Genomic DNA, 71,645 nt, shown 5'->3' on the forward strand with positions numbered 1-71,645 from the left:
ACTCATCAGATTGTAAGAGCAGACTGACGGAGCGAAGAAAGAAGTGTCTCCAGTCATTGTGTTCTGGTTGATGCCGGAAATTAGTCGACTGCTTTGTACTAAACAGTGTCTTTGTCTGCAGTCATTACTTGTTCAGGTAAATCAATATATGTTGGCGTGAATGTTGTCTGTTGACGTCATCTTAATGTCGTCCTGCAGGATTTTTCTATGGTTTAATAACTGTAACCCTGACAGTCATCTTCTTCTGTCTCCTAACAGTCATGCAAGAGCAACTGCAGAGCTCACGAAGAACAAGGGTCAACACTGTAAATACTGAAGCATTATATATTTTTTTGCCAATAAATCTTTTAAAACTTATGATATGCTTATAATTGTTTTTCAGTATACCAAAGAAGTGTGTAAAAATGATCTTCAAATACTGAAGCAGCAAGCTTTGCAAAACACTAAATTAATGTCACTGCCAAAACTTTTGACCATGACTTTACATGTTGGCTGTGTATTTAGAAAAACCACAGAGTAAAAGTGACATGACGTGACATTCAGCCAAGTATGGTGCCCTATACTCAGAATCCGTGCTCTACATTTAACCCATCCAAATTGCACACACACACACACACACACACTCACACACACGCACGCACGCACACACACACTCACACACACACACGCACGCACGCACGCACACACACACACAAGCACACACACACACACACACACACACACACCCGGAACAGTGGGCATCATTTTAGCTGCAGCGCCCGGGGAGCAGTTGGGGGTTCAGTGCCTTGCTCAAGGACACCTCAGTCGTGGTATTTCCAGCCCAAGACTCAAACCCACAACTCTAGAGTTAGGAGTCAAACTCTTTAAACACTAGGCCACGACTTCCCAATAACAGACTTATATTAAAATTGACAGATTTAATGGATCATTGATCTAAATTTAATTAGATTAAAAATATGGGATCAGTGCTTTTTGCCTTGAAAATTACTTGACAATACTTTAGCACACTTTTAGCATTTCTTGAATGTTTTCTGTCGTGTTGTTTCTGAAAGCTGTGGAGGCGTGGCTTTGGAGATCAGTGTTGGAGGGAAGTTCAGTGATTGGTTTGAAATCTTACAGACTCTAAACCAATGAGCGACTCGCACGCTCTTTTAAATACAGTTGAGCGACATCCATAGCCTATACTCACTGTTTCTGCATTACAAACGGAGAAATATCTACCTATTAACAATGAGCGGAAGAGGCAAAACCGGCGGCAAAGCGAGAGCGAAGGCCAAGACTCGCTCCTCCAGAGCAGGGCTGCAGTTCCCCGTCGGTCGTGTTCACAGACTTCTCCGCAAAGGGAACTACGCCGAGCGCGTCGGTGCCGGAGCTCCCGTCTATCTGGCGGCTGTGCTCGAGTATCTGACCGCTGAGATCCTGGAGTTGGCTGGAAACGCCGCGAGAGACAACAAGAAGACCCGCATCATTCCCCGTCACCTGCAGCTGGCGGTGCGCAATGATGAGGAGCTCAACAAACTCCTGGGTCGAGTGACCATCGCTCAGGGCGGCGTGCTGCCCAACATCCAGGCCGTGCTGCTGCCCAAGAAGACCGAGAAACCCGCCAAAGCCAAGTAAACCGAGTCCGCTCTGCTTCTCCAACACAAAGGCTCTTTTAAGAGCCACCCATTTTATCTCTTACAGAGCACTTTTCTGAAAACTTAGAACCTAAAACGTAAATTTATGGAAACCGGTATGCACCAAATCAACTAAATTAGTTTTGCTTTAAGTAGAAGTGTTAACCTTCATAATAGTCACTGGGTGCAAATCAGAATGGTCTTGGTGAGGATAAGTAAAAACTATTTGCTGTGTTTACATATATTCATACGCATACACAACTACATAGAAGGAAAGAGAAAAAATAGATAAAATAAGTACACAACAATATCAGTAAGTTTGTCTGCGCACACACAACTGTAGAAAGTATATTTTTAATTTCATTTACAAAGTATGTCGTGAGGGAACACATTACTCCTGTCCTTGCTTCACTACACTGGCTTCCTGTCCGCTTTAGGATTGATTTCAAGATTTTAAATGGGTTGGCGCCTGCTTCTTTATCAGAGCTTTTACATGTCCAAGCTCCTGTTAAAGCACTGAGGTCATCCAGTCAGGTGCTCCTCAATGTTCCGAGAACCAGGTTAAACAATAAAGGTGACCGAGCTTTTTCAGTGGTGGCACCTAAATTATGGAATAGTTTACCTGGACACATAAGAACTGCTCAGACTGTCAGTTCTTAAGACACACTTGTATTGCTTTTATTTCGAGCTGAGCTTTGACATTGTGATGTTTTTACTGTATTTGTCTTATTTGTGTGTGACTTTTTATTTATTTATTAAAGGCGTCTACAAAATGACAATGTAAATGTAGAGTATTTGTTTGATTCTTAAAGTAATAAATGGAACAAAGCATTTTGAGCGGGAAATACAAACAGTACTCCGTTTGAAAACAGGAGATGCGCAGTCATTGGCTAGCAGTCCAGTGCAGACGTCACACATCAGCCAATCACAAGCTTCTGCACCCTGACGCCATCCTAAAATGCTTTAAAAGCAGCTGTGTTGGAAACACTGTTACACTTGTATTCTGAAGTAGTGATGGGATTTATGGCTCTTTGAGGGGATCCGGATCTTCGCGATCCGTTCCTTTCAAAGAGCCGTTCAAAAGAACGGCTCTTTTAAATATTTAGTCAGTTTTAAGAAGCCAGCTTGGGGGCATCTCAGTTTATCCTGGAAATAATCACTGGGAGGAATGGTGAGGTGAGATTTGTAGCCAAATAATTAAAACTCAGATATCACACACCAATATCTGAGTTTGAATTATTCTGAAATATTGATTATTACCTCATTTGTCATGTGTGGACTATATTCCATAGGGTTGCACAAATCCCTCTGCTTAGACAGTGACATCACTATTTTGGATTTACCTTTAGTACAAAGTGTGTGTGTGTGTGTAAAGCTACGTTGACTTATGTTATTCATACAATACCTACTCAAACATCAAAAACAAAGCCGGCTGCAATGAATTTCTGTGCAAAACAGCTTTTACTACAAACACTTTCACACAAGAACATTGTTATCACACAAGAACATTTTGATAGAAAACAAAAAATATTTAAAGTAGATAAAATTAGAATAAATAAAATGGAAATGTCTACATACTACATACTATTACTACTGTAAACTTTGCAAATAGGACATCAGCCCCTTCAAGTCAATGAACAATAACAAAGTGGGCAGCAATGAACATGCACAACTAATAACTAATATCATCACGCTATAAAGGGTTGGCCTGCGCTGGGTGCGCCCCTCCCCCTATAACTGTTCTGTCTCGCGGAGGAGCTCATTTGTGTGCATCTGTGTGAAACACGCATAGGAAAAAAGAACGACAGAAAGAACGGCTCCCCTCCAGCCGCGACTCGGCTCCCATCGTTCATGTTTATGAGCCGTTCAAAAGAATCGGTTCGTTCGCGAACGTCACAACTCTATTCTGAAGTGATTAGACTGCAGCGATGGCAAGAACCAAGCAGACCGCTCGTAAATCCACCGGTGGTAAAGCCCCGAGGAAGCAGCTCGCTACTAAAGCCGCCCGGAAGAGCGCCCCAGCCACCGGCGGCGTCAAGAAGCCCCACCGTTACAGGCCCGGGACCGTGACTGTTTTTGCGCATTATTAATCTCTAATTATACACGTGCAAAAACATTGGCATACAGTGGTGGTGGTAATTATGATTCCTTCAAGAGATTCATTCACTTTTCAGTTCGTTCGCCAAAATGATTCGTTCAGATTCGTTCAGTGACCATGTCTTGGTAAAATGACGACGACCTATAACGTACGTGTGCAATGACACCCTTATGTAGTTAAATACTTAACATTAAAAATGCCATATAATGTCTTAACTTGTGTGTAATACAGCCGTGTAATTATAAGGTATAAATATAGGAAAAAATACTACCTTCACAGTTTCAGACAATTCTGCTTGGGTTTATACTTGTCTTAGGCGTCTTAACGGTTTTAGATCTCTCTTCAAAGAATAATCACAGGCGAAACCGTAGATGTGTTAACAAACTTTAACCCTCTGACCCTCTTCGTTTGGGAGTCACATTTACTAGACGGTGGGCCGAGGGTCCGTATCTGCTTTACTTTTCGAAACGGATGATCCCCATGGAGGGAGAACCTGGATTTGTAAAGTTGGGACGGTTGTTTTCTCAACGATATGAAAAGTGTTGCCAATCCCATTTATTGCACATTTTCCCCAAATTAACCAATCAGATGTAGTTTATTTAGAACAGCTGTTACACGGATGATTTAGCTTTCAGATACGAGCGAGCAGCAGCGTATTGATATCTAGTTTTTTGTACTAATCTTATGTTGTTACTGCAACTACACTGCACATATCTGTACATGTTGTTTATACTGTATCTATTCTGCTCTTATATATATTTAATTTATATTACTGTTAACCATAGGCTACTACTTAACTGTGTACTACTGTCCATTCTGCACTGTACAGTACAGACCAAAAGTTTGGAAACATTACTATTTTTAATGTTTTTAAAGAAGTTTCTTCTGCTCATCAATCCTGCATTCATTTGATCAAAAAAAAAAAAAACAGTAATATTGTGAAATATTATTACAACTTAAAATAATAGTTTTCTATTTTAATATCCTTAAAATAATTTATTCCTGTGATGCAAAGCTGAATTTTCAGCATCATTCCTCCAGCTTCAGTGTCACATGTAACATCAGTCGATCACATGATCATTTAGAAATCATTCTAATATTCTGATTTATTATGAGTGTTGAAACACTTCTGCTGTCTCATATATTTGATCAATAAAAGGTTAAAAAGAACTGCATTTATTCAAAATAAAAAAAACATATTTTCTAATAATATAAATCTTCTTTACTATCACTTTTTATCAAGTTAACACATCCTTGCTGAATAAAAGTAGTGATTTTTTTTTACTTTTTATTGATCAAAGTATCCTAAAAAGTATCACATGTTCTGAAAACATATTAAGCAGCAGAACTGTTTCCAACTTTGATAATGAATCATTAGATTAAAATGATTTCTAAAGGATCATGTGATAATGATCCTAAAAATTCAGCTTTGCATCACAGAAATTAATGATAATTTAAAGTGTAATAAATTTAAAAACAATTATTATAACAATTATGCAATAATATATCACAATATTACATTTGTTTCTGTATTTTTTAGCAAATAAATGCAGGCTTGATGAGCAGTACATCGTATGACAAACGGTGGTTACATAAAATAAAAACTGTACAAATGGATAAATTAACGTCTATATTCTCATTTTGTGTCAAACTGAATATGTAGCAGAATTAGTTAAAACAGTTCTTATCTTAAATAGTACAATCTTAAATCCTGGGCGCGAAGCTCGCCAGTGTGTTCACAAACGCGTCACCAGCACCGACACTTTCCACGCACGCTATTGGACGAAGGCAACAGATACGTCATGCAGTTCGGACCCCGCACGTAGCTGCTTGCTCTATTCGCCGGGAAAATAACCTGCAGAGAGTTATCGATATTATAGTAATGGACAAAGTGTGTGAGTGGCAACAATTTTTATTTGCTTTGTCGAAAAGCGTAGCGGTTAGGTATAAAAATCTGGGTTATCCCTCACCACAGATCGTTTGAAAACACGAAATCTCCCCTCGGCCCACCGTCTGTACCTTCTTCGCGGCCAAAAGTGACCGAAGCCTTGAAATGTTACTTTTTTCTTCTTCAGGAAAACCAATGTAACATATTTTTGTTCAATAATATTTTTTTTTATTATTATATATGATTTTTAGGGAATTTTATGATACCAATGTAACATATTTTTGTTCAATAATATTTTTTTTTATTATTATATATGATTTTTAGGGAATTTTATGATACTATGCAATATTTATACAATTTTAATGAGCTATTTTCTCCATTAGAATTAATATATTTTATCTCTTTATTTATTTACTATTTTTTAATAAATGCAATAGTTCACATTAAAATAGAGTGAAAGCATTTAAAATCCATTTTTTGATGTGAGAATTGGGCAATCTGGAGGCATTAAAAAAGTAAAAACTTGTAATGTTGCGTAACCTCTTGTATTAACACCCTATATAGATATATACAGAGGCTTTTGGATTCCCATAGTTTTTGTGTGTGTGTGCGCGCGTGTGCGTGTGTGTGTGTGTGCGCGCGCGTGTGTGTGCGTGTGTGTGCGTGTGTGTGTGTGCGCGCGCGTGTGCGTGTGTGTGTGAGAGAGAGAGCCCCTTTTGTATTTTTTCCATTTATTGATTGGTGAGTAGAGTCTGTAGAGTCGCCCCTTGATTGCTGCACACTTTTTCAGTTTTCACATTTTTTCGTATTTCCCATTCATTTCCTATGTCGGTCATTTTTGACCGCGAAGAAGGTAAGTGTGACTATTTTTTTTGGACTCTTTAACATATCCAAATCATGTCCATGATTTTTTTGTATGTTCATATTGCTAATGTGACAAAAGTCACCAAGTGTCATCTCATTCCGTTGAAGCTACGATTTTTTAAATGTCAAAATATAAACATTTTCGGTCAAAAATGACTGAAGAGGGCCAGAGGGTTCCTGTTGTGTAATTGGTTAGTTTTCTAAACCAATAATAAAAATATACCTCGAATGCTTGTGGTGTTTAATGTACAAGTAGAGATAATTTTGTTCTAATAGTTCTTTATTAATGGGGGAGCTGAGCAGCACTGATTTGTTTAATATGTTATCTGCAGCTCTCTGTTTACTTCAAAGGGATAGTTCACCCAAAAATAAAAAAAATGTGTCATTAACCCTTTAGGCGCCAGAGGTTTTTTCCTAAAACTTTCGATTTTGACATCTTAATTTCAAAAGGCTATATATTAAAAGTGATAAAAGATAGAGACGTTCTGTCAATTATAAAAAATATTAAGGATGAGCCAATGTGTATGTAGGGATTACATTTTCCCCATCGAATTTGCATATTATGACGTCATATGGGCGTGGTCATCTTGAATTTCAGAATTTTCATGAAAAGTCATGTGTTTAAATGATAAAATGCAGCACTTCTTTCCCCCCAAAATGTCCCTCACCTTCTGTGTGCTATATTGCACAATACTGAATGCTCAGGTAAATAGTAAGTAGTAAACAAACTGTAAATCATTACTAATAAATGGTAGAAACAAACCGAATGCATGTAGTGGTTGGGATTGTCAATTTACTACATACAGCAGGCACTCTGACTCCATCTATGGGGCACATATATATTATTCATATGACACACAAACACAAGTAGACAAGACCTGTTTAGTTTAAAAGCTCTGCCCCGTGTCACATCGCCTCCTGCTACGAGCAGCGCGGTCAGATCTGCGTCGCGCACGCGTCGAGTGTGCACAGCTCGGACTGCTGTCAGTGTCATTGCGACTCCCTTGCCTCCTAACTGTCCTATGAATACTTCGATTGCGAGTCCGACTCTCTAACCATTAGGCCACGACTTCCCCCAAAATCAACAAACCCTCACGAGAATTTAGTTGTTGACACCTGAGTCACCTCAGTAGGCTCAATAGTAGTTTTTGATAAATCCTTAGGGTATATTTGTTTTTATTTTTTATTATTATTTTTTTTTTTACCAGCTTGTGCTCCTATCGTACATCGGCGAGAGCCTCTCAGCTAAACAACCTTAACTTCCCCGTTTACGGTCGTCGAGACTTACCCATCTGGTGCCGGCGAGGCTTTACCCGTTCGATGCAGTGTGCTCCCATCGGACGTCAGCGAGAGTTTTCCCGGTCGGGTTCAATACTTGCTGCCCTCAAGCGAGTCTCATCCATCTGGTGCCGTGAGTATCGACCTCCCATCGGATGTTGCAAGAGTCTCCCTGTCGGTCAGCCCAAAAACCTTTTTATCTGCCCAACCGAGAGGACCCAGACGTCTGTCGTCCTGAGTCACTCTCCAGTGGAAGGCATGGGCTCTCGCGGTCAGCCATTTGCCCTCCGGCCTCTGAATAGCAGGGGCTCCTCAGCCAGTAGGGCCCATACGCCGACACCGTGACCTATTCCAGTCGAGGCACCTCGGGCCCTCCCGGTCAGGCTATACCACCACGCCGCTCGTCCTCACCGTTCCAGCACTGTGAGCTCCCGTTGAGCACCGACCGGACGCCTCTAACACAGTCCAGGACCTGCAGCCGGTAGGACCTACCCTTCCACGCTTAAATCACTCCCACTGGAGTAACGTAGGCTCTTCCGGCCCGCCAACGAGATGACTTCTTAGAAAAATAAAATCAGCCCCCACCAGTACTCAATGCTGTTTTTGGGGGGCGTTCTTGAACTGGCGGCTGTGCTTCGTTCATTTGCTATTTGGGGTACTCTAGGTTCGGGCCATTCGTGAGCTCGGAGCCCTTCCCCGGACAGATACGCATACCATACCTCTGCTAATTATATTTAAGCGTGAACTCATGAACTATATATACTACCTTGATCGTTGTATGTACTTTTTAAAAAAATTACTTAAATGAGATGAATGCAATCAATGCAAAATTAACAAAACTAAACATTTCCATAACATTCTTCAAGTATTTATACGTAAAATCATGAAAACCTCATTTGTACAACGTTCCAATAAAATGTAAAATATTAACTGTTTCAAAAGCTTTTGGCTGGTCTAAAAAAAAAACACAAGTAAATTCTTGATTTTCAAGTGCAAGGGTAACCTTGTCAATCAGGTGAAGAAAAACCATATATCTTTTCTCCCAGGCATTTTAATCTAATATTAATACTTATACTATATAAGTTTTTTTTTTTTTTTTTTTTCGAAAACCATATTGATGTTTGCAAATAATAGAATGTAAGTTAAAAGGAGTTTTTTTTTCTCTAAATTTTTTGAGAAACACGGCAAAATAGATATAGGTCTATAGTTGTATAAATTTGTGCATCATCTGCTTTAAAGGGATAGGTCACCCAAAAATGAAAATTATGTCATTAATGACTCTTGTCGTTCCAAACCCGCGAGATCTCCGTTCATCTTCTGAACACAGTTTAAGATATTTTAGGTTTAGTCCGAGAGCTCTCAGTCCCTCCATTGAAGCTGTGTGTACGGTCTACTGTCCATGTCCAGAAAGGTAAGAAAAACATCATCAAAGTAGTCCATGTGACATCAGAGGGTCAGTTAGAATATTTTGAAGCATCGAAAATACATTTTGGTCCAAAAATAGCAAAAAGTGCGACTTTATTCAGCATTGTCTTCTCTTCCGTGTCTGTTGTGTGAGAGAGTTCAAAACAAAGCAGTTTGTGATATCCGGTTCACGAACGAATCATTCGATGTAACCGGATCTTTTTGAACCAGTTCACCAAATCGAACTGAATCGTTTTAAACGGTTCGCGTCTCTAATACGCATTAATCCACAAATGACTTAAGCTGTTAACTTTTTTAATGTGTCTGACACTCCCTCTGAGTTCAAACAAACCAATATCAGTAATTAATTTACTCAAACAGTAATAACTTTATTTTTAAATCCTCTGGTACAAAACCTGTTTTGAAAGAAAGAGAGAAAAAAAATGTGAACAAGTGGCTGCAATACTGAACATTTGACCTGCCTGACAATAGTAATAATAATAATAATAATAATAATAATATTTAATCAATACTTCCACCTATTTCCTGAATTTCATGTGGCTTAAAAGTAGAAATAACAGGAAAGTTTCCCAATGTTTCATTTAGGATTACACCATTACCAGTAAATATTATCAGCTAATGTCCGTTTGAAGAAACAATTATGATTTGTACACAAGTTTCACAAACGTCTATCTTGTTGTTGGAGCAAGGATCTGTAGAAGTGTTTCTGCTGCTCCAACAGTTCTCAGACTTGCTCCACAGCAATGAATAAAATTAAAATAAATAAAATAAATCTGCAATTTTGCTATTTAAAGGAGATTAGACTGCTCTCAGCACAATTTTCAAAGATTTATTCATTTATTCACTTCAGGCATAATTCTTCAGATTATGGTTTGACTGCAAACCTTACACAAGTTCAAAAAAACACTGCAGCAGTCATCTCAGCTGGACGGGGTTTGATCTGAGCCTAATGCGTGTAAACATGATGCAGATGATCTTAAAAATGCTTTAAAACATGGGTTTTAATATGAAACTCAACGTTAGATCAGGGTTTGGATTAAATTAAATCATTGTTTCCTGCTCTAACTAATGAAGGGGGGAGCGTCATGTGACGCGCGCTGGTTTCAGTCAGGTCCTGTAAACAGATGTAAAACGCCTCTCTGTAGTACTCGTTTGTTAATCGTTTTCGACGCTGGACTGAAACAAGAAACAGCTTCATCATGTCTGGAAGAGGCAAAGGCGGTAAAGGACTCGGGAAAGGAGGCGCTAAGCGTCACCGTAAAGTTCTGCGCGATAACATCCAGGGAATCACCAAACCCGCCATTCGTCGTCTAGCTCGCCGCGGCGGAGTCAAGCGCATCTCCGGTCTGATCTACGAGGAGACCCGCGGTGTGCTGAAGGTGTTCCTGGAGAACGTGATCCGCGACGCCGTCACCTACACCGAGCACGCCAAGAGAAAGACCGTCACCGCCATGGACGTTGTGTACGCGCTCAAACGACAGGGACGCACCTTGTACGGCTTCGGAGGATAAAAGACCACAACCACAAACCCAACGGCTCTTTTCAGAGCCACACACACTCTCACTTAAAGAGATTAACTTCCAGTGTTACAATGTGAAGTGTAATGCTATTAGTGAAAATGTTGAGGGTTTGTGGACAAATTCGTTTTTGTGAAGTTTAATGCAAGGTTGTGTAATACCGACAATAGGAATATATTTTCATGTGTAACTTATTCAGCCTTTGTTTTATTTGTAATTGTTTCTATTATGTTTTCACTGTTGTTCTGTGGAAGCTTCCGTCACCAAAATAAATTTATCTTGTGTGTAAATCTACCGAGCAAAATTAAATTGTTTTTTCTGACTCCTTGTTTTTCGCGTGTTTGTGTATATATATATATATATATATATATATATATGTAATGTTATATATTATTGTAGGGGGCGTGCATAAAGAGATTTTGTTTTTGTTTTTTTCTCTTAAATTGCTTTTCATTTTCTTTGTTTAGTCTTCATTTGATTTAAAGCGATTAATGAAGTAAAAAGAAAATGTAGTAACATGACATTGAAATTTCCAATGTCAGGAAAACTGGATAATTAAAATAACGCTTCCTTATTTTCTTTGCCTCTTCTTCACTAAATTCTTGAAGAACATTCTTTTCAGTTGACTGAGGAAGTACAGTTTGGATAATATATTTCTGATAAACTTATGTTAATTATTTGCCCAAAATTCTGGTTGAGGTATTATTTATTTAATATCTCATTTTTTCACTGCTAAATATTACAAACATAAGGTTAACTTTCTAAACTGTATGGAATATTACAGCAAACACACAAAAGCTCTTTCAGTGAGAAGATGTGTGGCTCTTAAAAGAGCCTTTGTGTGTTGAGCTGCAGCGGAGCTCTACTTGGAGCTGGTGTACTTGGTGACGGCCTTGGTGCCCTCAGACACGGCGTGTTTGGCCAGCTCCCCGGGCAGCAGCAGACGCACGGCGGTCTGGATCTCTCGGGAAGTGATGGTGGAGCGTTTGTTGTAGTGAGCGAGACGAGACGACTCACCGGCGATGCGCTCGAAGATGTCGTTGACGAAAGAGTTCATGATGCCCATCGCCTTCGAAGAGATCCCGGTGTCAGGATGAACCTGCTTCAGCACTTTATACACGTAGATGGCGTAGCTCTCCTTCCTGGACTTTCTGCGCTTCTTTCCTCCTTTCGCGGCGCTCTTCGTGACGGCCTTCTTGGAGCCTTTCTTCGGCGCGGGCTTTGCTGGTTCAGGCATGATGCTGCTGGAGATCAAAAGCTCACGAGACAATGATGAGAAAGAGCGGGACAGAGGGATTTATTGACTGGTCTATGCTAATTATCAGAGAGACAGGGAAGCTTCTGATGGCGTGTTTTCATTGGTCAAACCCACGAACTCGTGTAATTTGTGCAATTCCTTATTAACTCATTAAGATAATTAGACCGTTTTATTCTCTGTTCTGCCAATTTCACTTATTCTCAAACTTAAGCGGTAATAAATTTGAATCAAAAGATAGACTAAACAAGCAAATGAAAATGCCAAATGAAAGGTTTTCATTACCAGAGCTCCTACAGCAATATGTAACACCAGCTCCAATTTAGAAAAATCAAAGAAAATTGCAAAAATATATGTATTTGCTCGGTATGTTTATACACCAGAAATTTGTTTTGGTGACAGTAGTTTCCACAGAACAAAGATGATAAAGCACAAATAGAAATAGACAAACTACACAACAGTTCGACATAAAATACGTTTAACGTTCTCGGCGAATTATACAAACTAGCATTACATTTCAATATACTTAAATTTCGTCTCTTTAAGTGAGAGTGTGTGTGGCTCTGAAAAGAGCCGTTGGGTTTGTGGTTGTGGTCTTTTATCCTCCGAAGCCGTACAAGGTGCGTCCCTGTCGTTTGAGCGCGTACACAACGTCCATGGCGGTGACGGTCTTTCTCTTGGCGTGCTCGGTGTAGGTGACGGCGTCGCGGATCACGTTCTCCAGGAACACCTTCAGCACACCGCGGGTCTCCTCGTAGATCAGACCGGAGATGCGCTTGACTCCGCCGCGGCGAGCTAGACGACGAATGGCGGGTTTGGTGATTCCCTGGATGTTATCGCGCAGCACTTTACGGTGACGCTTAGCGCCTCCTTTCCCGAGTCCTTTACCGCCTTTGCCTCTTCCAGACATGATGAAATAACTCTTATTGCAATCGAGCACCGACACCAAATAAAAGACGAGTGCTGCAGAGAGGCGTTTTACATTTGCTTACAGGACCTGACTGAAACCAGCGCGCGTCACATGACAGTTCCCTCTTCACTAATTAAAGCAGGAAATAATGAGGTTTAATCCAAACCCTGATCTAACAACTTAATCTGTTTGGGGTAGATTTGCATTTTTTAGAGTGGAAAAAAGAGAATAATATTGATAGGAGTCAGGTTAGTAGATACCTAGAGGAGAAGTATTCTATGTTTACTAAGATATATACAGATGCATCAAAAACAGAAGATGATAGAGTAGGAGCTGCGTTCATTATACCAGAAAAGAATGTTATGTTTAATAAGAGAGTAAATTATAAATTGTCAGTGTATACAGGAGAAATGCTGGCCATTCTCTTAGCCCTTGAGTGGGTTGAAAATAGTAGGTCAAGGGAAGTGTTAATAGGGTCAGATTCAAGCAGTGCATTAACCAGTGTTAAGAACATGCATTCAGAAGCAAGACAGGATATTTTGTTGGAAATAGCCCAAGCCGTTTATAGAATTAATAGAGTAGGAGTAGTAATAACATTCATCTGGATTCCAGCCCATATAGGAGTAGAAGGAAATGAATTGGCTGATAAAAATGCCACAAATGCTACAAAAAAAACAGAGATAGATATGGTAATAAGGTATAGTAAGGCGGAAGTTAAAAGCATAATTAAAGCAGAAATCAGAAAGAAATGGCAAGAGGAGTGGAATATAGAAACAAAAGCGAAAATGTACTACGGTATCCAAAAGAGGGTAGGAGGTATGAGAGAAAATAATAGGAATAAAAAAGAAGAGGACATTATTTCGAGAATGAGATTTGGGCATTCTGGATTAAATAGTACGCTTAAAATAATAGGGAAACATGAGACTGGGATGTGTGAGGTCTGTAATATTAATGAAACAGTAGAACATGTATTTATTAATTGTCATAGTTATAAGGAGGAAAGGATGAGACTGAAAGACTGGTTTAGAAAAGAAAAAAATAAATTTTTAAATGAAGGAAATATTACAAATGAATTCAGGGCATGTAGGGTATAGAGCGATATTTGTGTTTTTGAATAAAACAGGGCTTAGTAGAAGGATATGAGTTTAGTTGTCTTAGAAAGTTGTAGTTAATAATAATGATAATGTATGAATATTAATAATGTTATTAGATATTTATGAAGTTATTTATTGTCTTATGTATTTATTTATTTAAGGGTAGTAGTGACAGTGAGAAAAGGCTATTGTGATCCACACTCCATATCAGAAGAAGAACTTAAAGTTTTAAAAGATTCCTTTGCCAAAGATTTAGAAGACTTTATCTGCATAATATTTAGAGACATAATTGGGAGACGCTTTTAATCGGACTTACTCATCATTGAGCGGCAGGAACTACAGATGTCCTATCAGACAATAAATCAGTGGTTCTCAATTTAAGTAAACACATACTATAACCAAATTACTTGTATTTTCACCTTAAACATTGCAACAGACACTTTTGACGCACAGTGAACTTGACAATTTATAATACCTTAATATTAACCTTATAATTAAACGGCTGTATTACACACAAGTTAAGAAAGTATATGGCATTTTTACTGTTAAGTATTTAACTACATAAGGGTGTCATTGCACACGTACGTTATAGGTCGTCGTCATTTTACCAAGACATGGTCACTGAACGAATCTGAACGAATCATTTTGGCGAACGAACTGAAAAGTGAATGAATCTCTTGAAAGAATCATAATTACCACCACCACAGTATGCCAATGTTTTTGCACGTGTATAATTAGAGATTAATAATGCGCAAAAACAGTTTAAACAACCGTAATGTTATATTGATTCAGAATCAGTTCCAGTGGAAACGGTCTCATTTGAGAGTGATGTAGGTGGCTCTTAAAAGAGCCTTTAGGGTGTGACGCGGCTGATGCAGCGGCGGGTTTAAGCGCGCTCTCCGCGGATGCGGCGGGCCAGCTGGATGTCTTTGGGCATGATGGTGACTCTCTTGGCGTGGATGGCGCACAGGTTGGTGTCCTCGAACAGACCGACCAGATAAGCCTCGCTGGACTCCTGCAGGGCCATGACAGCGGAGCTCTGGAAGCGCAGGTCCGTCTTGAAATCCTGAGCGATCTCTCGCACCAGACGCTGGAAAGGCAGTTTGCGGATCAGCAGCTCGGTGGACTTCTGATAGCGACGGATCTCTCGGAGAGCCACGGTCCCGGGCCTGTAACGGTGGGGCTTCTTGACGCCGCCGGTGGCTGGGGCGCTCTTCCGGGCGGCTTTAGTAGCGAGCTGCTTCCTCGGGGCTTTACCACCGGTGGATTTACGAGCGGTCTGCTTGGTTCTTGCCATCGCTGCAGTCTAATCACTTCAGAATACGAGTGTAACAGTGTTTCCAACACAGCTGCTTTTAAAGCATTTTAGGATGGCGTCAGGGTGCAGAAGCTTGTGATTGGCTGATGTGTGACGCCTGCACAGGACTGCTAGCCAATGACTGCGCATTTCCTGTTTTCAAACGGAGAACTGATTTTGTTTTCCGCTCAAAATGCTTTGTTCTGCTCAGTGTTGCCAGACGTACGATAATTATCGTATTTGTACGATAATTTTTACCCCTGTACGATGTACGATCAATAATGAAAAAAATCCCGTAATGTACGATAATTTCAGAATTTTATGAAAATTTAAATGATGGTAGTTGCAGTTATAGGGCTTCTTTACTCATACACGAAATTGGCTCATTACAGACACTAAATGCTTTCGTGTGCACCCGAGGGTGTGTTAAGAATGCAGGAGAGTGCCCTGCTTTAAAGCCTAGTTGCGGTCCAAGACAGCAAGAACTTCTTCAACATCTGGCAACACGCAGGATTCCGATAACAGCGGCTCAGATGTGGAGTTAACTGCACCACGCAGAAACAGCTAAATTCCTTCTTCACTGGACGTGACAAAGCAAGTGTTAAAAATAATTTTAATATGATTTAATATGCGCTGCGACGCAGACAGTCACTGAAAATAATGGGATAGTATTTTGTCTCACTGCTTCCGTCCAACAATACGCCTTATCTATTGTGGTAATTTGCAGGTCGTGTCAAAATGTTGTTGGTTTAGAATAGATAAATAACATTTTTGACTCGTGTACGATAATTTTGAACTTCTGGTACGATACTTGGACATTTCCAATCTGGCAACACTGGTTCTGCTTATTACTTCACGGATCAAACACTCTACACTATTTTTAGCCATTTTATAGACGCTTTTATACAAAGCGATTCTTTTTAAAGAGGCAAATAGACACAGGAAGTGCTTGAAATACCAAGTTTTAGGCTTTGTTCAAATAAGTACAAACTGGAAAGAGTGAATAAATAAAGAAAAAGCAAAATATATCGTTATATATTTTTTCTTCTTAAATAAACACGGTCACATACAATATCTATATATTTTTTTATTATCCTTTCAATAAGGTCAGACAATACAGCAGCGAGTTCCGCTGTGAGTGACAAAAACAAGTGAGCACACATCTCTTTTATAATCTTCAGCCCATTGTTTTCCCATGTCTCTAACATCATAGATACCTCATGTGTGTCTCATTACTCACATAATTATCCTCTACGAGCAGGTGATAATGACATCTCCTTGTACTCAGACCCAGCACATGTGAACACTCACATAACATCACAGCAATACATGAGTTAACATATGGTGTAAATATGGATAGAATGGATTACTTGAATTTCTCTCTCACAACATACCATAACATATGGTTTTTGCTTAGTGGTCTAAATCGCCGCAGAGTGGCTATTATGCGTGTTAAAAGTTGTACTTAAAGCAAAACTATCAAATTCAGTTGATGTGTATATTAGATTGCGTACATTTAACAAATAGTACAATCAGAAAAGTGCTCTATAAGAGATAAAATGGGTGGCTCTTAAAAGGGCCTTTGTGTTTCAGAAACGGATCGGACTCGGTTTACTTGGCTTTGGCGGGTTTCTCGGTCTTCTTGGGCAGCAGCACGGCCTGGATGTTGGGCAGCACGCCGCCCTGAGCGATGGTCACTCGACCCAGGAGTTTGTTGAGCTCCTCATCATTGCGCACCGCCAGCTGCAGGTGACGGGGAATGATGCGGGTCTTCTTGTTGTCTCTCGCGGCGTTTCCAGCCAACTCCAGGATCTCAGCGGTCAGATACTCGAGCACAGCCGCCAGATAGACGGGAGCTCCGGCACCGACGCGCTCGGCGTAGTTCCCTTTGCGGAGAAGTCTGTGAACACGACCGACGGGGAACTGCAGCCCTGCTCTGGAGGAGCGAGTCTTGGCCTTCGCTCTCGCTTTGCCGCCGGTTTTGCCTCTTCCGCTCATTGTTAATAGGTAGATATTTCTACGTTTGTAATGCAGAAACAATGAGTATATGCTATGAATGTCGCTCAACTTTATTTAAAAGAGCGTGCGAGTCGCTCATTGGTTTAGAGTCTGTAAGATTTCAAACCAATCACTGAACTTCCCTCCAACACTGATCTCCAAAGCCACGCCTCCACAGCTTTCAGAAACAACACGACAGAAAACATTCAAGAAATGCTAAAAGTGTGCTAAAGTATTTCAAAATAATTGTCAAGAAAAGTCACTGATCTATAATCTATAATTTAATTAACCCTAATTAAATTAGATCAATAAACCATTAAAGCTGTCATTTTTTTATATAAGTCTGTTACTCTGTGGTTTTTCTAAATACACAGCCTATATGTAAAGTCATGAACAAAAGTTTTGTAAATTTTGTGTTTTGCAAAGCTTGCTGTTTCAGTATTTGTAGATTATTTTTACACGTTTCTTTGGTATACTGAAAAACAATGATAAGAATATCATAAGTTTTAAAGGATTTATTATAATGCTTCAGTATTTAGAAGATGACTGTCAGGGTTACAGTTATTAAACCACACAAATCCTGCAGGATGACATCAAGATGACGTCAACAGACAACATTCACGCCAACATATATTGATTTACCTGAACAAGTAATGACTGCAGACAAAGACACTGTTTAGTACAAAGCAGTCGACTCATTTCCGGCATCAACCAGAACACAATGACTGGAGACACTTCTTTCTTCGCTCCGTCAGTCTGCTCTTACAATCTGATGAGTGTGACACTGATTTCAGCCGACTAGCACTCGTTCACACTTTCATGTGCTGCTCGTATGATTAGTTCATGTTAGATACTCTTTTTGTGTCAGTATCTAAAAACTGATTTATTCATTTTTTTTTTTTTTCTGACACTGAACTTGTGGGTCTAATCAAACAAAATAATGGTTTGGACAATAGAAGAGATGTTGAGCTTCGTGTTTCATGGTGTGGTGGTTTATTTATTTACTTATTTTGTGGAGAAGAATTAATGAGTTGATCATTGATTTATGAAGACACAAGGAAGCAGTAATACCAAACAGTAAATAGTAAAATAGTGCAGTCTTATAAATGTATTGGCATCTCTTTGGACGGTAAATTACACTGGAGAAAGTACCGTGAGGTTGTCTTTAAAAGAAGCCGCAGTCAGGATTATTATTTATTATTATTTGCTGTCAGTAAAGTGTCTTCTGTTCTGTGCGGTGCTCTGCTGGGGAGCTGATATCACTTGTGGATGATAAAAACAGGATTAATAACATGATCAGATTCCAGATTCTCTTGAGGTTTTGTGGAAGAGAGACCAATATCAAAATTAAAAATGATTTAGTGAATCACTGGATGAAGAACATCCAGTAGATGGTATTTGTAGTAGTTCGGTGTTGATTTAGTGGGAGATTAGTGATGACTGTGTTCTACAGAATGATTCAGAAGCTCTTTTATCTCTGTGCTGTGTGTAATATCTATGAAATACTTCAGTGTTCATCGCTGTTTATTTATTGTGTTGTTTTTCAAGTAAAATGGGGGCACAAATTAGTTAAAGTTTCTTAACCTAACATTAATTCCACAAAGTAAACTGCTCTTTCTTTAGTTTGTGGGTGGCTCTGAAAAGAGCCGTTGGGGAATAAAACAACAGGTTTTTACTTCTTCTTGGGAGCTGCCTTTTTAGGCTTGGCAGCTTTAGGCTTCGCTGTCTTGGGTTTGGCGGTCTTGGTCTTTTTGGGGCTCTTGGCTGCTTTCTTGGGCGCCGCGGGCTTCGTCGCCTTCTTGGGGCTCTTGGTGGCCTTCTTAGCGGCGGCAGTGGGTTTCTTGGCCTTCTTGGGTGATTTCTTAGCGGCGGGCTTCTTTGCCGCTGCGCTCTTGGGCTTCTTGGCAGCAGCGGGTTTCTTGGCCGCGGGCTTCTTGGCTTTAGGAGCCGCTTTCTTCGCCGGCTTCTTCTTGGTCTCGGTCTCCTTCTTGCTGATCTTGAAGGATCCCGAGGCGCCGGTTCCTTTGACCTGCAGCAGGATGCCTTTAGTCACCAGGCTCTTGATGGCGAGCTTGATGCGGGAGTTTTTCTTCTCCACGTCGTAGCCGCCGGCAGCGAGAGCTTTCTTCAGAGCAGCGAGAGACACGCCGCTCCTCTCCTTGGATGCGGACACGGCTTTAACGATCAGATCACCGACAGCTGGACCTGCTTTCTTGGCTTTAGCGGCGGACTTCTTCTTGGGCGCTTTGGCCGGCGGGGCGGCTGCAGCTGGGGCGGTTTCTGCCATCTCTAGTATCGGATCTATAGTCGTTAAAAGCTTTGTTCAGTAATGATAGACTTTCGCGCGCCGCTCGCGCTCTTAAACAGGACATGAGAACCTTATAGACTCAATCTGATCGCTCTGCGACTGTGCGCCTCCAGAAGCGCCTCGTGCTTGTGTTTTCTTCTCTTACATTTTTGTCAAAGCTGGATGGGTGAAGTTGTTTAAGGCAGTAAAATTATAGTGAACACCGAGCAGAGGTTTGCAGCTTTCTTTGGACACTAAAAGACTCGACGAGGAAATGTTTGTTTTGTCTCCGTCAGAGCGAATCAAAGGCGAGCAGCAGTCACGGGGGAAAAGTCTCGTGTAAATTCGATGCCATGTTTAAGTGAAAAGGTTGATAAAGACTGAAATCTTCATCTGTGTGTCCAGCAAACAGTCTGAAAGTCAGTTTAGGTCGATGGTCATCACTGAGGGACGTGTGTAGTGTTTCCTTCAGTCTCTGTTTTGTCCTGCTTGAAGCACAGACTGTCCACTCCTCCCGGAGTCTGTGTCTGGAGCTTATCTGTCATCATCACATCATCCGTGGATTTGGTACATCATGAAGATAACATCACTGATTGTGTTTTTGTTATAATAACAATATTTAATGTATTTTGATCAGCAATACTTACAATACTGTGGTCTTACTCATGTCAGCTGGGATGAATGCTTCCCAAAGATACAAAATATATAAAATGTTATAATATATATATACAGGAGGGGCTTAACAACTGCGGTTTTAGTTTGGAGTAATGGTCTATGTCTAAGGATTGTTTAGTTTTCTTCTAACAATAAGCATTTGCTGGCAGGTCTAGTGTTGTGTCCTCTCTATCTATTGAATTGCTATAGTAGCATGTCCACTAGGTGGCACTGATGTTTTTACATGTTCAACTAATGTAAGAGCGGAGAAGAAGAAAGAAAAGAAATGCTAAGGTACTGCTCGTGTGTGTCTGTGTTTTTATCGATTCCTACTCCAACTTAACATGTGGCGACGAGGATGGGATGATGGCCCTGCTCTCTCTACAACCCCCAGTTGCGTTCCTGGAATGCCCAGGTGAACCGAAACTGTCCTTTGATGCGTGGGAAAAGTTATTTCAGAACTACCTGCTTGCGATCGGCGGAGAAGAGTTTTCTGCCGAGAGAAAGAGAGCACTGCTCATACACTGCTTAGGAACAGAAGGGCAACGAATCTACAATACATTGCCTCTTACTGCTGATACATACGAGGGATCGTTACAAGCACTGAAACAGTTCTTTTCTCCTAAGCTGAATGTGGTTTCAGAGAGATATCGCTTTAGACAACGTGCTCAAGCCGTGGGTGAGTCCACTGATCATTACGTTGCAGCTCTGCGCGAACTAGTGAAAACATGCGCTTTTGGAAATATTGAACATGAAATGATCCGTGATCAGATTGTGGAAAAAACGTCCATGCCTCGAATTCGTGAAAGACTGTTACTAGAGCCAGATTTAACCCTTAAAAAGACGATAGCGATTGCAAGACAAATTGAATCGGCAGTGGCAGACGCCATACAGATGATGGAGCTCCAGTGGGTACTTTTACCATAGCCACGCCCACATCTCCTATACAGACTTGTACCATTAGGATGATGGTGGAGACAGGGTCTGTTGCATCAATCCTACCGCAACACATATTCAAAGAATATTTCAGCTCATGTGTTCTGTCACCACCGAAAGTGCAGCTGTTGAATTACTCAAAGGAAAACATACCTGTGTGTGGCTCCCTGAGACTGAATGTGACATATTACGGAAAGACTGTTGCTGGTGAGCTTAACATTGTCAAATCAGGAACCCCTCTCATTGGACGTGACTTATGTAAAGCACTGGACATTGAGATTAAGGGTGGTCGCTTGATTGAACCTGCTACTTACTGTGCAATTCTTCAACCATCCAGCATTTCACTTGTTTCTGCTGATAATCCTGTTTCTGTACCAACTGGCGCTGGATTTGGATGCGCTAAAAATTTCACACACAAAGTGAAGATCCGCCCTGGAGTTAAGCCTATACAACAAAAACTTCGTCACTTACCTTTATCAGTGCGAGCAGCAGTGTCAGACGAACTCAAGATGCTAGAGGAGAATAGCATAATTGAGAATATTGATTCATCTGAGTGGGTTTCTCCTATTGTGGTAACAAAACGAAAGAACAACACAATCCGTATGTGTGTTGATTTACGAGAACCTAACAAGGCGGTGGTACAAGACAGTCACCCCCTACCACTGATCGAAGACATACTGTCTGAGTTGCATGGATCAGTGATGTTCTCTTCTCTTGACCTCAAAAATGCATACCACCAAGTACAATTACACGAGGAGAGTAGAGGACTTACCGCTTTCATTACCCATGAAGGTTTATATCAGTTTTGTAGAGTACCATATGGACTGTGTTCGGCACCATCTGCTTTTCAGCGAATGATGACCATGATCTTAAAAGGCCTTGATGGTGTACAGTGTTACTTGGACGATGTGATTGTCCATGGTGCGTCCGAAGCCATTCACAATGCAAATCTCAAAGCTGTTCTGCACAGGATCAGTGAAGCTGGGTTGAAACTGAATACAGAAAAGTGTAAGTTCAACTTGACGACACTTAGTTTTCTTGGATACAGACTCTCAGCTGATGGTCTGCATGCGGATGATGCTCATGTTACTGCAATTGTGAATGTGCCCCCTCCTACTGATGCAGCTACACTACGGTCGTTTCTGGGTCTTAGTGCCTGGTACAGTAAGTTCGTGCCTGCCTATGCTACTCTGGTTGAGCCAATGAGAGCCTTATTCCGTAAAGACTGTGAATTCCACTGGAATACTGCAGCACAAGAAAGTTTTGATAGAGTCAAACAGGCAATAGTGGATAGCCCTGCTCTTTCCTTATTCAATCCCAATCACAGTACAATCCTCTCCTGTGACGCCTCAGACTATGGTGTGGGTGCTGTATTGACTCAACGGGATGACACAGGAACAGAAAGAACCATTGCTTTTGCTTCACGTTCCTTGTCTGATGCTGAACGAAAATACTCCATCGTCGAGAAGGAAGCACTGTCATGTGTCTGGGCTGCAGAGAAATGGCGTACATGGCTGTGGGGAAGAAAATTCTTACTACGCACTGACCATCAAGCTCTGACTACTCTTCTCACGAGTAAAGGAAATAGTCGAGCTGGTTTACATGTGGCTAGATGGTCTGCACGCTTAATGGAGTTTGACTACAATGTTGAATACAGACCTGGTCCATTGAACAGTGTTGCTGATTGCTTATCAAGATTGCCTCTTGTTAACAATGGACATGACTTTGCGGAAACCATTGAATCTGTTGCTATGATTTCCTTTGCTTCCAGCGCAATCACCAAGGAAGATTTCCAGTCTGCATGCAGTAACTGCCCAGTGTTCGCTAAATTGCGTACATATCAACAGACACGTTGGCCAAAATACATGAAGGATGTTGATCCGGACTTACAGGGATACTTTCCTGTCCGACATGAGCTCGCTGACGTGGATGGATGTATTGTCAGAGGAACATACCGTCTCTTGGTACCTGAGTCACTACAGAAGAAACTCATAGAACTGGCACATGAATCACATCAAGGGATGGTCCGGACGAAGCAAAGACTTAGGCAACTGTACTGGTGGCCAAAGATGGACAATCAGACGGAAGCTTTGATACGTAACTGTCAGACGTGCAACCAAAATGACAAATCTGCGGTGATACATAATGCTCCTCTCAACCCTGTTGAATTGCCTTCTGCTGCATGGGAAAAGGTCTCCATAGATATTGTCGGGCCATTCGAAACTGCACCATCAGACTGCAGATACGCAATAACTCTCGTGGACTACTTCAGCAAATGGCCGGAAGTCGCTTTCGCGTCCAGGGTTGACACATCTACAGTTAAACAGTTCTTGATTACTGTTTTTTCTAGAGAAGGAAATCCAAAGGAGTTGGTCTCAGACAATGGACCTCAGTTTATCTCTGCTGAGTTTTCTGAGTTTCTGAGAAAGAGAAACATAAGTCATTTCAGATCTGCTGTCGATTATCCACGTGCGAATGGAGAAGTTGAGAGGTTCAACAGAGTTCTGAAAGACTGTCTACAAACTGCTTCAATTCAAGGAGAACCTTGGAAGACGTTCACTCAAACATTCTTGATGGACTATCGAAGTACTCCTCATGCTACTACAGGAGTTACACCATCTGAGTTACTCCATGGTCGATGTATGAGAACCAAGTTACAAATCATGGACTTTCCAGTAAAAGAAGCTGACAGAAACTTGATACGAGAACACGTGAAAGTGAAACAAGACAAGGTTAAACGGTACACTGATGCCAGGAGAAATGCAAAGCCCTCAAGATTCCGACCTGGTGATCTAGTGCGAGTTAAGAAACCTTGGATGGTAAAGAAGGGTGATCAGAAGTTCACACATCCAAAAGCTGTTGTACAGAAGAAAGGTGAAGATTCTTACCTGCTTGATGATGGTAAGGTGTGGAATGCCTCACGTCTTGCTGAAATGCCGAAATCAAGTGGAAGTGTTACTCCTACTGAGGTACAACATGGAACAACAACAAGTCTGTTAAATAGGTCTGTTAGAGTTAGACAAAAACCCGTCTGGACCAAGGACTATGTTTTAGATATGTAAGGAAATGCAGAACTTGAGATGGTAGAGTTAATATTTGAATGAAAAAAAAACACGAAAAGTAAAATTTATTTTGTTGTTTCAAAATACTTTTATTCTTTATTTTGTTATTTCTGTTGTGATCTACCTACAGTTGTATTCTTTCTGAAAAGGGGAAGATGTTGTGTCCTCTCTATCTATTGAATTGCTATAGTAGCATGTCCACTAGGTGGCACTGATGTGTTTACATGTTCAACTAATGTAAGAGCGGAGAAGAAGAAAGAAAAGAAATGCTAAGCTACTGCTTGTGTGTGTCTGTGTTTTTATCGATTCCTACTCCAACTTAACATCTAGGCACTATACATAGCCTAAACTAAATTATTTCATTATATTTATTATATATGCTAGCTATATTCTAACTAGGCATAAGGAGATTATAATCGTGATTAATCGCATCAAAAATAAAAGTTTGTATTTACATAATAAATGTGTGTGTACTCTCACTGTGTATATATAATACACACATGCTTGTGTGTAAGTCCAAAGATGGGGGCTAAACCCCGTCTTCCAATGCTAGTGACGTCTCTTGCCCAATTGTGTAATGTATGGGGTTTATGTTAATTTAAACATCCTATTTATGTGATCCAAAAACAGCCTTCTTTTTTTGGAGAAATGTAATCTGAACAAATGCATTTAATTCGACAGATGAGTCTTTACAGTTCATTTCAGACATCTGCTTCAGTTTAGACCTATGGGTTAACCAAGAGAAACCATACCATTCTCATTCATAGAGCTGCCATTATGACATCTGTATGTAGAATATGGGCAGCTATATACAGGTGCTGATCATAACATTAGAATATCATCAAGTTTATTTCACTAATTCCATTCAAAAAGTGAAACTTGTGTAATATATTCATTCATTACACACAGACTGATATATTTCAAATGTTACTTTCTTTTAATTTATGATGATTATAACTGACAACTAAGGAAAATCCCAAATTCAGTATCTCAGAAAATTAGAATATTACAAAGAAAGGATTTTTAGAAATTTTGGCCAACTGAAAAGTATGAGCATGAAAAGTATGAAAATGAAAAGTATGAGCATGTATAGCACTCAATACTTAGTTGTGACTCCTTTCCCCTGAATGACTGCAGCAATGCGGCGTGGCATGGAGTCGATCAGTCTGTGGCACTGCTCAGGTGTTATGAGAGCCCAGGTTACTCTGATAGTGGCCTTCAGCTCTTCTGCATTCTTGGGTCTGGCATATCTCATCTTCCTCTTCACAATATCCCACATATTTTCTATGAGGTTAAGGTCAGGTGAGTTTGCTGGTCAATTAAAAACAGGGATACCATGGTCCTTAAACCTGGTACTGGTAGCTTTGGCACTGTGTGCAGGAGCCAAGTCCTGTTGGGAAATTAAATCAGCAGCAGGAAGCATGAAGTGCTCTAAAACTTCCTTTGTCTGTGCGTAGTGGTTCTTGAAGCACTTCTCCTCTCTGTTAATGTGCTTGGACACAGAGTTCTGTAAACAGACAGCCTCTTTTGCAATGACCTTTTGTGTCTTGCTCTGCTTGTGCAACGTGTCAGTGGTCATCTTTTGAACCAACTGTCAAGTCAGCAGTCTTTCTCATGATTGAATAGCCTACAGAACTAGAGACCATTTAAAGTTATGTGACATACAGCCAATTATGGTTACCCATACTCAGAATTGGTGCAAAGTGCACACCCGGGGCAGTGGGTAAACTGGGTATCATTTGTGCTGCGGCGCCCGGGGAACAGTTGGGGGCTCGGTGCGTTGCTCAAGAGCACTTAAGTCATGGTATTGCCGGCCCAAGACTCGAACCCACAACCCTAAGGTTAGGAGTCAAACTCTCTAACCACTTGGCCACGACTTTGCAGCTGTTTGGAGTTAATTAGCTGATTAGAGTGCGGCACCAAGTGTCTTCAATACTGAACCTTTTCACAATATCCTAACCATTTCTGAGATACTGAATATGGCATTTTCCTTAGTTGTCAGTTATAATATCAAAATTAAAAGAAATAAACATTTGAAATATATCAGTTTGTGTGTAATGAATGAATATAATATACAAGTTTCACTTTTTGATATTCTAATTATAATGACCAGCGCCTATATATATATATATGTATATATATATATATATGCACACACACACATATACACACTTTGTGGAGAAAGTGTATTTTTCAGATTTTATTAATTTTTAATCAGGATTCTGTTGATCCTTGATTAGAAGTTAACCAAAAGGGTAAAACCTAGTGTTAAACGAAGTAGTTAGCGGTTTAGCATAATGACACTTAAAATACGTAGTTAAATAAACAGTATTGGTTGTGTGCTGTAACCACTCATATTGTTGTATTGCGATAAAACGCTAAACCTCTACAAAATTTTAAATTAAACCATTCACGCGGTGAGCCTTGACTCCACACCACGGTCAGAAGCTCTTTCAGTGAGAAGATGTGTGGCTCTTAAAAGAGCCTTTGTGTGTTGAGCTGCAGCGGAGCTCTACTTGGAGCTGGTGTACTTGGTGACGGCCTTGGTGCCCTCAGACACGGCGTGTTTGGCCAGCTCCCCGGGCAGCAGCAGACGCACGGCGGTCTGGATCTCTCGGGAAGTGATGGTGGAGCGCTTGTTGTAGTGAGCGAGACGAGACGCTTCACCGGCGATGCGCTCGAAGATGTCGTTGACGAAAGAGTTCATGATGCCCATCGCCTTCGAAGAGATCCCGGTGTCAGGATGAACCTGCTTCAGCACTTTGTACACGTAGATGGCGTAGCTCTCCTTCCTGGACTTTCTGCGCTTCTTTCCTCCTTTCGCGGCGCTCTTCGTGACGGCCTTCTTGGAGCCTTTCTTCGGCGCGGGCTTTGCTGGTTCAGGCATGATGCTGCTGGAGATCAAAAGCTCACGAGACAATGATGAGAAAGAGCGGGACAGAGGCATTTATTGACTGGTCTATGCTAATTATCAGAGAGACAGGGAAGCTTCTGATGGCGTGTTTTCATTGGTCAAACCCACGAACTCGTGTTTAATTGGACAACTCGAAGAATAACGGCTGGAACGAGGGCCAATCGCATGCGGCTAGATTATAACTCCGCCCACCGCACCATGTTTGCCCGACACCCCCCACCGACTCCGTTTCCTTTGTTTAGTTCCCGCTCTTTTTGTTACAATGAATCAGTCTCAAATATCACACAGTATATAAAATTGTGTAATTTGTGCAATTCCTTATTAACTCATTAAGAGAATTAGACCGTTTTATTCTCTGTTCTGTTTCACTTCTCAAACTTAAGCGGTTTTCTCTTTACTTTAATAATAGCTTTGAATCAAAAGAAAGACTAAACAAGCAAATGAAAATGCCCAATGAAAGATTTTCATTACCAGAGCTCCTACAGCAATATGTAACACCAACTCCAATTTAGAAAAAAATCAAATAAAATTGCAAAAATATATATATATTCTCTGTATGTTTATACACCAGAAATTTGTTTTGGTGACAGTAGTTTCCACAGAACAAAGACGATGATAAAGCAAACAGAAATAAACAAACTACATAACAGTTCGACATAAAATATGTCTAAAATTCTCGGTGAATTATACAAACCAACATTAAACTTCAATATACTTAAACTTCGTCTCTTTAAGTGAGAGTGTGTGTGGCTCTTAAAAGAGCCGTTGGGTTTGTGGTTGTGGTCTTTTATCCTCCGAAGCCGTACAAGGTGCGTCCCTGTCGTTTGAGCGCGTACACAACGTCCATGGCGGTGACGGTCTTTCTCTTGGCGTGCTCGGTGTAGGTGACGGCGTCGCGGATCACGTTCTCCAGGAACACCTTCAGCACACCGCGGGTCTCCTCGTAGATCAGACCGGATATGCGCTTGACTCCGCCGCGGCGAGCTAGACGACGAATGGCGGGTTTGGTGATTCCCTGGATATTATCGCGCAGAACTTTACGGTGACGCTTAGCGCCTCCTTTCCCGAGTCCTTTACCGCCTTTGCCTCTTCCAGACATGATGAAGCTGTTTCTTGTTTCAGCCCAGCGTCGAAAACGAGCAAGAGAGGTGTACTGCAGGGAGGTTCTTTACATCTGCTTACAGGACCGGAATGAAACCAGCGCGCGTCACATGACGGGTTCCCTCTTCACTAGTTAGAGCAGGAAACTGGAGGTAGCATCTGCCTGATTATTATTATTATTTTTTATTTATTTATTTTTTTATTTATTATTATCAATTTTACAGTCTCTGCACTGGCTACCTATTAAGTTCCGTATCAGTTACAAATTATCATTACTTACCTATAAGGCCCTAAATGGTTTAGCTCCTGTGTACGTAACTAGCCTTCTACCACGCTACAACCCATCACGCACCCTAAGGTCACAAAACGCTGGACTTTTGGTAGTTCCTAGGATAGCAAAGTCCACTAAAGGAGGTAGAGCTTGTTCACATTTGGCTCCCAAACTCTGGAATAGCCTTCCTGATAATGTTCGGGGTTCAGACACACTCTCTCTGTTTAAATCTAGATTAAAAACGCATCTCTTTCGCCAAGCATTCGAATAATGTATCTCTTAAATTGTGAGTGTAGTTGCATCTGCATTTTTATTCTTTAGCTTGGGTTAAACTAATTTTACTTTGTTGGATCAGCAGCTATGCTAATGATGTCTCTATTTTGTTTCTCTGTTTCTGCTGGGATTTACATCCCGTGGTAACTAGGATTTACACAAGCTCCAGTCTGGATCCAGAACACCTGAGAAGAGATGATGCTGACCCTCAGAGGACCCCAGATGATGCTAACCTTGAATCAACAACAGAACTAACAATTATTGCTACATGTGTGACTGCATCATATAATAACTATTAATTAATAATATTGATAGTTCATCATCTAGCTGACTACGTCTTGTATTATTATTATTATTATTTTTATTTTTCTAAAATCCTGTCAAACGTGCACAAACTACTAGCTACTACTAAATATGGTAGAAACATAATTTTCTGTAAAGTTGCTTTGTATCGATTTGTATTGTAAAAAGCGCTATACAAATAAACTTGAATTGAATTAAATTGAAAGTGACAGTGGCAAGGAACCGATACTCCATCGGTGACAGAATGGAGAAAAAAACCTTGGGAGAAACCTGGCTCAGTTGGGGACCAGTTCTCCTCTGACCAGTAATGCCAAATCATCATCTGACAGCACAACTCATGATGAAGTCAGAAAGTACTTAGGAGATTCAGATTACAACCTGACTATTAAGGCATTTCCCATAGTTAAGATACTTTTTATCAAGTACAACACCACATTGCCTCTTAGTGCTCCAGTGGAGCGTCTTTTTAGTCATGGAGGCAATCTCTTGACCTCATCTCAAAGCCGAATGACTGATGACCACATGGAACAGGTCTCACTGCTCCGTTACAACAAACAGCACTGTCCCGTGACCTAACCCAAGATGGCTGATGTGTGGTGGGGACACTTTATCCAGTTAGATTTTTGGAGGACAAACAGCACACACATACAGAGATGTAATTAATTGATTTCCCTAATTGCATTGATGGCTATGAGACACCAGTGTATTTTTTGTTTTGTTTTGTTTTGTTTTGTTTGTTTTTTTGTTATGAACTCTGGTTTTGTGATGGCTGTGCTTAGAAATTAAATTAATATGATCTTAAATCAAATGATGAAAGATTGTGTAATTCTAACAGTAAAGAGAGTTGAGTACTACTATAACATTAACCCTGACTCTTATAAGTGTTTGGAAATAGTTGAGTTGAAAATATTAGAAACTTAAAAGTAATTAAAAAGTAATCACATGTAATCAGTTACTTTAATTTTATAAAGTACTCGAAAAGTTACACTACTTGTTACATTTTAAATAGGGTAATTTTTAATCTGTATCCTATTAAAGTTCCAAAGTAACCTTCCCAACACTGCTCTCGGAGTTCATCAGAAAGATCTTTATTAGTGTTTGGAAGATGAATGAAGGTTTTACGGGTGTGAAAAGACATGAGGGTGAGTAATTAATAAACAGAATCTCCATTTTTGGGTGAATCAACCCTTTAATTAATCTAACTCCATGGTTTTCTCCAACTGGAGGGAAATAAAACAACGAAAGAAGCCGTTTTGGTATTTACTTAACTATAAGAAGGAAAAGTTGTGCCCCTTTACAACTTCGCTTGCTAACTGACAAGTGACATTAGCTTGCTAGCTACAGTTAGCTACTTGTGTCCAAGGACAAAATGAAAATGTTCAAGAGGCTTTATGAATAAATATTCAGGTATTATACACTTTTTATTTCCAATGAGTGAACAGCGTGTAAAGAAACCTAAAGGGGACATTGGATGCCCATTTTCCACAAGTTCTCAATAATCTTTTCATGAAATGTCTATAACATCCTTTGGTTCAAATTTCTCAATGGTCGTGTAAAACAGCCCCTTTTACCTTGTTAAAAACAGCTCTTATCACAGCGAGCCGTTTTGGTGCATGTCACTTTAAATAATAATGAGTTCTGCTGACCCCGCCCCTCACTTCCGGAGAAAAGGCGATTTATAGATGATCATTAAACAGAAGACTTTATTTTTTCTTCTGGAGGGGCTTCATTCATCAGTCTGTCTGGAGGCAGTCTGCCTCACGTGTCTCAAAACCAACCCACAACATAGCAAACATTTACACACATCAGAAACACAGTTACCTTAAAAACACTAAACACATTATTACCCGATCATAATAGTCGTCTCTGTTTTCTTCATCTTCCTCACACTGTTGGTTTTCAGCAGATGTTCAGAGGCACAACATCATATTAATTCACTCACAACTCAAACGACCAATCGATCCATCACCAACAGCCCAGTTTTACAGCACATCCTCATGTTATTTAGCTTGAGTAAACTGAATTAAATTAATTTATATTAAAGAAAAAGGCAATGCATATGTATTTGTTGTGTTATCTTCAGGAGCTCAGACATGATCCTAACCAGAGATGTTGTGTCTTGGTCACTAGGTGGCGCTCTGTCCATATTTTCAGAAGAAGACAGTGACATGAAACAGATTAGTGTGAACACATGATGACATCCATGATGTCTCTCTGTTTTGGCCTTTAGTAATTATGGCATGATTTCACTCAGTGCTGTGGATCAGAAGCATTGCTATAGTGCAGCTGTTCTCAGTGGAGACTAAAGGATAATAAATAAAACAATAAAGGTACGTTTAATTGCTAAGCCTCAACTAGAACGGATCACATTTTAAAATCAATGCATCGTTCGAGTAATATGATAAAGGATCAGATCTCTGTTGCCTGATTGATGAAAGGTGTTCAGATAAAGTAAAGCAAACATGTCTAGACTCTTTCTGATTGTATTTAAACTACACTGATGTGAAGACGGTCATTCTTCATTTCTTACTCATTTTGTAATTCTGTGGTGTGTTTACAGCCCCATCGGTGAGGTTTAATATTGTACAGTATCTATTTTTGCTTATATTATGACTCTGACTGCAGTTTGAGCTAATTTGGTATTTATTTTATTATATTTTCTCTAAAACATGAATTTTTATGCTCCTGTATAATGTGTGAGTATACAAGATTCAGTCTGATCATGTGTTTCATGTAAACTTGTATCTTCCTGCAGCATTTGCGTTGTTTTATTAGTCTGAAACGTTTTCATTTTTGTGGGCAGTCAAGTTAATAAAATCTTTTATCATGATGTTCACTTGTCTGAAAACTTTTTTTTTTTTTTTTTAGCTAGTACAATGTTGCTTTTTTTAGCAACCTATTTGTTTTGGCAATATTACGTGATTTGAGGAAATGTTCCTGTGAGACAGCAGCATAGTTTTTACTCTGAATTGAGTAGAAAGCAGAGTATTCCTGAAGCACTGCATTAGTGTTTTTTTTTGTTTCGCTCCTTTAGGAAAGCATGACAATACTATTAAACCCAGTATTTCAGTTTTGATGGCACTGGTAACTAATGTTTCAGAAGAACAGAGTTAAGGTAACAGCTATAATCGAAGATAACTATATGTTTACAGATCAGACAGATTTATTGATTTATAGTGGTTTTATTTCACCAGTCCACTTTGAAACTGTTGCTCACAGATGAAACCTTGCATAGATTTGACTTAAAATGGGGTTGATGCAGCTTTCTTTTCCATACTAAGATTTATTAACAAACTTTTTCAAATATTCATAAAAATATACAACATTTTACAAACAAATCTGTATAAAAGTATATGTATATAAATCTGGATTGACTTCCATGAGCTGCTACGGTTGTACGCTGTAGTTTAATGAAGAAGAGACTGAGGCTCGGATCATTTGTCGTGGCCGAGGCTGGAGTAAAACACTGCGGGGCTGAACGAGTCTCTGGGGTGAGACAGCGCTCCGGGGAAGGGAAAGTCTGCTGGGGGACGCAGGGACATCGCCGGGACAAATCCAGTCGCCAGATACGGAGGAATGAAGCTGGGTGTTGAATAGGCGAGCCGCAGCGGAGCGATGGCAAAGCGAGGGTTAAACCCCAGCACGCCGTCACTGAAGCAGCTGCTGGAGGAAGCGTGGAGGGGAGAGAACGCAGACTTGGAGCTCAAGTGTCTTCCTGGAGCGTCTGAGACGCAGATGGCAGACGACCGTGAGACGGGGAGCTTCTCCGACAGTGGGACAACGTCTCTGTTTGAGATCTGGCCCTCGGCAGAAACCAGCAGCAGGTCAATGGCCCTCACCACGTCCCCCGAACAGGCCTTCAGCGCCGCCTCCAGAGCGTCTCGTTTGAGGTGAGGGAAGATCTTCATCAGGACAGCGCCGGGGTCTCGTCCGCTCGTGTTGGGAAGCTCTTCTTTGGGTTTCTCCGACTCAGTGCCGGACTCTAGATTGGAGGAGCTCACGGACTGATGATCCGATCCAGGAGACACGCTGTCGCTCTTGTCTGACGCAGGGGTCAGCGCAGGTGTGTGCGGTCTGAACCAAGCCTGACTCATCAGTCCGCTGAACACACTGGACTTGTTCAGGCTTTTCTCTGCAAAAATAAAGCATCAATACTGTCAGTGTTTAGTTCATGGCAGGCAACAGAACAGAAGCTGATCATTGCATTCACACTGGAGCTGGATTAATTCGTGCTCTCTGGAACACATTACTGTATAAACCTCACTACTACAAATCTCTCTCAATAGTATGCATCGTATAAACTCTCTATAAACAAACAATGCCATATGAACAATAAAAACACTTAAATACATTCAACGTTAAACGTTAAGAGAATATACTGAGAAGGATTAATTCGGTTTACATTTAAACAAAAACAGTTCCTACCGTCTCTGAACGCGTCCGGAGCGAAGGCGTCAAACGCGGAGCTCAGCGGTGCTCTGGAGACGCTCCTGCCGCCGTCGCTCGCTCCTGCTCCGGGGTACATCATCTGCAGCTCCTCCTGCGCCTGCTGCCTCCGAAGCGCCACCTGCGCCGCCATGACGCGCTGCCTCTCCGCGATCAACGCGCACTTGACGCACGCGCAGTCGCGCCAACGGCAGAAGCGTTTGTGACCCTTTAGAGCCGACACCACCCCGTGATTCCTGCAGCGCGCGCACTTCGGGCTGCGCGGGAAACTCCTGTCCTCCGGCCGCAGGAAGAGCGCTGCGTGCGGCGCGAGGAGAGAGAAGCGCCCGCTGCTGGACTCCATCACTCTCCGTGTGTGTGTGTGTGTGTGTGTGTGTGTGTGTGTGTGAGAGAGAGAGAGAGAGAGAGAGCGTGTGTGTTTCTGCTGCTGAAGGTGAATGAGCCAAGGATTTAATGCTGCAGGTGACAAAAGAGAAACAAGACACCGACACGCCCCTCACACACACACACACACACACATACACAACCCTCATCATGCTATTTTAAGGTGAGTTTAACCTTAGCTTCTATTTGCTCTTTATTTTCTATTTGAACATCTTGTTTAACTCCAGCTCATCTGGGCATCCATCTACAGATTCCTGAGTGAGCATGAAATCATGAAGCATTTGAGTTAAACAGCAGGTCTATATAATATTCACATGAGCAGTTCATAGAGAAGATACTGCAATAGCCCTACATGAAATACTGATTAAAGGCAAGGCAAAGCAAGTTTATTTATATAGCACATTTCGTACACAATGGTAATTCAAAGTGCTTTACATAAAAGAAAGTAAAATAATAATAAAGAACAAGAATAAAAAAAGCAATTTTAAAACTTTTAAAATTATAAAAAAAATGTACTTATTTAAAATGAATTTAAATCAGTTAAATGATTTTACATTTTAAAAAAACAGTGAAAATATAGTGCAATCAGTTCGGACATTGCACAGTGCTCATTCAATAAAAGCACAGCTAAACAGATGAGTTTTAAAGTGACTAGTGTTTCAGCATCTGATCTCTTCTGGAAGCTGATTCATAGTAACTAAAGGAGGACTCCCCTTGTTTTGTGTGAACCCTTGCTATTTCTGACTCGATCCTAGTAATCTCAGTGCTCTGTTAGGTTTATATTCAGTGAATATATCTGCAATATATTTCATCACATAACATTGACCTATTTTTTCTTGCAATTCTGTCCTTTTTCTCACAAATCCAAGTTTATATCTCCTACATCAGACTTTTTAACTTGATTTAACTCAGCAATTGTGAATTTGTCTTTTCGAACCATAACTGTGGGATATAATGTTTATAAATGAGCCGAAAGGGAAAAAGAGAGAATGATGAGTTGATTTTTTTTTTTATTTATATAATTAAAAAAGAAAGAGATTTTTGAAATATAAACTCAAAATTACTTTGTTTTATTATTATTGTTTTATTCCATGCCTTCCATTGACTGCTACTTTAAAACTGTCATGTTCTCAAGATTCAAGGTTTTATTCATCACGTTTAAGTTATATGACATACAACAAGTGAAATAAAGGTCTGGCTTACTCTTTTTAGACTGTGCATAGATAATATCCCTTCTCATAATATCTTTAATATTTAGGACTTTAGACAAAATAGCATAAATACACGTTTTGGCGGGCTCTTATTTTGCAATGCAACATGTGACACTGTTCATCAGAAGTGAAACTGTTTTGTGGAGACGTGAAACATTTTATTTTTATTTATTTTTTATGAATTTATAGATAAAACAGGTTGTATATACAAGTTTATGGGAGGCTTTTATTTTGTTATTTCACTCCAGACAGGCTGTAGACTATTTGTTTACTTGTTTATTATTATATTTTACTTATTTATTTATTAATTATTGACAGAGAACCTGCTGAATAAATGAAAGCCAAAGATGCTTTTTTTTTAAATAGTCTCCAGACTCCACTGCTGTGATGTACAGTATACGGCGAGGATGAGTGTCTTTCACAGCCGTTTGTCAACGAGTCCATCATCTCATCACTGATCCTGTTAAAATACATTATTATCATTCAGCTGAAGAAAATTGACAATTGCATTTTTCTTCCGCCTCTATCCAACATTTTTTTTTTCAACAACAAAAAAAAGACTAATTAAAATCCTCTGTCTCTCAAGACTTTCTAGATTGAAACTCATATTGGTCTGTCAGTTTGTTCCCTTTTTCTCCATCTCGCTCGTCTTTCGTCTCTTTCAATCTCAGGAATAATCTCCACTCTGTGCCAATCGGACCGTCAACGCTCCAGAGCAGATTTTTCCTGGTATTTGCGTTCACTTGTTCGGAGACACGCCCACGTGTTCTTCTGGGAGAGAGGCAGAAAAGAAGAGAAAGGAGGATGTTATCATTTCATCCACAGGCTTCTACATCTGCGTCTTATCAGAGCACTGCGGATCTTATCTGAGCACATGCTGCCTTTCTACACGGATGAGCAACAGAGAACCACTATAGCAGGAGTGTGTGTGTGTGTGTGTGTGTGTGTGAGAGAGAAAGAGAGATCCTACATGGAAATTAAACATAGTTGCTTCACACTTTAAATACACTTCTAGAAAACATGACATCTCTCTAACTGGAAAATAACTGAGTTTACTCGGCCTGTGTCTGTATGTGGAGACATTTTGAAGTGATGTTGTTGGTCTTCTTGAGACTCTTTAAACGTCATGTTGACCATGAGCTGCTCTTGACCAGAAGCTTTTAGAAATGTTCACTTAGTCACGGACAGACGCGCTGGTTGTCTTTCATTCTCACTGAGGCAGGAGACACCTGAGGGTCCCTGATGGATCCGTATCTGTCCTCAAGACCACCGCACGAGAAGAGAAGAGAAGAGACTAAAGACTCTGAAAGAAGAAAATATTAACACAAAAACAAACTCTTTTGCACAGACCTCCGTTGGGGCAAGGGCTGCATTGCTAGGGCAATATTAACTATCTAAAAAAAAAAGTAAAAAGTGAAGTGACATTCAGCCAAGCATGGTGACCCATACTCAGAATTTGTGCTCGGCGCCCGGGGAGCAGTTGGGGGTTCGGTGCCTTGCTCAAGGGCACCTAAGTCGTGGTATTGAAGGTGGAGAGAGAACTGTACATGTACTCCCCCCAACCACAATTCCTGCCGGCCCGGGACTCGAACTCACAACCTTTCGATTGGGAGTCCAACTCTCTAACCATTAGGCCACGACTTCCCCCTATCAATATATAACAACAGTATTAATGATATAAAGAACATCTGCCATGTTTTTACATTATTCTGATGAAGTTTTCAGCAAATGGAGTAAAAATAAGAGTCTGTTTTCACACTTCCTGCTGCCACATAGTGGCACTTTAAGGATACAGGTAACAAAAATATTTAATTTCAGTCATGTTCACATGTGCAGAGTCAGCAGCTACCAAAGAACAGCTGTAACACGTTAAATCAATTTAGGTTTCAATATTTAATGTATATTGTCTAGTTTTGCCTTACATTAATTGCTTACCTTTTCAGTGGGTGATATAAAGCAGATATGACAGTGCTAAGACAAATCTGGTAATGAAACATTTATTTGAGTTGTTATTGTTATTGCTTACTTCTAGAGATTACAGTGATACATGCCATGGTGAAAAAAGACTGAATGAATAGTACTGAAATTTCGTTAAGATGAAAGTGTGCCCCTAAAAGCACAAGTGGCCCTTGCCTGGTCCCCCAGTTTCTGTGGTCTAGATCTGCTACAGCCAGAGAAACGCTCAGACCTACAAGCATGTTCTTCAGCTCACGCTAAGAGTCCGTGACGGGGAACGAGTCGAGGGTCAGGTGCTGTGTTAAACAGCTGCTCAGATGCAGATACAAATGGATTTCTGCCTGTGGCTGGGATGGGGTTCACCGCAGGGGTCGATGCTGTTTGCAGCTTTTACAGGATGTTACAATCACCACCAGAATTAAGAACAGAGCCCGTGTAGTCAACAGATGAGATTTGATCACTGTTTTTATGTATAACTGCAAATATTTTAACTTATGAGTAAGACACCAATTAAATCAGTTAAATCCATAAGGTAAAATGACAGAACCGAGTTAAACCAAGAGTCAAACTCCATGTTCTTAGTTTGAAACAGTTATGGATGTGGGCAAATGTGCCATTTTGTCCCGAAGTTTGAAGACATTGATGTTAGGACAACTACAGAAAAAAACTGACTTCTATTTTAAACACATCTGTCTGTGGAAACATAATAACATAAAACATACTGGAAATATACAACCGTTAACTAAAGCTTGATATGATGATTAGATGGAGTCAGCATGTGTGTGTGATTTAGTGTGAGGAAAATTTTATCTTGGCTAGAAGCTTCCAGGCACGTGTTGGAGCCAAACACTGCGGGACGCCAGCCCCTGATCTGTGGAACCAGTATGTTATTATGGACCCTGTCCTAAATGGCACAATTCATGTGCACTTGCAGTCTTACAATCATGGATACGTGTAAGTTAAGTACATTAGAGTGGAGGGTGTCCTATTCATCATTTTAGCTTTCAGAAGGGTGCTTGTGAGTGCCCCTTTTACTAGTTTATTCAGTAACTAAAAATACTATTAACTCATGTTAATTTGATACATGATGAATATAACAGTTCATAGATCAGGAAGAAGGAGCCGGGACCCAGCGAACATTTAGACTATTTAATAAAATAAACCAACACAAAATGAAACTAAAGCGGCAGTCCCTCTGTTTTCATGACAGAAGCTTTCGCAGTGCAGCAGAATGACAGCAACAGATAATAAAATAATAAAAAATAGAACAAGTAAGGAATAACAATATACAAATTGACAGCTGTATGTGCAGGTATATTATAATAGACCGTTTTGTATATAAAGGTATATTATACACAAATTTGAAGTGTAGACTAAGTATGTATGTTAGATAAATACATGTATGAGTGTATATATAGTGTTGCGTGTTCCACAGTTATTATCAGCTGTTCATAAGATGGATTGCCTGAGGGAAGAAACTGTTCCTGTGTCTGGTTGTTCTGGTGCTCAGAGCTCTGTAGCGTCGACCAGATGTCAACAGTTCAAAGAGGGAGTGTGCTGGATGTGAGGGGTCCAGAGTGATTTTAACAGCCCTTTTTCTCACTCTGGATAAGTACAGTTCTTGAATAGATGGGAGGGTTGTACCGATGATTCTCTCAGCAGTCCGGACTACCCTCTGTAGTCTTCTGAGGTCCGATTTAGAAGCTGAGCTGAACCAGACAGTTACTGAAGTGCAGAGGATGGATTCGATGATGGTGGAGTAGAACTGTTTCAGCAGATCCTGTGGCAGGTTAAACTTCCTCAGCTGGCGAAGGAAGTACAACCTCTGCTGGGCCTTTTTCACAATGGAGTCAATGTGAATGTCCCACTTCAGGTCCTGAGAGATAGTGGTGCCCAGGAACCTGAATGACTCCACTGCAGTCACAGTGCTGTTCATGATGGTGAGTGGAGGGAGTGCAGGGGGGTTTCTCCTGAAGTCCACGATCATCTCCACTGTTTTGAGCGTGTTAAGCTCCAGGTTGTTGAGAGTGCACCAGACAGCCAGCTCTTTAACCTCCTGTCTGTAAGCAGACTCGTCACTGTCCTGAATGAGGCCAATGAGTGTGGTGTCATCTGCAAACTTCAGGAGCTTGACAGAGGGGTCCTTAGATGTGCAGTCATTAGTGTACAGGGAGAAGAGCAGTGGGGAGAGAACGCAGCCCAGAGGAGCTCCAGTGCTGATCATATGATTGTTGGATGTGTATTTTCCCAGCCTCACTAGCTGCTGCCTGTCTGTCAGGAAGCTGTTGATCCACTGACAGATGGAGGTGGACACGGAGAGTTGAGTTAGTTTGGGCAGGAGAAGGCTTGGAATGAAAGTGTTAAAAGGCTGAGCTGAAGTCCACAAACAGGATCCTCACATAAGTCCTTGATCTGCCAAGATGTTGCAGAATATAATGCAGTCCAATGTTGACTGCATCATCCACAGACCTGTTTGCTCTGTAGGCAAATTGAACTGGATCCAGGAACAGTCCTTCAGGTGGGCCAGCACCGGTTTCTCAAATTACTCCATGACCACAGACGTCAGGTTTTTCAAACATGCAGTAAAACTTCAAACAAAAGGAATCGCCGGTGCAGCACAGATGTCTACTGATTAAATTATTTATTAAAGGTGCATAACAAAAAATAAAAAATAATGCAGTAAAACTTGTTCAGATTGTCTGCAAGTTGTTGATTCTCCACAGTGCTGGGGGGTGATATCTTGTAGTTGGTGATCTCCTCCAGACATTTCCTCCAGTTAAAGGCACTTCATCATTGAATTCATTAATGTCATCTCTGTTCAGTTTAAAGTGTGTCTGTGCATTTATTTGCAATCAAGTCAACGATATTGCTGTAGATGAAGTGACCCCAACTAAGCAAGCCAGAGGCGACAGCGGCAAGGGACCAAAACTCCATCGGTGACAGAATGGAGAAAAAACCTTGGGAGAAACCAGTTGGGGGGCCAGTTCTCCTCTGACCAGACGAAACCAGTAGTTCAATTCCAGGCTGCAGCAAAGTCAGATTGTGCAGAAGAATCATCCGTTTCCTGTGGTCTTGTCCTGGTGGTCGTCTGGACAAGGTCTTTACAGGGGATCTAGAGTACATAGGGTGTTATGTGAAGTGTTCCCGGTTCCGGTTTAGGCAAGGCAAGGCAAGTTTATTTATATAGCACATTTCGTACACAATGGTAATTCAAAGTGCTTTACATAAAAGAAAGTAAAATAGTAATGAAGAAAAATAATAACAAGAATAAAACAAGCAATTTTAAAACTTTTAAAATTATTAAAACTGTACTTATTTAAAATGAATTTAAAACAGTTAGAAAATGATTTTACATAAAATAAAATAAAAAAAACAGTGAAAATATATATTGCAATCAGTTCGGACTTTGCACAGTGCTCATTCAATAAATGCACAGCTAAACAGATGAGTTTTAAGTCTAGATTTAAATGTGACTAGTGTTTTAGCACATCTGATCTCTTCTGGAAGCTGATTCCAACTGCGGGCGGCATAGTAACTAAAGGAGGACTCCCCTTGTTTTGTGTGAACCCTTGGTATTTCTAACTGACTCGATCCTAATGATCTGAGTGCTTTATTAGGTTTATATTCAGTGAGCATATCTGCAATATATTTTGGTCCTAGGTCATTTAGTGACTTATATACGAATAAAAGTACTTTAAAATCAATCCTAAATGTAACTGGAAGCCAGTGTAAGGACCTGAGGACTGGTGTGATATGCTCAGATTTTCTGGTTCTAGTCAGGATCCTGGCAGCAGCGTTCTGGATGAGCTGCAGCTGTCTAATGGTCTTTTTGGGAAGGCCGGTGAGGAGCCCATTACAATAGTCCACCCTGCTGGTGATGAAGGCATGAACAAGTTTCTCCAAGTCTTGGCTGGAAACAAAAGATATAATTCTTGCAATGTTTTTTAGATGATAGTATGCTGATTTAGTTACTGCTTTTACATGACTATTGAAACTAAGGTCTGTCTCCAGAATCACACCAAGATTCCTGACTTGATTTTTAGTTGTTTGACCCCTAGAGTTAAGGTATGCATTCACCTTGTACACTTCATCTTTGTTTCCAAATGCAATGACTTCAGTTTTTTCCTTGTTTAACTGAAGAAAGTTCTGGCACATCCAACTATTAATTTCATCAATGCATTGGCAGAGGGAGTCAATTGGGCTGTAGTCATTTGGAGATAAGGCTAGGTAAATCTGGGTATCATCAGCATAGCTGTGATAGGCAATTTGGTTCTTTCTCATTATTTGACTTAATGGAAGCATATACAGGCTAAACAAGAGCGGTGCAAGAATTGACCCTTGTGGGACTCCGCATGTCATGGACGTCCACTTAGACTTATGCTCTCCTAGACTCACATAATAGCCTCTCCCTTCTAAGTATGACCTGAACCATTTGAGTACCATCCCAGAAAGCCCGACCCAGTTTTCCAGTCTCTCTAGTAGTATGTTATGATCGACAGTGTCAAACGCAGCACTGAGTTCTAGCAATACCAGCACCGATATTTTGCCAGAGTCACAATTTAAGCGAATATCATTTATTATCTTAATGAGTGCTGTCTCTGTGCTGTGATGCGGTCGAAAACCAGATTGAAAATTGTCCAGGTATCCATTTAAGTTTAAGTATTTGTTCAGCTGATTAAAAACGACCTTTTCGGTAATTTTACCTATAAAAGGAAGATTAGATATTGGTCTAAAATTGCTCAAAATGGTGTTATCAAGATTGCTCTTTTTCAGGAGGGGCTTAACAACTGCATTTTTTAAGGAGTTTGGAAATGTCCCAGAAAGAAGTGAGGCGTTCACCACTTCTAAAAGATCTGCTTCTAAGCAGTATAGCAACATTTTTGAAAAAAGATGTGGGAAGTGTGTCAAGATAGCAGGTTGACGATTTTAGGTGCTGCACTGTCTTCCAGAATTTTGCTATCAATTGCTTCAAAAATCGACATAGTATCTTTTTTATATTGTGGCCTAATCTGTCTGACCTCTGCATTACTTGAGGATGTGCTAATCGCCTTCCTGATATTGATGATCTTCTCAGAAAAGAAGGATGCAAACTCATTGCATTTGCTGTCTGAGAGCATTTCACTGGGAATCTGACTTGGGGGGTTTGTCAGTCTCTCAACAGTGGCAAAAAGAGTACGAGTGTTATTTAAGTTACTGTTTATAAGGTTTGAGAAGAAATTCTGTCTAGCTGTGGCTAGTTTCACATTAAAAGCATGAAGGCTGTCTTTGTGGATGCTACAGTGAATTTCAAGTTTTGTCTTCCGCCACATCCGGTCTGCTTTTCTGCATTGTCTTTTCATAGTCTGAACTGCTGTTGATCTTCTCCAAACTGATTTCTGTCTGTTTGTTTTTTTACTGATTATTATTGGAGCAATATCATCAATAACATTCTTAACTTTTGAGTTGAAGGAATCAAGGAGAGTATCAACAGAGTCTGCAGAAATGCTTGGTGTTAGAGATATAGCCTCCATAAATAGTACACTTGTGTTCTCGTTAATGCATCTCCTTCTGACAGAAACCGATCTAGATTCAGTTGTAGCAGACATCAAAATATCAAAGAAAATACAGAAGTGATCAGATAGTGCTATGTCCTTAATAACAATGGATGAAATGTTTAGACCCCTACTGATGATTAAGTCTAGAGTGTGTCCACCTTTGTGTGTGGGTCCATGCACATGCTGAGTCAAGTCAAAAGTGTTTAGAACCGTTATCATTTCTTTTGCAGTTTTGTTTTCTGAATTACCTATGTGTATATTAAAATCCCCTGCAATAGCAAAACAGTCAAACTCTGAGGAAATCATTGATAACATTTCTGTGACCTCTTCAACAAAGGCTGGAGAGTATTTTGGAGGCCTGTAAATAATAATAAACAGAATGCGTGGAGCACCTTTCAGCACAATCCCTAGAAAAAACCTTGGGAGAAACCAGTTGGGGGGCCAGTTCTTCTCTGACCAGACGAAACCAGTAGTTCAATTGCAGGCTGCAGCAAAGTCAGATTGTGCAGAAGAATCATCCGTTTCCTGTGGTCTTGTCCTGGTGGTCGTCTGGACTTTTGAGTTGAAGGAATCAAGGAGAGTATCAACAGAGTCTGCAGAAATGCTTGGTGTTAGAGATATAGTCTCCATAAATAGTACACTTGTGTTCTCGTTAATGCATCTCCTTCTGACAGAAACCGATCTAGATTCAGTTGTAGCAGACATCAAAATATCAAAGAAAATACAGAAGTGATCAGATAGTGCTATGTCCTTAATAACAATGGATGAAATGTTTAGACCCCTACTGATGATTAAGTCTAGAGTGTGTCCACCTTTGTGTGTGGGTCCATGCACATGCTGAGTCAAGTCAAAAGTGTTTAGAACCGTTATCATTTCTTTTGCAGTTTTGTTTTCTGAATTATCTATGTGAATATTAAAATCCCCTGCAATAGCAAAACAGTCAAACTCTGAGGAAATCATTGATAACATTTCTGTGACCTCTTCAATAAAGGCTGGAGAGTATTTTGGAGGCCTGTAAATAATAATAAACAGAATGCGTGGAGCACCTTTCAGCACAATCCCTAGAAAAAACCTTGGGAGAAACCAGTTGGGGGGCCAGTTCTCCTCTGACCAGACGAAACCAGTAGTTCAATTCCAGGCTGCAGCAAAGTCAGATTGTGCAGAAGAATCATCCGTTTCCTGTGGTCTTGTCCTGGTGGTCGTCTGGACAAGGTCTTTACAGGGGATCTAGAGTACATAGGGTGTTATGTGAAGTGTTCCCGGTTCCGGTTTAGGCAAGGCAAGGCCAGTTTATTTTGGAGGCCTGTAAATAATAATAAACAGAATGTGTGGAGCACCTTTCAGCACAATCCCTAGATATTCAAAAGACAAGTACTGACCAAATGACACTTGCTTGCATTGATAGACATCTTTAAATATAGCAGCTACACCCCCATCTCTCCTAACAGTCCTGCAAACACTCATGTAAGTGAAGTTAGGAGGGGCTGCTTCATTAAGGACTGTTGCATTGCAGCTGTCTTCTAGCCATGTTTCGTTTAGAAACATAAAATCCAGATTGTTTGTGGTTATAAAGTCATTGATTAGAAATGATCTATTTTTTAGTGAGCGAATGTTTAAAGATGCTAACTTGATGGCTGTGCTTTGTGTCTTTACATCAATTTTAGTTTGATGCATAATAGGCCGCAGATTAAATGAGTTTGCCCTTCAGCTTGAGATGGCCTTAGACTTTCTATCACGTGATAAAACTGAAATAGAGAAAGCTACAGGCACACTGGGTTCCCGCTTGTTCAGTAGGCATTTGTGAATGTTGCTGTTATTATAGCGGGGACCCGACACATATCACTGAGAGCTGCTATCAGTTGTTTTTGGTTCACCTTCAGCAGATAGAGGGTTTGGGCCCTGGCCCTGGCGTTTACCTACGTAAACGGACGTAGAGGATTATAATGTAAAAGGAGCTCATTCAAATACTGAGGTGCTAAACCATTCAGGGCTTTATAAGTAATAAGCAATATTTTAAAATCTATACGATGCTTGATAGGGAGCCAGTGCAGTGTTGACAGGACCGGGCTAATATGGTCATACTTCCTGGTTCTAGTAAGAACTCTTGCTGCTGCATTTTGGACTAGCTGTAGTTTGTTTACTAAGCGTGCAGAACAACCACCCAATAAAGAATTACAATAATCTAACCTTGAGGTCATAAATGCATGGATTAGCATAGCTTATATTAAACCTGTTTCGTTTAGTTAAATGTATGATACTTCCATTTTCTTGGCCTGGAATGAGTGTCTGGATGCAAAGTCTTGATGGTTTGGTGGTTCGGTGGTGTAGGAGTCGCGATCACGTTCTTCTGGTTTTGAAGAGTGATGAATTCCAAAGGTGTCCTAATTCGATGGTGATTGGGAGTTCCCCATCGAGGGAGAGACGATGCGTCGATAACGCTTTGGGAACGCATTCTGCGTGAGTGCGTCTGAAGCATCCATGTCAACTAGTCCAATGGCAAAAGTGAGCGTCAGGAGTGACGTCACGACCAGGAATTGATAAAAACCCCAACCGGAGCAACCGGTGTTAGCTTTCTGTGCCTCAGCAAGCGATCTGTGTCAAACCTGTCTGTCATATTTACTGTTGTCTTGTTCAAAGTTTATATATCATGGCGAAGCAACTATTCAAACCGTGTGCTTCTCGCTGCCCGCGTTATTTAACGGGTGGGGATACACACGAGCTTTGTGTAGTTTGTTTGGGAGTGGAGCATGCGTTATCAGCCTTCGAGGAGACTGATTGCCCGCACTGTGAGAAGCTTTCGCTTCGCAAATGGATCTCTCAGCGGGGTTGGAGACGGGTCCGAAGGCTCTTTCTCCTCCCTTACCTGGGAGATCCATAGCTCAAACTCCGGTGTCGGAAGCCCGCCCCGTGGCTTCTTCCGCCCCGGGGGGAGAGCTCATTGCTTCGTTGCTCTAGGTCCGAGGAGTTAGATGTAATGGGCAGTGAAGGTGACACAATCAGGGGGGAAGAGGATTCGCCATCTCTTTCCCCAGCATATGAGGAGTTTGTTGATGTATTAACACGAGCTGTAGATAAGTTACATATATCTTGGTCATCTGATAAACAGAGCGCTCGTCCTAAAAGCAAATTAGACGAGCGTTTTCTGTCTTCTAAAACATCTCCTACATCACGGGGTCTCCCTTTTTTCCCTGATCTTCACAGTGAGCTGTCTAGATCGTGGAATAAGCCATATTCATCACGTCTTTTCAGCCCTCAAGTGCATATTTATTCTGATATAAGAGGGCTGAAAGAAAATGGTTATGAAGCGATGCCCCGGGCGGAACAGACATCTTTCCCCTGGTTCAGCGTCATCTATTAAGAACCCGACTTTGCCCACGAAGCCTTTAAAGATCACATCTAATTTAGTGGGTAAAGCTTACACAGCAGCAGGTCAGGCTGGAGCTTGCCTTCACTCGATGGCTTTGCTTCAGGCTTATCAGGCTGAACTGCTGGGGGAGTTAGATAACAGTGAGGGAGTCAGCCGTGACGAAATTCGCGAACTTCGTCGGGCTACGGATTTATCTCTCAGGGCGACTAAAGAAACAGCACGTGCTATTGGTAGATCTATGGCTGCTTTGGTTTCTACAGAAAGACACCTTTGGCTTAATCTTTCAGATATTAAAGATAAAGATAGATCTTTTCTTTTAGACGCTCCCATTTCTCATGAAGGTCTGTTTGGTGATGCTGTGAATGAAGTGGTTGAAAGATTTCAAGAAAATAAAAAGAAATCTGAAGCTTTTAAAAGTTTTCTCCCTCGCCGATCTAATCCTGATGCTGCTGGGCGTGCAAGGCAGCCCCAGCCTTCATGCTCCTCATATCGTGTTTTTCAAAAAGAGAGTGTTGCGTCTCGTGCTCATCCTCAAAAATCACGGGGACCGAGCCAGCACTCACAGCCAAAGCAATCTAAGCAGAAGCCGGATCTGAGGACCGTTCTTCTCGCTAAGAAAGCTTCGGCTCAGAAGAAAAGGTCCTGACGCCAAATGGGTCAGACCTGTGAGGGCAGCCCCAACCGAGACGGTGCGGTGTACACCTCAGTATACGGTGCCCGTCCGGTCTCGGTGCTCTCACTGGGCCGTCCTGCCAACCCCGCCACCCTTGGTGCCTCGGGGCGCAGCGGTCTCCAGCAGGTCTCTGGCACTGTGTCTCTCAGACGCTGCGTCGGGCTTGCTCCCTCTGAGGGGGGTTCAAGAGCAGTTAGCTCCGGTTGTTCCTGCGTTTCGGCTTCAGGTCCCCGCACTAGCTGTTCAAATTACACCAGAGGCCAGCCTCGAGAGGCTGGTTCCCTTAGTAGAATGTCTGACAGAATGGAAAAGTCTGCCGAATATATCCCATTTTAGATCTTCGTCTGTTGAATCGTACAGTTCAGAAATTAAAATTCAAGATGCTGACACTCAAACAGATCGTGACTCAAATCAGATCCGAGGACTGGTTCGTCACGATAGATCTAAAAGATGCGTACTTCCATATCTCCGTCCTCCCTCAGCACAGGAAGTTCCTAAGGTTTTCTTTCGGGGGTAAAGAATACCAGTATCGGGTACTTCCCTTCGGTCTAGCTCTCTCACCCCGCACATTCACGAAATGCGTAGATGCAGCTCTGGCCCCGCTCAGGCTGCAGGGCATACGTATTCTGAATTACTTGGACGACTGGTTGATTTTAGCGGAATCAGAACAGTTGGCGGTTCGGCATCGAGATGTCGTCCTCGCTCATATGCAGAAGTTGGGTTTGAGGCTCAATACCAAGAAGAGTGTGCTATCTCCATTACAGAGGACCACTTTTCTTGGGGTGGTATGGGATTCGGTCACGATGCGAGCCGCTCTTTCGCCCGCTCGTGTAGCCAACATCCTCACAGCCACATCAGAGCTAAAGCTAGGCCAGTCACACACTGTAAAACAGTTCGAGAGATTGTTGGGTCTCATGGCAGCAGCGTCCAATGTGATCCCCTTTGGTCTGCTGGGCATGAGACCTTTACAGTGGTGGCTCAGGACCAGAGGGTTCTCCCCGAGGGGAAACCCACTTCGTACGATCAAGATCATGCGGTGGTGTCTCCGCGCCTTGGTCATATGGAGAGAACACTGGTTCCTGTCCCAGGGTCCGGTATTGGGAGCTCTTTGTCATCGGGTTGCCATCTCGACAGATGCTTCCCTTACCGGCTGGGGAGCGGTAATGGAAGGCCGCTCAGCTCAGGGTCTGTGGGAGAGCCATCATCACTCTTGGCACATCAACTGCCTGGAGATGATGGCGGTCTTCAAAGCTTTGAGGCACTTCCTGCCAGACCTGAGGGACCATCATGTGCTGGTCCCCACAGACAATACATCGGTGGTCTCTTACATCAACCGTCAGGGGGGTCTGTGCTCGCGCCCACTCTGCAAATTAGCGCACCAGATCCTCCTGTGGTCCCTGGGGAAATTACGCTCTCTGAGGGCAATGTATATACCAGGGACTCAGAATATTGGAGCAGACACCCTGTCGAGGCAGGTGCTGAGGTCAGGGGAATGGAGGCTTCACCCCGAGGTGGTGGAGCTCATATGGGAATCTTATGGCCAAGCAGAAGTGGATCTGTTTGCGTCTCAGTACACGACGCACTGTCCACTATGGTTCTCCCTTACTCATCCAGCCCCCCTGGGGTTGGACGCTATGGTACAGACGTGGCCGAGGCTACGTCTGTACGCCTTTCCCCCTGTTGCTCTGCTCCCAGGAGTTCTGGAGAGAGTCCACCAGGACGGAGTAAGTCTACTTCTCGTAGCTCCACACTGGCCGAGTCGAATCTGGTTTGCGGACCTGATTCATCTCCTCGACGGTCCTCCCTTGGAGATCCCGATCAGGAAAGACCTTCTATCTCAGGCCGGGGGCACTATATTTCACCCCCAGCCAGAGATTTGGAAGCTTTGGGTGTGGCCTCTGAGGGGGCGCAACTCATAGAGAGTGGTCTCTCAACTGAGGTTGTGGAGACCATTCTTAGCTCCAGAGCTCCAGCTACGAGGAAACTTTATAGACTCAAATGGAATGTTTTTTCTTCTTGGTGTTACCAACATCAGTGTGACCCCGTCCACTGCTCTGTTGGCTCAGTTCTTGAGTTTTTACAGGACCGCTTCACTTCTGGTCTATGTCCATCCACCTTAAAAGTTTACGTGGCGGCCATTTCGGCTTTCCACGCCCCAGTGGGTGGTGCATCTCTGGGTCGTGACCCTCTTATCTCTCGTTTCCTTCGTGGCACCTTGAGGCTGAGACCTGCAACTCGTACTAGAGTGCCGGCCTGGGACCTGGCTATAGTTTTAGAAGGCCTTTCTAGGGCTCCTTTTGAACCCCTAGATTCTGTCTCTGAGAAGTTTCTTTCGTTTAAGACTACCTTTCTCCTTGCTATTTCGTCCCTAAAAAGAGTCGGAGACCTTCAGGCTCTCTCGGTTTCTCCCACCAGCCTTGAATTTGCACCTGGGATGGTCAAAGCATTTCTCTACCCTAAGCAGGGATACGTCCCTAAGGTACCGACCATTGTTCCGAGACCTATTGTTCTGCAGGCTTTCTGTCCTCCCCCGTTTGCATCATCGGACCAGAAAAAGTCTAACCTCTTGTGCCCGGTGCGAGCATTGGACACTTATGTTCATCGGACTTCTTCTTTTCGGAAATCCGATCAGCTGTTTGTTTGTTTCGGGTCAACTAAGATAGGTCTTCCTGCCACTAAACAGACACTTAGTAAGTGGATAGTTGGGGCTTTCCTTCTTGCCTATGAGTCTTCTGACCTACCGTGCCCTTTGGGGGTCAGAGCTCATTCTACTAGGAGTATGGCGGCCTCTAGAGCCTTATTATCTGGGGCCTCTCTTCAGGATGTCTGCGATGCGGCAGGCTGGTCCTCGCCACTCACATTCGTCAGGTTTTATAGCCTAGACCTGGACGCTACTCCCGGTTCTGGTTTTTAATTCTTGAGCCGTTGGTTTTTTTCTGGCTGACACTCAGGCACTTGTTATATGGCGGTTTGGGTATTCTCGTTAGCAAAGCGTTATCGACGCATCGTCTCTCCCTCGATGGGGAACGTCTCGGTTATGTCTGTAACCTCGGTTCCCCGAGAAGGGAACGAGACGATGCGTCTCCCTGCCATACTTCCTTCGTTCCTGTGATCGACTTGCTTCGGCACTGTCGAAGCTAACACCGGTTGCTCCGGTTGGGGTTTTTATCAATTCCTGGTCGTGACGTCACTCCTGACGCTCACTCTCGCCATTGGACTAGTTGACATGGATGCTTCAGACGCACTCACGCAGAATGCGTTCCCAAAGCGTTATCAACGCATCGTCTCGTTCCCTTCTCGGGGGAACCGAGGTTACAGACGCAACCGAGACGTTTCTTCCCAGTGGAAAGTGACAAGAGCTAAAAGAGACATCAGCTGAGATCCTAAGATCTTTGGTGAATGGAAATTCAAGGCACGAGGCCTGGCACAGACTTAGGGGTCCAAGAGATCGAAGAGATGAAAAGAGATCAAAGAGAGAGACGGAACTGTGTGTGGGCCTTTTTAAAGTTTAAGACGGTTCACGCCTCGTAGTAAGTGATTTTCCAATGAGAAAGGCTGAAATTCCAAGCGGGGGTTTGGAAATACTGGGGAATTTTCACAACCCCTTTGTGGGAAAGCCTGGGAATTTGCATTTGTAACTGGATCAGAAGTTAACATACAAACTAGTAGGTATTCTTAGAACACTAATATGTTCCATAGGTATCAACATATTATATACACTCTTGTTTAGATCATCAGAAGATGTATTCATAGATTAGATTACATGAATGAGTGGTTCATATTATAAGCATGCATAAAACAGTATAAAAGAAAAAAAAAGAAAATATGCAAGAACAGTAACTACATACACAATGAACTGAAGTATATGTGTGTTCATTCAAAGAAAAGTCTTTCTATGAATTAATTAGAGAAGAGTCAATTTTATAGAGAACTCTCCACATACTTTTAGGCCATAAAAGTTATCTGGTTTGGCTGAGGTGTTGTGGTTGCCATGGTCACCAAGGGTCTGGAGTCATTCCCAAACATCCTGTCATCTAGTATATTTATTGGCTGAGGGGTCTGTGTTTGTTTATCTAATGAATAATTAAATTTAAATTTAAATGTATGCATTTAGCAGACGCTTTTATCCAAAGCGACTTACAGTGCATTCAGGCTATCAATTTATACCTATCATGTGTTCCCGGGAATCGAACCCCCAACCTTGCCTTGCGCTTTATAACGCAATGCTCTACCAATTGAGCTACAGGAATTAAAAATGGTGTGTCTGATTGGTCCAGATGCTACACTGGCCAACTGCCTCAGTGTATTGTGATTGGCTGAACACCGCAAGCACTTGTCGGAAATGTAACACCCCTTTCCATGATCACGAGCTGTATCTTTCAAAATAAATGTAGAGACAGTTAATAATGTCCTTAGTCTACCATCAGCTCAAGTCCGAAAGGGGAACAGAGTGGTGTGACAGACACAGTGATGAAGTTCTTATGTGTTTGCAGTACGCAAGCCACGGACGGTTAAGACAGCTGACTCCACTGTGTGACTCTCTCTCTCTCTCTCTCTTTCATACACACGCACATGGATGACACACAAACCTCTGCATTTGAACATCCAATAGCAAATACTTAAACTAATAAAAAAAACATACTTACAGTAGCTAATTCAGAAGCGCCAGATTGTCGTAGCAAAGTCAGAATGACCTCCGAGGTTCACGAAACGGTCTTCCATAAAATTTTTGTTTTCTCCTAGATACACACAACATCTCCCTGACATGGCTGCTTCAACACTAACTGTGGTTACTGAAACCACGCCTTCTTTCTTTGCGTGAACATTTTGGAGGTATTATGCAAATATTTCCACATAGTGACATAGAGATGTGAGGGCATTTATACCCAGACAGCAAGCAGTTTCGGTCCAGATCTGGCCCAGATCTGGCCGGTGTGAAATCCATGCTTGCTGTCTGGGTACAAGCCATTTTAGGGGAGCGTGGCAGAGTCTTAACTTTTATAAAGAATATCTCTTTGGATTTGAGAATTTAGTCTTTGCAACTTTACAGATCTTCCTTATGCACCAAGAGATTGTAACAGTCCAAAGAAAGAAAAAATTGTCTTACACTGTCATCACTCCTCCTTTTATCCTTCCAGAGCTCCTCCATGGGACTCGAGACTGGTGAATGGAGCAGATGCACACATTATCATTAACTCCACCAGCCTCGCTCTATTCCCACGGCTCTCAGCCCTGCCCCACTCATCACAAAGAGTAAGAAAATGAATGAGGACAATATATACACACACAAATAATATATATATATATATATATATATATATATACAGTACAGACCAAAAGTTTGGACACGCCTTCTCATTCAAAGAGTTTTCTTTATTTTCATGACTGAAAATTGTAGATTCAAACTGAAGGCATCAAAACTAGGAATTAACACATGTGGAATTATATATGGAATTATATACATAACAAAAATGTGTGAAACAACTGAAAATATGTCATATTGTAGGTTCTTCAAAGTAGCCACCTTTTGCTTTGATTACTGCTTTGCACACTCTTGGCAATCTCTTGATGAGCTTCAAGAGGTAGTCACCTGAAATGGTCTTCCAACAGTCTTGAAGGAGTTCCCCGAGAGATGCTTAGCACTTGTTGGCCCTTTTGCCTTCTGTCTGCGGTCCAGCTCACCCCTAAACCATCTCGATTGGGTTCAGGTCCGGTGACTGTGGAGGCCAGGTCATCTGGCGCAGCACCCCATCACTCTCCTTCTTGCTCAAATAGCCCTTGATACCTTCAGTGTGACTCTACAATTTTCATATTCATGAAAATGAAGAAAACTCTTTGAATAAGAAGGTGTGTCCAAACTTTTGGTCTGTACTGTATATATATACAGTACAGACCAAAAGTTTGGAAACATTACTATTTTTAATGTTTTTGAAAGAAGTTTCTTCTTTTCATCAAGCCTGCATTTATTTGATCAGAAATACAGAAAAAATGTAATATTGTGATATATTATTACAATTTAAAATAATTGTTTTTAAATTTATTATACTTTAAATTATCATTTATTTCTGAGATGCAAAGCTGAATTTTTAGGATCATTATTACATGATCCTTTAGAAATCATTCTAATATGATGATTCATTATCAAAGTTGGAAACAGTTCTGCTGCTTAATATTTTTTCAGAACATGTGATACTTTTTTAGGATACTTTGATGAATAAAAAGTAAAAAAAAAAGAAGCTATGTTTTTAAAATATAAATATTTTGTAATAACAATATACAGTCTTGGCCAAACGTTTTGACAATTACATAAATATTGGAAATTGGAAAAGTTGCTGCTTAAGTTTTTATAATAGCAATTTGCATATACTCCAGAATGTTATGAAGAGTGATCAGATGAATTGCATAGTCCTTCTTTGCCATTAAAATTAACTTAATCCCAAAAAAACCTTTCCACTGCATTTCATTGCTGTCATTAAAGGACCTGCTGAGATCATTTCAGTAATCGTCTTGTTAACTCAGGTGAGAATGTTGACGAGCACAAGGCTGGAGATCATTATGTCAGGCTGATTGGGTTAGAATGGCAGACTTGACATGTTAATAGGAGGGTGATGCTTGAAATCATTGTTCTTCCATTGTTAACCATGGTGACCTGCAAAGAAACGCTTGCAGCCATCATTGCGTTGCATAAAAATGGCTTCACAGGCAAGGATATTGTGGCTACTAAGATTGCACCTAAATCAACAATTTATAGGATCATCAAGAACTTCAAGGAAAGAGGTTCAATTCTTGTAAAGAGGGCTTCAGGGCGTCCAAGAAAGTCCAGCAAGCGCCAGGATGGTCTCCTAAAGAGGATTGAGCTGCGGGATCGGAGTGCCACCAGTGCAGAGCTTGCTCAGGAATGGCAGCAGGCAGGTGTGAGCGCATCTGCACGCACAGTGAGGACAAGACTTCTGGAAGATGACCTGGTGTCAAGAAGGGCAGCAAAGAAGCCACTTCTCTCCAAAACAAACATCAGGGACAGATTGATCTTCTGCAGAAAGTATAGTGAATGGACTGCTGAGGACTGGGGCAAAGCCATATTCTCCGATGAAGCCCCTTTCCGATTGTTTGGGGCATCTGGAAAAAGGCTTGTCTGGAGAAGAAAAGGTGAGCGCTACCATCAGTCCTGTGTCATGCCAACAGTAAAGCATCCTGACACCATTCATGTGTGGGGTTGCTTCTCATCCAAGGGAGTGGGCTCACTCACAATTCTGCCCAAAAACACAGCCATGAATAAAGAATAGTACCAAAACACCCTGACTATGAAAGAATGGGTTGCTATCAGTCAAGATTTGGCCCAGAAGTTGATTGAGAGCATGCCCAGTCGAATTGCAGAGGTCCTGAAAAAGAAGGGCCAACACTGCAAATACTGACTCTTTGCATAAATGTCATGTAATTGTCGATAAAAGCCTTTGAAACGTATGAAGTGCTTGTATTTATATTTCAGTACATCACAGAAACAACTGAAACAAAGATCTAAAAGCAGTTTTGCAGCAAACTTTTTGAAAACTAATATTTATGTAATTCTCAAAACTTTTGGCCACGACTGTACACTACTGGTCAGTAATTTGGGCTCAGTAATTTTTTTCTTTCTTTTTTTAAAATAAAATCACTACTTTTATTCAGTAAGGATGTGTTAAACTGATAAAAAGTGATAGTAAAGAAAATATATTATTAGAATATATATAATTTGAATTTTTTTTTTTAAATAAATGCAGTTCTTTTTAACCTTTTATTGATCAAATATATGAGACAGCAGAAGTGTTTCAACACTCATAATAAATCAGAATATTAGAATGATTTCTAAATGATCATGTGATCGACTGATGTTACATGTGACACTGAAGCTGGAGGAATGATGCTGAAAATTCAGCTTTGCATCACAGGAATAAATTATTATTATTTTTAAGTATATTCAAATAGAAAATTTGAATATACTTTATTATTTTAATATACCTATTATTTTAGGTTGTAATAATATTTCACAATATTACTGTTTTTTTCTGTATTTTTGATCAAATAAATGCAGGCTTGATGAACAGAAGAAACTTCTTTCAAAAACATTAAAAATAGTAATGTTTCAAAACTTTTGGTCTGTACTGTACATATATATATATATATATATATATATATATATATATATATATATATATATATATATATATGATTCAGAGGCAATCAAATGACAAAACTTAAAGGTTCATATACCGTTATTCCTCAAATAAAAGCTGGGGCCTTTATTTACCTGAACCTCAGAAGGTAACAGGCTTTTTTTAGAGGCAGGCCTTTATTTCTAATTCCATCTGTTTGATAAGAAATTGTTTTAAGTAACCCGTTTTAAATTAAAAGCGATAGCATTTCAGTGGACAGAGATCATAACTTTAGCACAGAATCAGTTCGGAATCAATCACCAAAAGAATCAGTTCGGTTCTTTCCTGTGTGTCAGTCTGCTTCACGCTGAATCACACAACACAGGCGCAGTATCATCAGCTCCTCGGTTCTCGAATCGGACGCGTCTGACAGAAACGGTTCTCGGTTCAGTGTACTGGTGATCCGAAAACCGATGCAACCAGTTCTTGACTCGAGAACGAGAAATGCTCCGGCAGTGGCCGTGTACATTCGTTACCTGTCTCTGCTGCACAAATTTTCTCCCGGCCTTTATTTAAGACTGGCCTTTATTTGTCCTTGTTGACCACACCCCCGGCCACTAAAAGACAGAGGTGGAAAGTAACGAATTACATTTACTCGCGTTACTGTAATTGAGTAGCTTTTTTGTGTACTAATACTTTTTAAAGTAATTTTTTAAATCTGTAATTTTACTTTTACTTAAGTATATTTTGTTTGAAGTATTGTACTTCGCTACATTTTAAAACACATTAATTACTGAGTAAAAAAAATTAAAAAAAAAAAAAATCGCTCCCTGGAAACTACGTCAGTAAATTATGGGGAGGGCAAACTGGCGCTAAAATCACAAGAAAGATGCAGACGGACAAAACAGGCGTTAGTGGTGCAGACACCGCTGAAAACGAAACCCCGTCATATTCTGAAGTTGAACTCGAAGGAAATGAAGTGAACCCCTGGCCATATGTATGCTCTATTATGCAGTGTAAGCTGTACTTGCCTAGGAAGACCAAACTAGCAGCTTATAAAATCTCGACAAGACATCAACCATTCGCAAGAATGTAGAGGTAAGCTAAATAATTGCATCGATGCATTGGTGGTTAAAATGAAGCTTTGACATTTTAGCAAGAGGTTTTGCACAAATTAGCTAAAAAGACCGTGGTGAGGAGTGTGCTATTTTTGTTTGAATGATGTGCGCGCGCATTTATAGTGCGTTCTTTCACTGTGTGATTCAGTCTCCTAAAATGCATTTAGAATGATCACAAAATTGAAGATATAGGGGCAGAAAATTCACATATTTATATAATTTCATATATTAAATCAAAATCACACAAAGAATGCCATCGTTTCCTCCAAAAATCATCATGAATATATACATACATATATATATATATATATATATATATATATATATATATATATATATAACAGTTCAGTAAACAAGTTAATTAAGAGACTTGCGTCTTAGACACCATATTGCCTTTTTTAGCTCTATTTCTACAACAGAAAATAATTCCAAACACAGCCACCAAAGCACAGTTTTGCGTCTCTGAGCAACGTGACAGTATTTCGTTCCTGAATGAATCAACCGTTTAAATGATTCGGTTCAATCGCAATGACTCACTTATTAACAGTGACTTGCTGACACATACTGGCCATTTTAATTTCACATTTAAAGTATCTTTTGATTTTTTTAAATAATTAATTTCTTATCATTTCAAATGAGTATTCAACATTTTATGTCTTGTATATCAAAACATTATTCATGCATTTGTAACTGCAGGTTAAATGCATTCTTGTCCTGCACTAAACAGTGTAATACATCTAAATGCCACTTCCAATGAATCTTCTTCATTTCCTCTGCATTAAAAGATGAGTTTGTTGATACTGATTTGCCTGGTAACAGCCCAAATGTTTTATTATTCTAAATAACTGATTCCTTTAATTAAAAACAACTAGTTTGAGATTAATAGACCTATCCCAGGGGTGTCAAACTCAGTTCCTGGAGGGCCGTAGCCCTGCAGAGTTTAGTTCTAACCCTGCTCCAGCACACATATCATGTAGTTTTCAAATAAACCTAAATGATTAGATTAGCTGGATCAGGTGTGTTTAATTAGGGTTATATCTAAACTGTGCAGGACTGTGGCCCTCCAGGAAGTGAGTTTGACACTCTTGGCCTGTCCCATTTTGACTCCCTCCCACTGTTAAAATGTAACTAAGTAATTTTTACTCTGAGTAAAGTTTAAATGAGCTACTTTTTACTTTTACTTGAGTAGATTTTTAGACTGGTACTTTTACTTGTACTTAAGTAAAATTTCATTAATGTAATGGTACTTTTACTTGAGTAGAATATTTTTGTACTCTTTCCACCTCTGCTAAAAGAGGCTCGGCGTTTATTTGACTACCAGCTTTTATTTGAGGAATTACGGTAATTTAGTATTTCACAACTGGGACATATATACTTTTTATCTTCTAGATTACTAGATTACACAAAAACTTTTTATGAGGAACTGGTAACTGTTCCTGCCAGACATTTACACATGACAGTATGAAGGAATTAAAACAAAGATAGAAAGAGACAATCAGCAATACTATCAGATAAAGCAGACCAAAAGAGACATGTCAGTGAAGTTAATCTCTGTGGCTGTTGCTGCGTGTTATGGGAAATAACTGTGTTTCTATCACACAGACAATAACAGCTGGGATAAAGAGTCTGCCAGTGAGCTGCATTTATCAGCAGAAGTATCACAGTGCTGGAAGAGGGATTAGATGAAACACACTAGCAAAGAACAGCTCAGATAAAGTTGAGAGTTTTTGTTTGGCCTGATTCTCAGGGTCCAATCAAGATTTAAGATTACGTTTCTTTTCCAATCAGCTACACTCAGAGACAGGTGGCAACTATAAGACATGTATGGCCAGAAAACATTCCCATTAACAGGCACATCCAAAGCTCAAACAGTTGCACGTTGTTGTATGTCAAATGCACCTCTTTCATTCACGTTAAATAGAATTTCTGTTGAAGTCACTCTCCAATTTAACACAAATGTGGTTTATCACCTTGTCAGCCAGCATTTGAGAACAACTCAAAACATAAAAAAAAAATGCCTTAGATCCTGAATAATCGCAGGGTTTCTATGGCCTGTCAAACTGGATACATGTTGTTTTGTTAATGATCTCGCCACACTCAGGTGACTGTGAGACAGCCACAGGAGTCGAACTGTCTGAGAGGCTGCTCGTATCAGCGCGCTCATGCGAAACATGTTTTTCTTTCAGGTAATGTAAACAGCTGGGTTAATTCCTGTGTTTTCCTGAAAGACTGCTGCCGTCACACTCTGAGTTAGAGAAACACCTCTGTTCTGAGCTCTAAAGGACTGTATGTGGGTAACAGATGACTGACAAAGAGATCCTGGAGAACTCTGTAAATACACAATATTCTTTTATACTGGAACATTTAATTTAATTAAAAATCTGAAGACGTGCAACAGCTAAAGAAAGAGTTATACACCCCTTTCTGAAATTAAAGCCACTTCATATAATTTTGCAACATGGCGTTTGTTCAAACTGGATTCTCACAGAGTGCGTACACATTTTTAACACTAAAGTAATCTTCTCTATCCTCAGTAAACTGTTCATTATTGGATCTGTGTTTAAATCCATTTTGCATAACTAAACCTACCAGATGTCATGGAGCAAATCCGCCTGTTAAAGACAAACCACCCAATGGTGTTCCACAGGGCTCAGTACTCAGCCCGCTTTTAGAAAAAAATTCTCATCACTTTTTCTATTATTATAATGCAGATGATACTCCACTATCATTCTCAATCCATAGGAATAAAGTTGCACCTCTGCAAATTTGACATGTATTTACTCTTGGATGTAACACTTCAGAAATTTACTTCGGCAATCAAGCTGCTGCTTTTACAGGCCAGAACCAATGTCTGTGTGTGTGTGTGTGTGTGTGTGTGTGTGTGTGTGTGTGTGTGTGTGTGTGTGTGTGTGTGTGTGTGAGAGTGTGTGTGTGTGTGTGTGTGTGTGTGTGTGTGTGTGTGTGTGTGTGTGTGTGTGTGTGTTTGTGTGTGTGTGTGTGTGTGTGCAGTATGTGGATCTTTATTTGCTGCACCCATGTCTTCAAAGATTCAAATGGAAAAACCGCCCGGGGACAAATATAAAACATCAGTGATATGCTGATTTCTTGTAATACTAGACACCACAACATGAGGGATGGTTTTATAGCTGTCTCTCCTCTCAGCATGAAATGAAGAAAAACTATATTGCAAGTGGCAGTAAATGAGGAGTAAGCCTAATAGACAAATGTTTGAAGATATTTGAGGGATAATTCAGGAATGTTTATCTGCTTACCCCCAGGGCATCCAAGATGTAGGTGACTTTGTTTCTTCAGTAGAACACAAATTATGATTTTTTTTTGCTCCAGTTGTTGCAGTCTCTCAGTGGTAAAATGTATGGCAAATATTAAAAGATTAAAAAAACATGCAGAGACAAATCCAAATTAAACACTGCGGCTCATGACGATACATTGATGTGTAAAGACACAAAACGATCGACCTGTGCAAGAAACTGAACAGTATTTATATATTTTGTGAATGTGCTTCACAGCAGCAAGCGCATGAGGAATCTTCATCTTGCTTTATGGCGAATCCAGATTATAAGTCTGTGATCAGCCATACTGCAAGAAGTAGGCGCCTGCTGCTGTGAAGTGCATTCACAAGAATTCTAACAGTTCGGACATTGCGTGAATCAAAGAATAAAAAAAAATATATTATTATTATCATAAACATGAGCCGCGTCTAAAAGGCAAAGGGGGAGGTGTTGCTTCAATTTATAGCAACGTTTTCAGGATTTCTCAGAGGGCAGGCTTCAAGTATAACTCGTTTGAAGTAATGGTGCTTCATATAACTAGGGTGACCACCCGTCCCCAAAGCACGTGCGCGCACAGCTTTTGAAGCCCAATTCATGCGTCCCACTAATTGAGATTGTGTCACGCATAATCAATGCTTGCTCAAAAAAAGTTGGTCGCTCTATATCCTCGAGCCCCAGGCAGCCAAACGGACATTACTTGACAGTTCAGCACGCTACTCTTGCCACACCCACCCCTCAGTTGAACTGCTGACTAGGTTGTTGTCAACTTTTTCGTTGTTGTCATGACAGAGCACGCACATGCATACCAGACACACTGAGAAGTATCTTTTAGATGCATGCTTTCCAATTCGAAAAATGGAGAAAGTGAGGCACCGCCATCATCAATTAAAAAAGAGAAGGTGTGTCCTGTTTCAAACTGTTTTTTTTTTTCATGCGCCTGCCTTTATTAACATGCAAGTTCACCATCCTTTCTCCCCCTTCTCGTTCCGTGAACCTCTGGAGTTGTGAGTTTAGACTTTTTTTTTAAATGTTCCTGTCGTGTTGAGCAACTACAATTCATTTTAATCCTATAATTTTATATTATAATTTATTTAAAGTGAATAAATTGTAATGAAAAATAAATAAAATAGCTAAAGTACATCGTAAGTGGAAGTGCATCTGTCAATTCTGTCATGAGCATACATCAGCAATTACACATGTTTAGGGGAATAGGGCATTATTTATATACCATATAAGGTGATATATGCTAGAAATGGGTAAACCACTATCAGTGAGTCTGCCCATGGGGTGGGGGCACCGCCGCGCAAGGCAGTGTCCCACATTGTCCCTCAGAAACATACCCCTTGTCCCCCCTTGGGCTTATTAGCAGGTGGTCACCCTACATATAACATTATCCAGGAAAACAAATGTCAATGATAAATCCCCTGTGATGTTTGTACTGGCTACTCTCTACAGGCCACCAGGGCACCATACAGACTTTATTAAAGAGTTTGGTGATTTTACATCCGAGTTAGTTCTGGCTGCAGATAAAGTTTTAATAGTTTGTGACTTCAATATCCATGTTGATAATGAAAAAGATGCATTGGGATCAGCATTTATTGACATTCTGAACTCTATTGGGGTTAGACAACACGTTTCAGGACCAACTTATTGTCGAAATCATACTCTAGATTTAATACTGTAACATGGAATTGATGTTGATAGTGTTGAAATTATGCAGCCAAGTGATGATATCTCAGATCATTATTTAGTTTTGTGCAAACTTCATATAGCCAAATTTGTAAATTCTACTTGTTGTTACAAGTATGGAAGAACCATCACTTCTACCACAAAAGACTGCTTTTTAAGTTATCTTCCTGATGTATCTGAATTCCTTAGCATATCCAAAACCTCAGAACAACTTGATGATATAACAAAAACTATGGAGTCTCTCATTTCTAGCATTTTAAATAAAGTTGCTCCTTTACGCTTAAGGAAGGTTAAGGAAACAAGTATGACACCATGGTATAATGAGCATACTCGCACCCTAAAGAGAGCAGCTCGAAAAATGAAGTGCAGCTGGAGGAAAACAAAACTAGAGGTATTTCGTATTGCTTGGCGGGAAAGTAACCTATCCTACAGAAAAGCATTAGAAACAGCTAGATCCGATTACTTTTCTTCTCTTTTAGAAGAAAACAAACATAACCCCAGGTATTTATTCAATACAGTGGCTAAATTAATGAAAAATAAAGCCTCAACAAGTGTTGACATTTCCCAACATCACAGCAGTAATGACTTTATGAACTACTTTACTTCTAAAATCGATACTATTAGAGATAAAATTTTAACCATTCAGCTGTCAGCTATAGTATCACATCAGACAGTGCACTATAGACCCCCTGAGGAACAGTTCCACTCATTCTCTACCATAGGAGAGGAAGAATTGTATAAACTTGTTAAATCATCTAAACCAACAACATGTATGTTAGACCCTATACCATCTAAGCTCCTGAAAGAGGTGCTTCCAGAAGTCATAGATCCTCTTCTGACTATTATTAATTCCTCATTGTCATTAGGATATGTCCCCAAATCCTTCAAACTGGCTGCTATTAAGCCTCTCCTAAAAAAAAACACAACTTGACCCCAAAGAACTAGTTAATTATAGACCATCTCGAATCTCCCTTCTCTGTCCAAGATACTAGAAAAGGTGGTATCCTCACAATTATATTCCTTCTTAGAGAAAAATGGTATATGTGAGGATTTCCAGTCAGGATTTAGACCGTATCATAGTACTGAGAATGCTCTCCTTAGAGTTACAAATTACCTGCTTTTATCATCTGATCGTGGTTGTATCTCTCTATTAGTTCTATGGTATCTTAGTGCTGCATTTGACACAATTGACCACAACGTTCTTTTGCATAGACTTGAACACTTTTTTGGCATCAATGGAAGTGCATTAGCATGGTTTAAATCGTACTTATATGACCGCCATCAGTTCGTAGCAGTGAATGAAGATGTATCATATCAATCACAAGTGAAGTATGGAGTACCTCAAGGCTCAATACTAGGGCCGCTACTCTTCACGCTTTATATGTTACCCTTGGGAGATATCATCAGGAAACATGGTGTTAGCTTTCACTGTTATGCTGATGATACTCAGCTCTATATTTCTTCGTGGCCCGGTGAAACACACCAATTTGAAAAACGAATGGAATGCATAGTCGACATAAAAAACTGGATGACGAGTAATTTCTTATTGCTAAATTTTGAAAAAACAGAGTGTGACGAGTGGGGCGGGGCCGAGAGACGTGGGAATAGGAACGAGGCCGGTGGAGTGATTGGAAATGAGCGCCACCTGCTCGACCCACCGGTCTCGAGTCCCACGGAGGAGATGGAGGGATATAAAACTGGAGCGACGACAGTGAAGGACGATAGAGGACTAGAGGATAGAGGACTCAGGCCTGGACTTTATTTTGTATTTGGTTTTCATTTGTGCGCGTCAGTCGTCCGTGAGGGGCTGACGCGCTGTTTTGTCTTTGTTTTGTAATTAAAGTTTGATTTGATTGTCTGCCGGTTCCCGCCTCCTTCTTCCCGCGATCATTGAGTTTTTATCGTTACACAGAGGTGTTAATTATAGGACCTAAAAAAATCTGCATGTAATCACCTAGAAACACTGTCTAAGGCTTGATGGCTGCTCTGTCAGTTCTTCGTCATCAGTTAGGAACCTAGGAGTGCTATTTGATCACAATCTTTCCTTAGAAAGCCATGTTTCTAGCATTTGTAAAACTGCATTTTTCCATCTCAAAAAATATATCTAAATTACGGCCTATGCTCTCAATGTCAAATGCAGAAAGGTTAATCCATGCATTTATGACCTCAAGGTTAGATTATTGTAATGCTTTATTGGTTGGTTGTTCTGCACGCTTAGTAAACAAACTACAGCTAGTCCAAAATGCAGAAGCAAGAGTTCTTATTAGAACCAGGAAGTATGACCATATTAGCCTGGTCCTGTCAACACTGCACTGGCTCCCTATCAAACATCGTATAGATTTTAAAATATTGCTTATTACTTACAAAGCCCTGAATGGAATAGAATATCAAAATCAACTGCGGGCAGCAGATCCTTGTCCTATTTGGCGCCTAAACTCTGGAATAACCTACCTAACATTGTTCAGGAGGCAGACACAGTCTTGCAGTTTAAATCTAGATTAAAGACCCATCTTTTTAACCTGGCTTACACATAACATTCTAATATGCTTTTAATATCCAAATCCATTAAAGGATTTTTAGGCAACATTAATTAGGTAAACCGGAACCGGAACTTCCCATAACACCCGATGTACTTGCTACATCATTAGAAGAATGGCATCTACGCTAATATTAGTCTGTTTCTCTCTTATTCCGAGGTCACCGTAGCCACCAGATCCAGTCTGTATCCAGATCAGAGGGTCACTGCAGTCACCCGGATCCATTATGTATCCAGACCAGATGGTGGATCAGCACCTAGAAAGGACCTCTACATCCCTGAAAGACAGCGGAGACCAGGACAACTAGAGCCCCCGATACAGATCCCCTGTAATGACCTTGTCTCAGATGACCACTAGGACAAGACCACAGGAAACAGATGATTCTTCTGCACAATCTGACTTTGCTGCAGCCTGGAATTGAACTGCTGGTTTCGTCTGGTCAGAGGAGAACTGGCCCCCCAACTAAGCCTGGTTTCTCCCAAGGTTTTCTTCTCCATTCTGTCACCGATGGAGTTTTTGTTCCTTGCCACCGTCGCCTCTGGCATGCTTAGTTGGGGTCACTTCATCTACAGCGATATCATTAACTTGATTGCAAATAAATGCACAGACACTATTTAACTGAACAGAGATGACATCACTGAATTCAATGATGAACTGCCTTTAACTGTCATTTTGCATTATTGACACACTGTTTTCCTAATCAATGTTTTTCAGTTGCTTTGACGCAATTTATTTTGTTTAAAGCTCTATACAAATAAAGGGGACTAATGACAGAACCTGACACACAGTTATCTCAGATAACTCAATCCAGTCATCCTAATCATGAACAGCAGGTGTGTTCAAAGAACCAAATTAGCCAGATCCTGATTACCATGATGATATCATCTTTCCCAGACAGCAAGCAGTTTCGGCCTAGGTCCGGCCAACATCTGGCCCACATGGATTTCACACGGGCCATATATATATATTGTGACGAGTCAGCTGCCTCCTCCCTGATTGTCACCGGCACCCCGTCCTAAATTGCTGCCCTTCACCAGGCTCCTGACTGGAGTGGGTGTGTGAGAGGAGGGGCGCTGGAGGAGTCAGGGCTGGCGGCGTGTGATGGGACACACCTGACATCTGGTGATGTCACTCCCTCTCGCTTGCAAACGTTCGTGAGAACCCGGACTGGGACAGAGGAAAACCAGGGACAGCCTCCCAGACACAAAAGGGATTAGTGACTTCTCTGTTATTGTCATTTTACCCTGTGGTTGGTTGAGACTGTCACTAAAACCCGGTTTCTCTGTCCCTGTTCCGGCGTGCTGCGAGAGGGAGGACCGCCCGGAGAGGAATCACCGCCCACTCCGACCGTTTGGAGCCTGTTTGAGGATGGTAGCACTCCCGTGTGGGCGGCGCCCTTATGACGGGGATGTCGCTTGGGAGGGGGAATGTGACGAGTTAGCTGCCTCCTCCCTGATTGTCACCGGCACCCCGTCCTAAATCGCCGCCCTTCACCAGGCTCCCGACTGGAGTGGGTGTGTGAGAGGAGGGGCGCTGGACGAGTCAAGGCTGGCGGCGTGTGATGGGGCACACCTGAAGGAAATGGAGCCTCATCACCACTGCTGTTTAAAAGCCCAACGCGCCTCTCCTCGGGAGACCAGTCTCTTCCCCGTGCATGCACACTGGTGTCCTTGTGGGTTCAGGAAGGGTGCGTTGAGGGACTCCTGCACCACCAGAGACATGAGCTGCCGGACCCGCGATCCGGATGGGAACCGCACCCGTTTACATGGCCGATGGGCCAGGATGCCGGGCCGTCCATCCCCTGCCAGCGCCGTGGCCAACGCGAGTGATGCGGCCACTAGAGGAGGCCGCCGCCCCTCTCGCCCCGGACCGAAGAGGGGAGCGCGTACGGCCCGCTGGACTCCGCCCCTTACCTGGACCCTTCCTCCATGAACACTACCCGACCCACACGAACCCCGCAGCACGACGAGGACACCAGATTCCCTGTTTATTTTGGACACTCTTCCCCTTTGGCCACTTTTATCCCATGTTTTATTTGATTTCTGTTAATAAAAGCCTCTCCGAGGCCTGACGCCACGCCCACTGTGTCTGTCTTGTGCTCCTCCCGCCACAGTGGTGGAGAATGCGGGCAAGGCGGAGCCTAGACAGCGCAGTTGGGTAACATCTGGTGATGTCACTCTCTCTCGCTTGCAAACGTTCGTGAGAACCCGGACTGGGACAGAGGAAAACCAGGGACAGCCTCCCAGCCACAAAAGGGATAAGTGACTTCTCTGTTAATGTCATGTTACCCTGTGGTTGGTTGAGACTGTCACTAAAACCCGGTTTCTCTGTCCCTGTTCCGGCGTGCTGCGAGAGGGAGGACCGCCCGGAGAGGAATCCCCGCCCACTCCGACCGTTTGGAGCCTGTTTGAGGATGGTAGCACTCTCGTGTGGGCGGCGCCCTTATGACGGGGATGTCGCTTGGGAGGGGGAATGTGACGAGTCAGCTGCCTCCTCCCTGATTGTCACCGGCACCCCATCCTAAATCGCCGCCCTTCACCAGGCTCCCGACTGGAGTGGGTGTGTGAGAGGAGGAGCGCTGGACGAGTCAGGGCTGGCGGCATGTGATGGGGCACACCTGAAGGAAATGGATCCTCATCACCGCTGCTGTTTAAAAGCCCAACGCACCTCTCCTCAGGAGACCAGTCTCTTCCCCGTGCATGCACACTGGTGTCCTCGTGGGTTCAGGAAGGGTGCGTTGAGGGACTCCTGCGCCACCAGAGACGTGAGCTGCCGGACCCGCGATCCAGATGGGAACCGCACCCGTTTACACGGCCGACGGGCCAGGATGCCTGGCCGTCCATCCCCTGCCAGCGCCGCGGCCAACGAGAGTGATGCGCCAGATCTAATCCAAGATGGCGCCGCACATGGCTGCTTCAGTGCTTGGCTCTCCAGTGTTTGTACTGTTTTTGTTCATTTTTCCTGTTTTTTGTTTAACAAACACGATCAGTTTCACCAGGGATGAACTGCTGAACATTCGGCAGAACACACCACATGATATTTTTCCGGATTTCTATTATACAGATGTTTTACTGAACATTGTTATCGGAGGAGCAGCGGCGCTGATCAAGCGCTTCAGGACGCGCAGACGGGGAAAGCGAGCGGGAGCGCTCGTCAGACTCAGGAAGCGCGGATTTCGAACGCCGTTGCCTAGCATCCATCTCGCAAATCTCCGCTCTCTACCCAACAAAACGGACGAACTCCTTCTGCTCTCTCGGACAAATAAGGATTTCTCACACTCTGCTGCTCTGTGTTTCATGGAAACCTGGCTGAATAACGCCATACCGGACAGCGCGCTCCATCTGCCAGGCTTTCAGCTGTTTAGAGCGGATCGCGACGCAGAATCAACGGGGAAATCGCGCGGCGGCGGGACATGCTTTTACATCAATGAACGGTGGTGTACAGATGTAACTGTGTTAAAGAAGATGTGCTGTCCAGATCTAGAAACGCAGTTTATCAACTGCAAGCCGTTCTATTCGCCGCGGGAGTTTCACTCGTTTATTCTGGTTAGTGTTTACATTCCACCTCAAGCGCATGTGAGCTCAGCTTTACACAAACTCGCTGATCAGATCACAGACACAGAACAACAACACCCGGACTCTGTTTTAATCATTCTTGGGGACTTTAATAAACCAATCTCTCCCGTGAACTGCCAAAATACAGACAGCATGTTACCTGTCCCACCAGAGACAGTAATATACTGGATCACTGTTACACCACAATAAAGGATGCATATCACTCTGTTCCACGAGCAGCTTTGGGACGTTCTGATCACTGTCTGGTTCATCTTATACCGACCTACAAGCAAAAGCTTAAATCTGCTAAACCTGTAGTAAAGACTGTGAAGAGATGGACCAGCGAAACAGAGCAGGATTTACAATCTTGTTTTGACATCACAGACTGGAGCGTTTTTGAAGCTGCTACCACCGATCTGGACGAACTCACAGAGACTGTAACATCCTATATTAGTTTCTGTGAGGATATATGCATTCCTACCAGGGCTTATTTAACATTCAACAATGATAAGCCATGGTTTACAGTAAAACTCAGACACCTTCGTCAGGCCAAAGAGGATGCCTACAGAAATGGGGACAGGGTCTTGTACAATCAGGCCAGGAACACACTGAACAAAGAGATTAGAGCGGCTAAAAAGACCTACGCTAAAAAGTTGGAGGACAAGTTTACTTCCAACGACTCTACTTCAGTTTGGAGAGGACTGAGAGCCATCACAAACTACAAGACACCATCCCCTTGCACTGAGGCTAATCAACGACTTGCTAACGACCTGAATGAGTTTTATTGTAGATTTGAAACCCCCAACCCCGACTCTGACCATCTCCCTACACAACCATTAACACCTCCTGCAATCCCCCTCTCCATACCTCCTGCTCTTCAAATCTGTGAAGATGATGTGCACCAGGTCTTCAAGAAAAACAAAAGAAGAAAAGCACCAGGCCCAGATGGCGTTACACCAGCCTGTCTGAAAATCTGTGCTGACCAGCTGGCCCCCATCTTTTCACAGATCTTCAACAGATCTCTGGAGTTGTGTGAAGTGCCTTCCTGCTTCAAACGCTCCACCATAATCCCCATTCCAAAGAAACCCAAGATAACAGGACTTAACGACTACAGACCTGTGGCTCTAACGTCTGTCGTCATGAAGTCGTTTGAAAAACTGGTTCTGGCTTATCTGAAGGACATCACTGGACCCTTACTGGACCCCCTGCAGTTTGCCTACCAAGCAAGCAGGTCCGTGGATGATGCAATCAACATGGCATTGCACTTCATCCTGCAACATCTGGACAAAACAGGGACTTATGCGAGGATCCTGTTTGTGGACTTTAGTTCGGCTTTCAACACCATCATCCCAACAACCCTCCAGACCAAACTGACCCAGCTCTCTGTTCCTAGCTCTATCTGTCAGTGGATCACCAGCTTTCTGACAGATAGGCAACAGTTAGTGAGACTGGGGAAATTCATGTCAAACAGCTGCTCCACCAACACTGGTGCCCCTCAGGGATGTGTTCTCTCCCCTCTGCTCTTCTCCCTGTACACCAACGACTGCACCTCTAAAGACCCCTCTGTCAAGCTCCTGAAGTTTGCAGACGACACTACAGTCATCGGCCTCATCCAGGACGATGACAAGTCTGCTTACAGACAGGAGGTTGAGCAGCTGGCTGTCTGGTGCAGTCTTAACAACCTGGAGCTGAACACGCTCAAAACAGTGGAGATGACTGTGGACTTTAGGAGAAACCCCCCTGCACTTTCCCCACTCACCATCATGAACAGCACTGTGGCTGCAGTGGAGTCATTCAGATTCCTGGGAACCACCATCTCTCAGGACCTGAAGTGGGACAATCACATTGGCTCCATTGTGAAAAAAGCCCAACAAAGGTTGTACTTCCTTCGCCAGCTGAGGAAGTTTAACCTGCCACAGGAGCTGCTGAAACAGTTCTACTCAGACGTCATTGAGTCAGATCTGTGTACTTCAAATACTGTCTGGTTTGGTTCAGCTACAAAATCAGATATCAGAAGACTACAGAGAACTGTTCGGACTGCTGAAAGGATTATTGGTGCTCCCCTGCCCACCCTCCAAGAACTGTACACATCCAGAGTGAGGAAAAGGACTCAGAAAATCACTCTGGATCCCTCACATCCAAGTCACCCCATCTTTGAACTTTTGCCATCTGGCCGGCGCCTCAGAGCCGCAAATACAAGAACAGCAAGGCACAAGAATAGTTTCTTCCCCCAGGCAATCTACCTCATGAACAGTTAAATGTTTCCCACTTAAACTTATGCTTATGCAAAAATGTGCAATATCCTTATATTTATTTGTCACCCCTCCATCCTAGAACATTCCTGCATCTCACTCAATCCTATTCCATTATCATTTATAGCACAACTGTTTATACACTTATTAATTTGCCAATTTGTAATTCTCCTGTAATTTTTTTTTTTTTTTGTCTGTGTGTTGTTGTCTCTGTTTACTGGAAGCTTATGTCACTAAAACAAATTCCTTGTATGCGCAAGCATACTTGGCAATAAAGCTCTTTCTGATTCTGATTCTGATACAGATCTGATGACCACCAGGACAAGACCACAGGAAACAGATGATTCTGCTGCACAATCTGACTTTGCTGCAGCCTGGAATTGAACTGCTGGTTTCGTCTGGTCAGAGGAGAACTGCCCCCCCAACTAAGCCGGGTTTCTCCCAAGGTTTTCTTCTCCATTCTGTCACCGGAACGGACCGAAGAGGGGAGCGCGTGCGGCCGCCGGACTCCGCCCCTTACCTGGACCCTTCCTCCATGAACACTGCCCGACCCACATGAACCCCACAGTACGACGAGGACACCAGATTCCCTGTTTATTTTGGACACTCTTCCCCTTTGGCCACTTTTATCCCCTGTTTTATTTTATTTTTGTTAATAAAAGCCTCTCCGAGGCCTGACGCCATGCCCACCGTGTCTGTCTTGTGCTCCTCCCGTCACAATATATATATACTGCACCCACGAGACGGTTTTGGGCAGCCGGCAGGAGTCCCCCATTCCCTGCTCCTCCAGATTCCTTCACGAAAGCTGCAGGATCCGGCCCCCTGGTGAACAACGCAGACTCTTCCGCTCGCTCACGGATGGCAGCCGCCCCTCCACATCACGGGCGGACAGCAGCGAGCTCGCCCATCCCCGGCAACTCACTCCATCCCACTGCCTCGAGAGTCCATGGCGGCACACTTCCTCGCCTGCTCGATGTCACCGCGGATTCACCACAGCGGTGAGGGATCTTCAGCAGCGTGTCCCTCCTTCTCCCGGGCTTCGGCACCACTGTAACGCATTAAATCTTCATAATCAACGGGAAGAAGGAGGCGGGAACCGGCGGACAATCAAATGAAAGCTTTAATAATAAAATAAACAAAAAACAGCACGGCAGTCGGCCGTGAGGGGCCAAACAAAACCAAAACACAAACTAAAATCCAGGCCTGATACTCTCTCATCCGTCACTGTTGTCGCTCCTGTTTTATATCCTTCCATCTTCTCCATGGGACTCGAGACTGGTGGGTTGAGCAGTTGTCGCTCATTTCCAATCACTCCACCGGCGTCGCCCCGTTCCCACGGCTCTCGGCCCCATTCCACTCGTCAAAATATATATATATATATATATATATAGTACAGACCAAACGTTTGGACACACCTCTTTCAAAGAGTTTTCTTTATTTTCATGAAAATTGTAGTCACACTGAAGGCATCAAGGGCTGTTTGACCAAGAAAAAGAGTAATGGGGTGCTGCGCCAGATGACCTGGCCTCCACAGTCACCGGACCTGAACCCAATCGAGATGGTTTAGGGGTGAGCTGGACCGCAGACAGAAGGCAAAAGTGCCAACAAGTGCTTAGCATCTCTCGGCGAACTCCTTCAAGTCAAGTCAAGTCACCTTTATTTATATAGCGCTTTAAACAAAATAAATTGCGTCAAAGCAACTGAACAGCATTCATTAGGAAAACAGTGTGTCAATAATGCAAAATGATAGTTAAAGGCAGTTCATCATTGAATACAGTGATGTCATCTCTGTTCAGTTAAATAGTGTCTGTGCATTTATTTGCAATCAAGTCAACGATATCGCTGTAGATGAAGTGTCCCCAACTAAGCAAGCCAGAGGCAACAGCGGCAAGGAACCGAAACTCCATCGGTGACAGAATGGAGAAAAAAACCTTGGGAGAAACCAGGCTCAGTTGGGGGCCAGTTCTCCTCTGACCAGACAAAACCAGTAGTTCAATTCCAGGCTGCAGCAAAGTCAGATTGTGCAGAAGAATCATCTGTTTCCTGTGGTCTTGTCCTGGTGGTCCTCTGAGACAAGGTCTTTACAGGGGATCTGTATCTGGGGCTCTAGTTGTCCTGGTCTCCGCTGTCTTTCAGCAATGTAGAGGTCCTTTCTAGGTGCTGATCCACCATCTGGTCTGGATACGTACTGGATCCGGGTGACTGCAGTGACCCTCTGATCTGGACACAGACTGGATCTGGTGGCCACAGTTACCTCCGAACAAGAGAGAAACAGACAAATATTAGCGTAGATGCCATTCTTCTAATTAAGTAGCAAGTACATAGGGTGTTATGGGAAGTGTTTCCGGTTCCGGTTTACCTAATTAATGCAGCCTAAAAATCCTTTAAAACGGATTTGGATATTAAAAGCATATTAGTATGTTATGTGTATGCCAGGTTAAAGAGATGGGTATTTAATCTAGAT

The 71,645-nt window shown here is 41.9% G+C and overlaps 7 protein-coding genes across 7 annotated transcripts; 2 read left to right on the top strand and 5 right to left on the bottom strand.

Moving 5' to 3' along the window:
• Window positions 1-1,193: 1,193 nt before the first annotated feature.
• Window positions 1,194-1,665, top strand: LOC132111947 (histone H2A-like). The gene has a single exon (XM_059519552.1). The coding sequence runs from the start codon at window positions 1,231-1,233 to the stop codon at window positions 1,615-1,617; it is 387 nt and encodes a 128-aa protein (XP_059375535.1). The 5' UTR covers window positions 1,194-1,230; the 3' UTR covers window positions 1,618-1,665.
• An 8,643-nt stretch (window positions 1,666-10,308) lies between these two features.
• LOC132112104 (histone H4) lies at window positions 10,309-10,721 on the top strand. Its single transcript, XM_059519689.1, has one exon. It carries the CDS (start codon window positions 10,369-10,371, stop codon window positions 10,678-10,680), a length of 312 nt encoding a protein of 103 aa, XP_059375672.1. The 5' UTR covers window positions 10,309-10,368; the 3' UTR covers window positions 10,681-10,721.
• Window positions 10,722-11,465: 744 nt separating this feature from the next.
• On the bottom strand, window positions 11,466-11,990 carry LOC132098419 (histone H2B-like). The gene has a single exon (XM_059504539.1). The coding sequence runs from the start codon at window positions 11,921-11,923 to the stop codon at window positions 11,549-11,551; it is 375 nt and encodes a 124-aa protein (XP_059360522.1). The 5' UTR covers window positions 11,924-11,990; the 3' UTR covers window positions 11,466-11,548.
• Window positions 11,991-16,775: 4,785 nt separating this feature from the next.
• Window positions 16,776-17,291, bottom strand: LOC132111443 (histone H2A-like). Its single transcript, XM_059518741.1, has one exon. It carries the CDS (start codon window positions 17,238-17,240, stop codon window positions 16,854-16,856), a length of 387 nt encoding a protein of 128 aa, XP_059374724.1. The 5' UTR covers window positions 17,241-17,291; the 3' UTR covers window positions 16,776-16,853.
• Window positions 17,292-18,626: 1,335 nt separating this feature from the next.
• On the bottom strand, window positions 18,627-19,550 carry LOC132111429 (histone H1-like). The gene has a single exon (XM_059518719.1). The coding sequence runs from the start codon at window positions 19,525-19,527 to the stop codon at window positions 18,913-18,915; it is 615 nt and encodes a 204-aa protein (XP_059374702.1). The 5' UTR covers window positions 19,528-19,550; the 3' UTR covers window positions 18,627-18,912.
• A 7,064-nt stretch (window positions 19,551-26,614) lies between these two features.
• Window positions 26,615-27,328, bottom strand: LOC132111434 (histone H2B-like). Its single transcript, XM_059518731.1, has one exon. It carries the CDS (start codon window positions 27,124-27,126, stop codon window positions 26,692-26,694), a length of 435 nt encoding a protein of 144 aa, XP_059374714.1. The 5' UTR covers window positions 27,127-27,328; the 3' UTR covers window positions 26,615-26,691.
• A 5,103-nt stretch (window positions 27,329-32,431) lies between these two features.
• Window positions 32,432-33,883, bottom strand: LOC132098425 (doublesex- and mab-3-related transcription factor A1-like). The gene is made up of 2 exons (XM_059504544.1): window positions 33,467-33,883; window positions 32,432-33,173 (listed from the first exon to the last, which is right to left on the bottom strand). Exons 1-2 carry the CDS (start codon window positions 33,828-33,830, stop codon window positions 32,476-32,478), a joined length of 1,062 nt encoding a protein of 353 aa, XP_059360527.1. The 5' UTR covers window positions 33,831-33,883; the 3' UTR covers window positions 32,432-32,475.
• Between the last annotated feature and the right edge of the window lie 37,762 nt (window positions 33,884-71,645).

Source organism: Carassius carassius, chromosome 2, assembly GCF_963082965.1.
Source record: "Carassius carassius chromosome 2, fCarCar2.1, whole genome shotgun sequence".
In the NCBI taxonomy this organism is placed as follows: Eukaryota; Metazoa; Chordata; class Actinopteri; order Cypriniformes; family Cyprinidae; genus Carassius; species Carassius carassius.

Excerpts from the sequence above, each read along its gene's own strand:
- LOC132098419 (XM_059504539.1), bottom strand. The coding sequence starts at position 11,923 with ATGCCTGAACCAGCAAAGCCCGCGCCGAAGAAAGGCTCCAAGAAGGCC.
- LOC132111947 (XM_059519552.1), top strand. The coding sequence starts at position 1,231 with ATGAGCGGAAGAGGCAAAACCGGCGGCAAAGCGAGAGCGAAGGCCAAG.
- LOC132111429 (XM_059518719.1), bottom strand. The coding sequence starts at position 19,527 with ATGGCAGAAACCGCCCCAGCTGCAGCCGCCCCGCCGGCCAAAGCGCCC.
- LOC132111443 (XM_059518741.1), bottom strand. The coding sequence starts at position 17,240 with ATGAGCGGAAGAGGCAAAACCGGCGGCAAAGCGAGAGCGAAGGCCAAG.
- LOC132112104 (XM_059519689.1), top strand. The coding sequence starts at position 10,369 with ATGTCTGGAAGAGGCAAAGGCGGTAAAGGACTCGGGAAAGGAGGCGCT.
- LOC132111434 (XM_059518731.1), bottom strand. The coding sequence starts at position 27,126 with ATGCCTCTGTCCCGCTCTTTCTCATCATTGTCTCGTGAGCTTTTGATC.
- LOC132098425 (XM_059504544.1), bottom strand. The coding sequence starts at position 33,830 with ATGGAGTCCAGCAGCGGGCGCTTCTCTCTCCTCGCGCCGCACGCAGCG. Across the intron at positions 33,174-33,466 it reads TCCGGACGCGTTCAGAGACG|AGAAAAGCCTGAACAAGTCC; the intron begins GTAGGAACTGTT and ends TTATTTTTGCAG.